The 71294-nt window shown below is 36.5% G+C and overlaps 5 protein-coding genes and 1 long non-coding RNA gene across 11 annotated transcripts in view; all 6 read right to left on the reverse strand.

Moving 5' to 3' along the window:
• Window positions 1-6499: 6499 nt before the first annotated feature.
• LOC120269416 lies at window positions 6500-9724 on the reverse strand. Its single transcript, XR_005539158.1, has 3 exons — window positions 9614-9724; window positions 9052-9124; window positions 6500-6659 (listed from the first exon to the last, which is right to left on the reverse strand). It is a non-coding gene; the product is annotated as an uncharacterized LOC120269416 (long non-coding RNA).
• Window positions 9725-19081: 9357 nt separating this feature from the next.
• On the reverse strand, window positions 19082-25383 carry LOC120268227 (protein STRUBBELIG-RECEPTOR FAMILY 5-like). Of its 4 annotated transcripts, XR_005538882.1 has the most exons (17): window positions 25026-25383; window positions 24782-24914; window positions 24560-24631; window positions 24397-24462; window positions 24147-24218; window positions 23990-24061; window positions 23804-23875; window positions 23659-23724; window positions 23133-23198; window positions 22791-23056; window positions 22220-22491; window positions 21179-21450; window positions 20844-20964; window positions 20614-20750; window positions 20052-20208; window positions 19288-19840; window positions 19092-19196 (listed from the first exon to the last, which is right to left on the reverse strand). XR_005538882.1 is itself a non-coding variant. In XM_039275666.1 (16 exons), the coding sequence occupies exons 1-16, from the start codon at window positions 25294-25296 to the stop codon at window positions 19682-19684; spliced, it is 2325 nt and encodes a 774-aa protein (XP_039131600.1). In that variant the 5' UTR covers window positions 25297-25383; the 3' UTR covers window positions 19082-19681. The 4 variants fall into 4 exon arrangements, 3 of the variants coding, with proteins under 3 accessions (XP_039131600.1, XP_039131598.1, XP_039131599.1); XM_039275666.1 differs by having other exon boundaries at window positions 19082-19840; window positions 22220-22513; window positions 22762-23056; XM_039275664.1 differs by having other exon boundaries at window positions 19083-19840.
• Window positions 25384-26001: 618 nt separating this feature from the next.
• LOC120268989 lies at window positions 26002-31385 on the reverse strand. Its single transcript, XM_039276269.1, has 13 exons — window positions 31042-31385; window positions 30698-30798; window positions 30322-30481; window positions 29962-30219; window positions 29789-29861; window positions 29392-29535; window positions 28999-29282; window positions 28787-28891; window positions 28530-28638; window positions 27802-27857; window positions 27096-27202; window positions 26935-27022; window positions 26002-26533 (listed from the first exon to the last, which is right to left on the reverse strand). Exons 1-13 carry the CDS (start codon window positions 31183-31185, stop codon window positions 26333-26335), a joined length of 1830 nt encoding a protein of 609 aa, XP_039132203.1. The 5' UTR covers window positions 31186-31385; the 3' UTR covers window positions 26002-26332.
• A 746-nt stretch (window positions 31386-32131) lies between these two features.
• On the reverse strand, window positions 32132-37551 carry LOC120269004 (YTH domain-containing protein ECT4). 2 transcript variants are annotated; one of them, XM_039276288.1, is made up of 8 exons: window positions 37384-37551; window positions 36366-36433; window positions 36109-36271; window positions 35523-35599; window positions 34911-35450; window positions 33928-34455; window positions 33555-33767; window positions 32132-32853 (listed from the first exon to the last, which is right to left on the reverse strand). In XM_039276288.1, the coding sequence occupies exons 1-8, from the start codon at window positions 37415-37417 to the stop codon at window positions 32518-32520; spliced, it is 1959 nt and encodes a 652-aa protein (XP_039132222.1). In that variant the 5' UTR covers window positions 37418-37551; the 3' UTR covers window positions 32132-32517. The 2 variants fall into 2 exon arrangements, with proteins under 2 accessions (XP_039132222.1, XP_039132221.1); XM_039276287.1 differs by having other exon boundaries at window positions 36366-36439; window positions 37384-37550.
• A 1014-nt stretch (window positions 37552-38565) lies between these two features.
• On the reverse strand, window positions 38566-46766 carry LOC120268991 (chloroplast envelope membrane protein). Its single transcript, XM_039276270.1, has 7 exons — window positions 45963-46766; window positions 45654-45739; window positions 45023-45196; window positions 44151-44265; window positions 43339-43436; window positions 40620-40755; window positions 38566-39274 (listed from the first exon to the last, which is right to left on the reverse strand). Exons 1-7 carry the CDS (start codon window positions 46539-46541, stop codon window positions 39206-39208), a joined length of 1257 nt encoding a protein of 418 aa, XP_039132204.1. The 5' UTR covers window positions 46542-46766; the 3' UTR covers window positions 38566-39205.
• An 18831-nt stretch (window positions 46767-65597) lies between these two features.
• LOC120268988 (probable histone acetyltransferase HAC-like 1) overlaps window positions 65598-71294 on the reverse strand; it is a 22138-nt gene continuing 16441 nt past the window's right edge. For both annotated transcript variants that reach the window (XM_039276268.1, XM_039276267.1), the window contains exons 14-17: window positions 67793-67871; window positions 67288-67680; window positions 66595-66812; window positions 65598-66507 (exon numbers count right to left, since the gene is read on the reverse strand). In XM_039276268.1, the coding sequence (XP_039132202.1) occupies window positions 66393-66507; window positions 66595-66812; window positions 67288-67680; window positions 67793-67871 (805 nt within the window). In that variant the 3' untranslated portion in view covers window positions 65598-66392. The remainder of the gene's footprint in view (window positions 66508-66594; window positions 66813-67287; window positions 67681-67792; window positions 67872-71294) is intronic.

Consider the following 71294-nt stretch of genomic DNA (forward strand, 5'->3'; position numbering starts at 1 on the left):
GATCTGAATTTTTTAGATGAAAATTGGGTCGGATCCGGGTTGAGAGAAATTAAAAATCTGGTATCCGAATTTGATCCGGTTTTTAATTTTTATTATATTCTATATATACAATAATTTTAAATTTTATATGGTCTAAAAAGTAGAAATGAAAAAAGAAATCCAAATCTCTCATCTAAATCCTTTAAGAGTTATATATAAATATATACATTAATAAATTTAAATTTTACAAGGGCTAAAAATAAAAAAAATATCCAAATGCCTAATCAACTAAATTAAAGAGTTTTATAGTTATATATATATATATATGTTAATAAATTTAAATTCTACAGGGGTTAATAGTAAAAAGAAAAAAAATTCCAAATCCCTGCCTCATAGTCCCCAACAACCATTACCCCGTCTCTTCTCTCTAGCCTCAATTCAAATCTCTTATCTCTCTACCAACTAATGATCATTATTGATGAGACGTTTGATGCTTCAGAAGATATTAGATGTAATGCCTAAGATAGATAAAACTTTTTATTATTTTTGTTATGATTTTGTTGTGTGGAGAATAATATAAGAGTTTAATACTAAGTTATAAGTTTTTCATATTTGTTTTTTTATGCCATGTTATTATATAAAACAAATCCATGGAGTAGATAAAACTTAAATTCCGGATAGCCGATATCCGATCCGGTTTAAACTGGATACCCTATTTTTAGTACCCGGTTTAAACTGGGTCGGATATGGATTGAGTTTTTCATAATTCAAAAAATTGGGAATCCGATCCACTTTTGAAAACCGGATTGGGTATCTTGTTTTGCTCACCCCTAATCAAGACAAGGCAAGGCAAAGAGAAGATGGGGCTTGTCTTTGTTCACTTAAGTACCTTGGGTTTGAAGAAGGATTTAAAAAAATAAAAATGGAAAGAATAGAGGAAGAAGCATATTGCATTTTGACCGTTTCAAGAATAATGAACTTCCATTTAACATGTTCTTAAAATTTATTTCTTAACAGAGATGCCGCTTGGATATTTCCCATAAAAACCAATGATGTTTCCTTCGATTAGAGAGATTTTTGTCTTTCCAACAAGATTTTGGCCTTAAAATCCCAAGCTTCCTCATTGCTGGTGGTAGCAAACAATGGTGAAAGATGATAAATTTTTATAGCCTTGAATTGAGAAGCGGAAAGGTAAGAAGAGAATAGTTGATTTATCAAAAGTTGCTTTGAGCTAGTGCTAGCTAGTTACCTTTGCAACTTACCAAGGGTCATTTAGGTCATTTCATACTCATTTCAAGTTCATTTATCCTTAAAAGTTATATTCATTAAAAAAAGGTACTGAACAAACCCTCCATAGTTTCAAAGTGAGCAAATGGGATCCAGAAGTTTCATGTATAATTATGGGTGTGTGATATAATTATGTTTGTATGAGTGTAATTAGTCCAAATCTACTCTAAGTAGATTACTTATCATTATGGTTATGGTGTTGTTTTAGTCAAATTCTATATTAGTATTTTCTAAAGAATCTTCTAACTTTAAAATACTTATTTTTTTATTCATAAATATGTTTTGCTTTGATATATAATTTTATTTGTTTAATTTATTGCTATTACAATTGAAAGTGATTATTACTACTACAATTGATAAGAAATACTACTACATACTCCAATAAAGTAGACCATGAGATAAGTACTACAACCGAAGCACAAATCCCTGATGGACTCGCATTAGGAGGATCAACATTCTGTTAACCACGTCATAAAGATGTAGGATGTCTTTGTGAACAAGGTTTCATTGTATTATTACAAGGATTATTCAATCTTGTCTCATGGAAGAACTAATCTATTGAAGGAGTTCAGTTTAATTTAATGGACTTATTATAAAATGGTCATGTAGCACGAATCATTATCACAGATGTCGCTCAGCTCAAGCTTCTTAACAAATATAAAAGAGGGTGCCGTGGCTCCCTCACAACTATGGGGTTGTGAGAGTTATCGAAATAGAGCAATGGAGGCTAGGAAAGATGTTAGAAATGGAGATGAGAGGAGAGGAGATGATGAGAGCAAGACACAAGGATATTACTCAAAGCTTATGCTTTTCATTTATATCCCAAAATGATTACAAGCCTCTCCTTATATAGAAGGAGAGATTACTATTCTAGATGTGATAAGTCATGTCACTAAGTCATCCTATCTAGAGTAGGTTTTTACTAATGCTATATTTTTAATTATTTTATAAGGGTTTAATAATAAACCTAATAACCCTACCTAGAGTATAGGGTTTGAATATAACAATAACATGAACATAATGATAAGTAGCCTACTTAGAGTAGGTTTTGACTAATTACACCCATACAAACATAATTACATCACACACTCATAACTTACATCCATAAAAGGAAGTGAGAGAAAATAGAAGAGAGAGATAGAGACATTGGTGAAGAAAATGAGGAATAACAGTAACAGAAACAGTTGATGGATGTTGTACTGTGTTGGTAAAACGTGGGGTAGGTAGGGTACAAATGAGATTAGATAGTTGTGATAAGAAGGTTACTAATGTGGAACATTGTTGATGAACATCGAGTACTGTTTCCTTTTTAACTGTGCAACCACCAAACACTGTTCATAACATTGTTGACTCTACTAGTTACACTAATGGATGATGTGCAACCGTTAAATGCATTGCTGACAAATATTGTTTGCTATGCTGTTCACACTAATGGTTGATGTGTAGTTGTTGGATTCAAATCTAATGGATGATATATGGACATTTGTAGAATCTATGGATGTTTCTTGTAGACCGGTCCTCATATATATATATATATATATATATACGAATGTGGATATCAATATATATATATATATATATATATAGATATATTGATATCAATCACAATTGAGTAAATGTCTTTGTAAAGTTAATTAGATTACATTCTGACCAGATTTAGTTTATGCTCCATTGTCATGGTTCATTACCTTAAATTTAACTATTAACTATGTATGTTTTTGAATTTCATTTTGCATATTTAAAGCTCATCTATTGTATGAATGTCAAGGGATAAATGTTCTTGGTCAGGGTTGGGAGGGATGGGGGTATGCTTGTGGCCGGGTGTGAAGTACATTGAAGCTTACTGATTGTGTTATATTATATGTATGCAAGTTCTTGCCACTGTCATGAATTTTTCTCTGATTTTATATAGAAACCCTATAATATTTCCTTGAATTTGATATAGCTAACATTTAGTATGCAGGATATTGATTTTTATACTTTTAACTGTAAAGTAATTACTAATAAGTTTTGCTATACCCCCATTAATTATGGGACTTGTACTTTAATAGCTGTTTCAATATCTTATCTTCATTAGATTAGCGGAGTAAAATAGTTAATCCTCAAATTTATCTTATCCCATTAGATTAATTTCACTAGTGATGCATCATATTTATCGATGTTGTTAGGGTGGAGATCTGATCAAGTGGGAGAAGACATAAATTGGTTACTATGTTGGTGTTGATATAACAAAAGGCCCAGGAAGAGCATATATTCCCAATCATTTATTTATTTATATATTTTGGTAACTATTGCTTCTCTCTGGTTTGTAGTGGTTTAGCTCAAACTAAATTCATAATTTGTGCTCTCATTGTTGTCTTTTCACCAATCAATTTGTTAACTATTTTGCCTTTTCAAATTAATGCCATTGTTGTTTCCCTTGATGAAAGAATTCAAAAATCAGCATGAAATGGGAATAACTCAAAAGGATGTCATTTTAAATAGAATTTATAAGTTCCTCTAGTTTTTGAAATTTTTGTATGTGCAAAAGTAATATTGATTGTATTTATCAACAATATGGTACCTGCAATAGACCTATATTGTGTTTAATGTTGTTTATAAGTGATCTTTTTTACATCACTAAAGACAAACTTTGTTGTTGATATAGTGCTATTTTATACTTGTTTAATCTATATTATTTAGAACGCAATTAACTATTTTAAGCTTTGTTTTTATGGACAATTGGTACTTAGTTGTTCATTTCACTTCATAGGTTAAAAGAAGCACAACAAGGGCCAAAGGGAGTAAATTGGTGCCAAAACCAGCAAACAGAGAATTACACGGTCAAGTACACGGCCGTGTACTTGCCCGTGTAAACTTCGATAGAGCAGCATTTAGGACAATCACACAAGTATTGTGTGATCAAGCCGCAGTCCTCCTAGTCACGTCTTACCGAGAAGAACACGCCCATGTAAACTAAGTACACGCCCGTGTGCCGTTTGAAGATCATAGAGTATGTTCTAGAAAAGAGCACGGGCAAAGGAAAGGTTGTGTGGGCATGTAACTGAAGAACCAGAGAAGAAAAGATCCTGAGAGATACACGTCCAGAGTAGACAAACACGTCCGTGTACACCATGGTTTTGCTAGTTTTTAGGTTTTCTCCTAGGATTTACATGGACAGGGTACACACTTGTGTACCTGGATGTGTAATGATGGGATCCTGTAACTATAAATTGAAGATTTGAAGAGCTTTTTAGGGTATCCGAGTTTTGGCCAATTTTGGGAGAAAAATTCTGGAGTTCTTTGGCTATGGTTGAAGGAAGCTTTGAAGGATTGAAAGGGGAGTTCGAAGGAGTCACCAAAGTGATGATCCATTGTCGACGATAGAGGCTCACATTATCTCTGTGGTACCCTGTCCCGATTTTTGGAACTCTTGCCTCTTTTTCGATTTGGAATGCTTTATTACTCTGTTATGCCCATGTACTTTTATATGTTACGCTCGTGTACTTTTATATGCTATCATTATTGTGGTAATTACTATTTAGAATGCTTTATTACTCTGTTATATCTATGCTGTCACCACTCACTGGGTAACATCTGTTACTCAGTACTCTCTGTTCTTCTTCCTTAGGCTGCGACGTTGGACTAGGTTGTGCTGGACAGGCAGTAGGCTGACCGACCCTTTTTCTTCTTATTTAGGTTAGTGCAGTGTGCATGTAAATTTTATGGATCCACTAGACTGGAGTTTTGTGTACTGTTTCTGTACCTTGTTATTGTATCTTTTTGGTTGTATGTGGAACCCTGGCTGGTCCTGTTGCGGACCTTGCCTTTTTCTTCAATAAGTTGTGGTAGCGGGTTGTTTTTGAGCCTTACGATGACTAGGAGGTAGGATGCTGCAGGGTCCACTCCTTGTTGTTGTGACGATTGCCACGTGCCCAGCTAGGGTTAGGGTGTAACAATTTTAGTGGTATTAGAGCTAGAGGTTTAGACTGATTTTAGTCCGAATCCTAAACCTATTGATTTCGCTACTAATTAGTGGATCCAATTACTGATTTGCATATAGTGTAAATGCATATAGGAGTTTAGTTTGGAATTTGTTTCCCTTGTTCCTTTCAGCTAGAATGCCAGCACAACGTCCACGTGCGCATCGAAGAGTTAGTATTCCTTTTGAGGAACCGCCTCCCGTTCAACCTCCTTCTTCCCCTAGGCAAGAGGTCAGTTCAGGACATGAGCCTGCTGCGGCAGCATTAGTATATGCTCCTGGAACTAGACCTTGAGCCTAATATTGTAACTCCAGGAGTAGTACCACCCCAGCAAGCTCTTTAAGTCTTTAAGGCATATCAAGAGTACCGTGATTTCCTTGGTTATTGGAGTCTATTTGGGGGACAGCCCCGTACTGAGCCAGTATTTGTGACACCATCACCCCCTCCAATTCTTTCAGTTCAACAAGCACCGATAGAAGACAACAAGATTAGTCAGAGCTTAACTTTGCCCAAGTTACTGAAGGAAGTAGTTCAGTCAGCCTTGAGGGCTGAGGGATTGGTAATTGAATGTAAGCGCCTTCGTGAGAATCTAGCCAAGAGAAGAAACTCAGATTTTTCAAGGGCATCCAAGCGTAGTAAGAGTGAGGGCACATTTTTCAGATTTTACAGGATCTAGCTCGGTTAAACCGTTGTTCGGACAAGTGGGCAGTCGAAAGGGTACTATATCTGCGAGTGGCAGTTTTAGAGGAACCTCAACTGGAAATGTTCCTAGATGCCGGAACGGCAACAGATTTCATCTTGGTCCATGCTGGGAGCCATGCAAATGCTATCAGTGTAGGCAGACATGCCACCTTAAGTCAGCATGTCCAGATTTAGGATGTGGAGCACCAGGTCCAGCACCTCCCTCTACCGGACGACAAAGTCAGCCGAAGGGTGTACAGTTTACTGGGTCTGCACCAGTTGCCCCAACCAGATCAGTTGCTGTTAGTAATGTTTCACAAGGTGAAATACAGCGACCACAAACCCGTTCTCAGACCCGAGTTTTTGCCATGACCAATGAGGAAGCCGAGGACAGACCCAACGTGATTACAGGTATTGTATCTGTTACGTCCCGACCCGCGGGCCCGCCACGTGACAACCGCCGCGACGATCCCGAGGAGGGACACACACCACTCAACCCTCGAGTCATCGCAAGGCTCACAAACTCCTGCTAAACAACACCGCAATAATAAAGGTACCAAAAACAAAACTTTCACTCGAAGAATCAATAGTAAAGTGAAAGATATACAAATCACATTTACAGAGTTAATAACACTAGTGGATCCACTGCACTCATACAATGCAACCTGATTAAGAGTAAACAAACAACCTGACTCGGGATACAAATTGCCAAGCACTTCGCCTCGCTATGACGACCAAAACCACTAAAACCTGGAAGAGAGGAGGGGGGTGAGTAACCATAGTCACTCAGTGAATGGGTTAGCACAAATCTAACAGAATATCAAAACAAATCGAGGAAATTCCAATAAACACATTTTACAATAACATAAATGAACTAGAACGTTCACATTTGCAACACAATGAAAATACAGGATATGAAACCTTGGTATTTAAAAACCAAAACATAAATTCTCACGAGTATAGACAAAAAAAAACATCAACATGTATAAAACAAATGCCTGGATATAATTTACCAAAATGAGTAGAAAAACCAACTTAAACAAATAAAAAGTCCTCTATAATCACAAACCCTCAATTCTGCATGATACATGTTCGAAAAGCATTAAGATATCAGACATGCTATGTAAAAGATCACAATTCGAATATACCAATTGCAAGAAAATAGAATTTTCCTCAAATATTGAAATCTCATCTCGATCAAATAAACAATGGCCTAAAACACTCTCTCTAACATTAGCCGCCGTCGCGACTAAGTTGAGAGCCGTCAAGGTCTTCGCACCCTTGACGTTGGCCCACCGGTCCCGTGTGGTGACCCCGGGATCCCGATGTATCATCCAATCAGGGATCTACGCTCCCACCTGATCTGGACAAATCAACACCCAGGTCCTCCACGCCACCTCTAAAGGCTGGCCCGTGGGGACCCACTACTGCAGTAGTCGGGCCTTAGCCCGCCGTCACCATCCAAACCATCATGTAAATGTAGCCATAATATAATCTGTATAAATCATACCACAGGGTCCTTATCCAGGACAAGCATTCACATATCGGAAATAAACATTATTTCCACAAATCCAAAAGCCAAAGCATAGCAATACGTATAAATTTTTCAAATAATATTCTGATCCCGATGTGCAAATACATTCAAAAAAACATTGTTGTCCCAAATGCCAAGAATAACCCAATAACATGCGAAGCTCTTCAAGTTGATTGAAACATTGCCTTAGACAAGAAAGCAGCTAATATCAAATACACTGTAATACTCACAATCCAGAAGAACATGCCAATCAGAAAATAAAAAAACCCTTTATTTTCATAACTATCAATATCAAAAAGCTTACTTATACAAGTGAAAGGTTATACAAACCATTTCTAAAAAGTTGATGCCAATAGTGTAGAAAAAGAAACATTAAGTTTTGAAATACAATAAAAGTCATCAAAACAAGCATAGCTTTTTGTTCTAGTTAAACCTCGAAGTTACTTAGGATCATTCTAGCTTTTCTCTTTCTTGACTCACTAAGTTTTCCTAAAAGTACAAGATTACTCTCCAAAGTCTAGTCAACCCCAATATCCAAGTCCTTTAAAAGTCATAAAATGTGTTCATCCCATCACGTATATTTACACCTACCAATATATATTGATTGAATCCTACTTTACACATTATCAGGTATTTACTTCCACAAGTTTTTACTATTTAACCCTTTCTTATCCTCAATCATATCTTAAATCCTTATCATGGTGTCGTTACCTCAACATCAATATTTACTTCATCGATTAATAATCTCATTGTCAAAATACTCAAAAGTTAACTATCTCCTCTTAGCAGCATTAGATCAAACTATTATTAAAAATTCACAGGAATATTCAGTCTTTGCAATTCAACACTTGTCACATATATAGCTCAAGCTATTCATCATCAACCTTCTAAATAAATTTCATTTAAAATAATAATCATAACATTGGCATCCACCCGATATATATATACATATGTATATCCCGATATGATCAAACCACAATTAAGCACCCTACACTATGCTCACAAGAACAAACCTCATCAACTTTGATGATTCTACAACATAAGTATAATTATGTCATTCATGGTTCTCAAATATTGCAAAGAAGATATTAGTATAAATCTCACTAACTACCAAAAATCATGTATAAGGTTCCACAAGTCATTCAATTTCCAACGTACTAGTGTAATTATATGTCTTAGCATTTAAGGCTTCATCAGGTTCCATGTACCATGTTTATCACATCATGCCTCAAAACTTCAGAAATTATGCATCATTAGGGAGATTTAATCATCCATTGAACATACATAATCAATTTCACTTATAACCCATAAGCTCAATGAACTCGTTGTAATAACTAACAATTTCCATTTATCCACCAAGCATGTATGCCCTCAAATTCAATCTCAACTAGCGTAAGTACATCATCAGTAAGCTTTCTCATGATTTTTCAGAGAGTAAACCACAAGTCATTTTAAATAAACCATAGTCTCTAGTGGTTATTTACACTTTCTTTTCTCCTATAGCTAGTGATTTAAAAACATAATAAAGCCATGGAAATCATTTCAGAAAAACAATTAAAATATTTTCAATACTCAATTAGAATTGTGCACTCAACATAACCCACTCACAGAACATGTTGCCTCGCGTGGAGACGCGCACACTGATTGGCGGTTTCCTTCCCCTTGGAGGATGCTTCGCCACCTAGATACAAGCAGGGAATCCAAATACTAATGAACACAAGAATGATAGCTAAAGAGAATGCATGCAAATGCATTTATACATGCCTAATATGAAACCTTAGGGTTTTAGGGCAAAACATTGTCATTTTGAACCCAAACGACCTCAGAATGGAGTAAACCTAGTACCAGTAAGTTCAGTGAATGAAGAGCTTCAATTTGGATCAAAGAAATAAAAGAAAAGACCAAAGTTTTTCGGTGCTACAGTAACTTCGGGATTGCTACAGTAAAACCCGAACCTTACAAATGATTTTCTCTCATTTTACAAAATCAAACGATGAAATTTTGCCTCAATTCTCATGAATAACAATTGACGACATCAAGGGCTTCATTTTAAGCCCAAAAACTCCCACAAATCATGGAAAATCTAAGGTTTTGGTCTAGGTTTCTAAATAACGAATACGATGAAAATACGGAAGAAATACATGGTAAAAACTCGGATAAAGGCTCTTACCTTACTCAAGAGGATGTGGGGAATAAATTTTAGGTGTTGGTTCGCCGGAATTGGTCGCCGGAAAAAAATTTCTATATTTTGAGGTTTCGGCCGGCATGGAGAAGCAAAGAAGGAGAAGGAAAGAAGAAGGAAGAGAAAAGAATTTTGAATTTAACTCTCGGACTGCTACAGTGTCGGTTTGCTACAGTACTGGGCTGCTGCAGTAACAGACAGAATCAACAGTGCTGGGCTGCAAAAACTACAGAAACAGGCTGGTTTAACTATAGTAATGGGCTGCTACAATGTTTTTTTTCTTTTCTAAATTACTCTATTGCCCCTCTAACACATGAATGGAAACAAAATCCAAATAACTGAATTGCCCCCTGTTTTTGGCAGGATTTTCGCACATAACCAACTGTGCAATCCAGTAAAAATCTATTAATGCAAAATTACCATTTTACCCTAATGCATTTCACAGAAATAAGAGAAGATCCTAGGTCCAAATTTGGACAGGGTACAACAGTATCTATCTTTTTGCATGAGGTATATGTTTTGATAGACCTAGGGTCAGAGAGATCTTTTGGCAGCATTGCATTTGCATATCATGTCGAAAGAATAGCTTCTCCTTTAGACTGTGACTTGGTGATCCAAACACCCTGGGCGAAGAGATTATCGGAAAGGTAGTTTGCCGAGGATATCCTATCAATGTGAAGGGTATTGATTTTAAGGTAGATCTGGTTCCATTGGAGATACAAAATTTTAATGCCATACTCAGGATAGACTGGTTGAATAGGCATAAAGCCGCCATTGACTGTTTCAGGAAGGAAATGACCTTGCAGACCTCTTATGGATTTGGTATTGTTCTTGAGGGTGAAAGGAAGGTTCTTTCGAGGTGTGTGATATCTTCTTTGAAAGCAAGGAAATTGTTGCTTAAGAGATGTGAAGCATATTTGGCCCAGATAATGGATACAAGAATTATTGAACCAAGCTTCAAGGATGTCCCCATTGTCCAAGAGTTTGAGGATGTATTTCCTGATGAATTGCTAGGATTACCCCCATATTGAGAGTTTGAGTTTGCTATTGACTTGGTACCGGGTACTGCTCTAATCTCCATTCCTCTGTATTGCATGGTACCAACAGAACTGAAGGAGTTAAAAGTGCAGTTACAAGATTTAGTAGACAAATGGTTTGTACGGCAGAGTGTATCATCTTGGGGTGCACCAGTTCTCTTTGTGAAGAAGAAAGATGGTTCTTTCAGATTATGTATAGATTATCGGCAATTGAACAAGGTGACCATCAAGAAAAAGTATCCTTTACCCAGATGATTTGTTTGATCAGTTGAAGATCAAGGAGAGGGATGTGCCGAAGACAGCGTTCCGTACACGATATGGGCATTATGAATTTTTGGTCATTCCTTTCGATTTGACTAATGCCCAGCCACTTTCATGGACCTGATGAACAGAGTTTTCAGACCATATCTTGACAAGTTTGTGATTGTCTTTATTGACGATATTTTGATCTACTCAGCAACTAAAGAAGAGCATGCGCAACATTTTTGTGTACAGTATTGCAGATCCTTCGAGAAAAGAAGTTGTATGCGAAATTCTCCAAGTGCGAGTTTTGGTCACTAGAAATGGTCCTTCTTGGACATTTGGTACCTAGAAAAAAGAATTTGTGTGGAACAGAAGAAGGTTGAAGCAATCATTGGTTGGGGTGAGACATGTGAGAAGAGTTCTCAAGAGTGGAAGAGCTGCCTAACTTCAGTGCCAGTGCTTATTCTATCTACCCGTGGTAAAGAGTTTGTAGTGTTTAGTGATGTTTCGCGATAGGATCTCGACTGTGTATTGATGCAAGATGGGAGAGTGATAGCTTATATTTCTTGACAGTTGAAGAAGCACGAGTTGGATTATCCTACCCATGATTTGAAGTTACTGGCAGTAGATTTTGGCCCTAAAGATATGGCGATATTATCTCTAAAGAGAGAGATGCTTGATTAAACTAGTCATAAGAGTTTAAAGTATTTGTTTACTCAGAAAGAGCTAAACTTGAGGCAACGTAGATGGCTGGAGTTGATTAAAGATTATGATTTGGTGTTTGACTACCCTCCAGTTCTTCGAGACATGGATGTCAGAATTAAGATTGAGCCAAAAGGGAACTGTTGGTAACTTTTGTGGTAAGACAGTCGTCACTTGAGCAGATTCAAGAAACTCAGAGAACAGATGAAGAGTTAATGAAAGAACTACAGAGTTTGGAAAAAGGGTGAACCTAGTGAATTTGGGCTTCGTAGTGGTGGTATTCTTGTGTTTCGGGGAAAGGTTTGTATTCCAGAGGATACAGGACTTAGAAGTGCTATTTTAGAGGAAGCTCATTCCCCATCCTACGCAGTACATCCAAGCAGTACTAAGATGTATCATATGATCAGGGAGAATTCATGGTGATCTAGAATGAATTGCGAGATTGCAGAGTTTGTAACACGATGCTTAGTGTGTCCATAAGTAAAAGCAGAGCATCAACAAACAGCGGGATTATTACAACCTTTGCCTACCCCAGAGTGGAAATGAGAGCATATTACTATGGATTTCATGGTTGGGTTATAGCATACTCTTCAGGGGCATGACATTGTGTGGGTCATTGTGGACTATTTGACGAAATCAGCCCATTTTTCTGGCCATTCATACCAAATATTCTTTGGAAAGGTTAACGGAACTATTTATAAGCTAAATGGTTAAACTCCATGGAGTACCTGTTCCAATTGTGTCAGATTGTGACCCGAGGTTCACATCTAGTTTTGGCCAAAGTTTCATCAGGCTTTGGGGACCACTTTGAGACTCAGTGTTGCATACCATCCTCGGATAGATGGCCAATCAGAGCGTACAATCCAGGTACTTGAGGAGATGTTGAAGGCTTGTGTTCTTGATTTCCAGGGAAGTTGGGACAAGCATTTACCTCTTGTGGAATTTGCTTACAACAATAATTTGCATGTAAGTATTGGTATGGCTCCTTACGAAGCTTTGTATGAACGTAAGTGCCAAAAACCTCTTTGTTGGAGTGAAGTTGGTAAAAGAAAGTTGCAAAGTGTGGAATTGATTGAAGTAACTAAAGAAAAGTGAAGGTAATTCAAGACAGGTTGAAAGTGGCCCAGGATCGACAAATGAGCTATGCTGATAACAAGAGAAGAGGTTTAGAGTTTCAAGTGGGTGATAGAGTTTTCCTGAAGATATTACCTTGGAAAGGGGCAATACAGTTTCGTAGCAGGGGAAAGCTAAATCCTCACTATATTGGGCCGTTCTTGATACTTGAAAGAATTGGACCAGTGGCTTGTTAATACTTCATTTTTAATTGAGATGTAAGTGTTCGATTTAAATTAATGCTTATTGAATTTAAAAAAATAAATTAATTAAACTACAAATTCTTTTACAAGTAAAACTTAAAGTTAATTTTAATAAAATATTTTTTATAATTTAAAATATTTTCACTAACCGGGAGAGTAACTTGTTTTTATTTATGATCAATGTGTGATAAACTTATAAATATATAAATTGACATAGGCATGAGAGGTGAAACCACATTGTGAAAATCGAATTCAAAATATAACTATAGATTCAATAGATTCACAAACTAACGAAATTGTGGTTAGGCACAGTTTACAATAAAGTAAAATAAAATAAAGGGTTAAATTGCTAAAAAAAAAAATGATTTAATCATCCAAAAAATAAAATAATATAAAATTTTAAAAAATAAAACTAAAATTGTTAATTTGCCAAGATAAGGAAAAAAATGAATTTATTAAACATTGTAATTTTTTTGAGAATTTGACAAATAAAACATTAACAAAGTAATATGTTACAAGGTTTATATTATTTTATGCAATTAATGTATACTAAAATAATCACAATAAGTATATTATAGAATTAAAAAAAAGAAGAAGAATATCATAAAAATTTAAACAGTGTTCTATAAGAACAAAAAGAGAAGAAATTGTATGCAAGGAACCCTTCTTCCTAAACTTTGTCTCATTGTCATTCCTCTTCTTATTTTTCCATCTGCATCGATCGTGTTGCTTCCTTAAGCCCTAAAAACAATTGTCACCAAGATTATGCTCATTTTTGTCGTTTTTATCTCAATTGGTCAACAGCTTCCGCATCCACTTGTATGAAGCCCTCTCGCATAAGCTTCATGGCATGGTTGCAGGCACCCCTCTGATTTCAAGGATGTAAGTCAAACACCTTGGATGATTCTCCCATTTGAACCAAACTTCTGCTTTTGAAATTCTTCATTTTATTTCTTTATAGGGTTTTTGTTCAATTGGAGCTTCGGTGCCCTAAATCTTGTCCAGTTGTTGCTGCGGCTGATCCCCAGCCATAATGGATTCTTGGGGATCTCCTTTTAGAGATCAACACATTGGAGTTGCAGCTTGGGAACTTTTCTTCCGCAGTGTTTGAAGGAAGTCATGCACCCGTAAGTGTGTCTTAGCTTTTGTTTGTTGATTCCTATGCTGTTCAATTATTGTTTTTGTAGTGTCGGTTTCTTGAACTTTGTTTGCAGGGAATTTTCTCATGGACATGATGTTAGTGTTGGTGAGCCTTTTATAATGCGCATCTTTGATGAGGGTGTCGAGGATTCTGATAGTGATGATGGAGAGAGGTCTGATAAAGGCACTCAATTTTTGTGTGTTGATCTTGATTTGAGGTAATTCTGCCACCATCATTGGAGAGTATTATGATGCTAGATAAATTTGATATTGTTCTAGAAATCATGACATAGTTTTGCAGTTGTTTGGTTTATTGGTTGTGAGGGGGTTGGGTGAATAATGTAATGGTGATTACAAAGTCTATGCGGGAACTTTTAAAATGGGAAAAAACATGAAGAAAAGGCAAATACAAATGGACTAGATTATTTTGCTAACTTGGGAGAATGAACAAGTTGATAGGAGTTGGACATGTTTGGACATGCTGTAAGTGGTGATACTCAAGTTATTGCTAGAAAACAATTTGTTTCATCCTTAAATGATGTCATTCCATGAGACTGCCATATGTGTATGACAGTGGCATATCAAAGTAATTAGCAAATGTTTACTCTATACCGAGCTATGAAACAAAAATTATACATTTAGTTACAATATGATTAAACTTATCATCTTTCTTTGTTGAGTTAGTTAGTTGATAAATGTCTAAAAGTATGTATTTTGCATGTATTTGTTTTGTAGTATTCTTTATATTTATTTGTTGAATCGATGCCTTTTTGGTCTAAATTGTGTTATTTTTGCATTTCAGGCCTAATAGAAGCCTAGGGGACTCGGCGACGCGATTGGGGATGAATTCGGCATCAAAACGGCGTTTTCAGGCCTGGGATTATTGTAGCAATTTCACTGTAGCTCATCACGGGCTTCTCGGCAAAAAACTGGAAATCCCGAGGGGTCGGCATACGGCCGGTATATTGACCCGTTTACCCATCGGGACCTGGGGGTTAAAAGGCTTTGAGGGGCTTCTTTTTGTGCATCATCTTCTTGGATCTTCATCTTCTTTGGGCAAGAGACGGCTAGGGTTTGGAAAGCACTTCCACACCACCTTGAACCCGAGCTTGAGGAGGGCAAAACGGGAGGAAATCCGAGCATTTCTCGGTGGGGAGAGCAAGAATTAGGAGGATCTACTTCTAGGGCTACATTGCTTGGAGGTTGAAGACAACGGGAAGCCACCCCTTCAAGTGGCGTCTTCGGAAGGTTTTCTCCGGGGATTCAAGCGTCATTCGGTCTTCACCGTTTGAGGGAGTGTTCCTCATGTTTATTTTAGTTGTTTGTATGGATTGTTTGGTTTCTTTGTTGAACATGAACAACTAAACCCCTAGGTCACCGGATGTAGGTGAACCTTGGGGGTGAACTTGTGATGTTTTGGTTTATTTGAGTAGTTTATGCATGTTTGGCTTGTTGTGATCCTTGTTTGGTGTTCTTGATTGTTTTGGTACATTTGATTGAGTGATGTATCAAATCCTTGGTAGCACTTTGTAGCATGACCATTGCCTTAGTGCTAGACTTCACCAAGCTAGGAAGGGATTATTGTATAAATACGTTGTGACCATCGGGTATTTGTACCCCTCCATTCCTAGGATTGAAAACTACTTGTGTTTCTACCCTAACTTGTGAAAACCATCATTCTCCTTGCAACCGTGTGGGAAGTTGGGTGGAAGAATTTCCTTACTCAATACTTGCACCGGGTTATGGGTCAATTGTCGTGACCATCGGGTTGACCTAAGTTTTGGTTTTCTTGGTCCAACTAGCCACGTGCTTAACTACTCAATTTCCTACTCACTTAAGTAACCCCCTTGGGGATCCACATCCGTGACCATTTTCCAACCTTGAGCTTCTCCCGTGTTTTGATCGTATCATATTTCTTAAGAATTTCTCTTACTTTTCACTTTGCTTTCTTTTCTTCTTTTCTCTTGAATTGGAATCGGTGAGATAAACAACAAGTAAGAAGTGAGTAAAGTAGCTCCTCAGGCCCCTTGGGAATACGACCCACTCGTGCGTGCACGAGTGGTTTATTACTTGACGACCCCGTGCGCTTGCGGGTGTTCACACTCTGTGTCGATCATTAGCCTATACCTCATGGATATTGTGATGAAGTATGATGATATAATCACCATCTTTTTGCATTCTAACTTCATATTCTTCTTGATGTGTCCAACAAATTTCCTTCAAGTATTTTTCAAATTAATTTCCTTTTGGGTAATTTTTGAATTCTAGTTTTCATGCGATTGATTTCAAGATTTCAAACTTTATGTTTCACTGGTTTACATTAGACTTAGCATATTCATCAGCTTGGCTAGTCAATATTGATTATAATAGGTGATTATTAAGGGAATAAGCATATGTTAATTCAAGCATGAGAAATAGAAAAGTTGCAAGTTTCATGATAACTAAGAACTATATGACATTTAATGCAATAATGAATGAATCTACCACCAAAGAAACAAATACATGCATTTATTTGTGAAAGATCATTACAATAGTTCACGTTCTGACCTTAACCTTGGAGTAAAAACTGACATTTTCAACCTGATTATGTTATTGTCATTTGGTACATCTTTCATTATTATATAGATCTTTCCATCAAACTTGCTCCTACTGTGTAGCTATCTATATTTATGGACCTTGTGTGTTGTCTTTATTTACTTTGTTGAATTCCAATTAGATGTTGTTCTTTCTAGTGTGTTACAGGTATTGAGGCCTTGCATGCCTACTTGGTTACGGCCTTGTAGGTATGTGGCCGTTTGTCAATGCTTTGGGTTTGGGGCGTGACAAATGTAAGTGGTATCAAAGAGTTCTCGATTTCACTTAACTATGATCCTAGTTTTCCAAGCAGAATCTTCTGATTCGGGTTCGGGAAGGGTGTTTTATTCTAATCAATTATGTCCTCTCTTCACTACCCACTTATTGGATGTCAGTGTTCAAGCTACCTAAGTAGGTGTGAAAAGAGATTGACAGAATCCAGCGCGATTTCGTATGGAGTGGTTGTGATATCTCCAAACCAAAATATCGTCTTGTGGCTTGGTCATAGATTTTCAAATCCAAAGACCAAGGCGGATGAGGTATTTTTAACCTATCTGATTTTAATCTTGCCATTTTAGGCAAATGGTGGTGGAAATTCTCGAGCGGTTCTAATTTCATCTAGTCAGACATCATTTTGGTCAACTATACACCGAGTGGGAGTTTGATTACTTTGTGTATTCGACCCGTAGGAAAAAATCCTTTTTTTTTGAAAGGTCTTCTAAAGTGCAGAGATGCTTACCTTGCTAGTATCAACTCCACAATAAAAAATGGGGAAGACACCTCGTTTTAGTTTGACCACTAGCTGGATGCCTGCACTCTTAGAGATAAATGGCCTGACCTTTTTGTCCATTGTCAAGATTCACTCAGATCAGTTGCGAACTTTGTGTAGTCGACGTAGGATCTGGATCTGCCTCATCTCTTACATTTACGATTGTATTTGTCTAATATATTATCCCTTGGAAGAAACGCCAAAAGGTGGAGATGGGATTAAAAGGGTTTCTCTGTTAAATTCTTTTACAATTTTCTCAATGATGGTAAGACCCAATGGGTCAGCAGCATTTTGCTCTGGAAGAGTCCTTGTCCCCTTAAAGTGAAAGCATTTTTTTGGTTAGCCCTTTACAACAAAATCCTCACTGAAGAAAACTTGTCTAAGAGAAGATGTAATAGAATTTCCACAAGTACCTGTGTTCTTTGTAACGCGGATGCCGATGAAACTAACCATCTCCTATTGTGTTGTCATTTCTATGAAAGAATCTGGGCACACTTCGCCGCCTTTTTTCGATCTCCGATTCCTACCTCCCTTTTTTAGGCTTGGAACACTTGGGGTGTGCAGGGGGTTGTTAATCGTAAACCTTTAGGTTTTCTTCTTATTCGTGCCATTTGCTGGGAAATTTGGGCTGAGCGCAACAAACACATTTTTTCTTTCGAATCTTTAGATGAATTCACTATTATTGCCAAAATTGATCATTTGCTCATTGTTTGGTTTTTTGCAGCTCCCAATGCACTCAGAACCCAGCTTGAAGATTCTCTTTCTACAATCCAGCGCGGTCTCGCCTTTGTGAAGCCCAGGGGCCCGGAGCACCCTGAACCACCTGCTCCAACAAGCAAGACAAATCCCCTTTCCGTTGTTGGTGATGATGTAATTTAGCCATGTGCAAAGTTTCCCTGTGTGCTTCTCAGTTTCTCTTTTTTGTAGTGTGTGCTTTTCTGTTTGTGCTTGGGCTTCACTCATGATGGCCCGGCCTCTTTTGTACTTTCTTTTGCTTTCTCCAATGAATTAGTGGTTTATCAACTTTTTTTTTTTCCAAAAAAAAAATTATTTTTAATTAAAATAAATGTTTCTTTATATAGTTGGACTAATAAGTTATATTAATTAATTCTGAACTAATATTTTTTATTTTAGTTTATGAATAAATAAATACAGTGAATTATTTTTTTAAATATAATTTATTATTTTAAATATTGTTGCCAATTAATTATAAATTAACAAATTTTGAAAATAAAAAATATATAATTATGAGCTAATTTTTTATTAATTATAAAAGATAAAGTAGTCAATATTGAATTAAACAAAACACATAAAATATTGTCTTCTAATATATATATATATATAATATAACAAAGGTAGAGCAATACAAATTGTATCTTGGTAATTTTGTAATTTTTGTCTAATATTTGTGGAAACAAACATTAAAAATTGTGCTTTATTTGTGTTATTCTCATCTTTAAATCAACAGGACCTGTAACTAAAAATAACCAATAAGTAATGTGTTCTCATTCAATCAACTTACAGGTTTTGAATTACCAATCCTTTCGTTCTCTGGTGGTCAGAGATGTGTGCTACTCTCAAATCTCGATAGGTTCTAAGATCCAAAATTGGTATAAACCAAAAACAAGGTTTCGGTGCTAAGTTCAGAAAAGACGCAACAAAATTATATCACAGATAAGTTGATGCCACAAAACAAAACATCCAAGATTGTCACAGATAAGTTGGTGGGCCGAAATATAACAATTACTTAAGCAGCCGGTCATTACCATTCCACACAGAATGTACCGTACCTCTCAGTGATGTAAAAAAAACAGGATTGCATTAAACGGCAGTAAAAAGACCACATTCTTGACCTGCAAATCAAATATATGAAATCAGAACCTTTGCACTTTCTGAAACATCTGTTTTTATATTCATAGAACCCTTTGACAGAAGTTGAATACAAGCAAGCAGCAGTTAATATCCCATTCTTTGCAGTTTGCCCGAGATCTGCTCATCTCAATATTATCCAATAATTTCAAGAAGTTTATAGATAAATGAGCGGTGATGCCTTCCCACAACGCATGATCTTTTACGTATCGTTGACTGTGACCCAGACTGTCTCTGTTGATCCAGACACATTGGCTCCCCAGAAAATGATTGAAAACAATTTAATTGTCTGTGGCCCCTCACAAGGACGGAATCGAATCTGTTAAAAATTTAGCAGTGACGATCAACAGGCACACAAAGGAACTGATCATTAGTGCCGTGATGAATTTCAGTAAACATGATTTTCTTAATAGTAGCGATAATCAAAATCATCACTCCAGTCACTCCGTCGAGAGGCACTGCTCAGAGTTCTACCAACTTTACCACCACCCATTCCCGTTCGCTGAATGCACAGAGCAAGGGCTTGCACCACTTCAGACATGAGAGGGCGAAATTCAGGCTCTGGCTGAACAAGCAGTATCAGAAAAACTTCAGAACCCAGCGCTAAAGAAAAAATACTATGTTATATGTGTCAAAAGAAACATGTGAATCAGAAGCATTGTGGTTTTTATCTGTATGTCACTGCACACACTCAGCAAAGGTATTATAGTAACCGATTCAATAACTGAATTTGTCAAATGTGCTAAACAAGGATGAGACTTAAAAAAGAATGTTACCCGGACACAGAGGGCTATAACATCTGCAAGCCGATGCAAAGACTTGGGAGGGTACAGACCTCGAAGGCCGGGGTCCACCATCTGGGCCAATGCATTAATGTCATGGAGTTGTGATGCAGCCCATCGAACTAAAATTTGATCAGGTCTTGGCTTGGAGCTGAAAGCAGGAGGGTGAGTGAGAAAAAAACACCAAAGACAACAACTAAGATAAGAGAAGAAAACATAATCATACAAGTGACCAAACAATCAAGTAGTGAATAAATAACAAACCACTTTCATGGTCATCACTGGAACTAAAATTACCATAATTGAAGGCCTCTGGGAGACCATGAAGAAAGGTGAGCCTTCTCATGGCAGATCACATTCTCATGTATCAAAAAATATTGACAAATCCGTAGATGGTGTGGATCAATATTTAACTTGAAGGATACTTGGCAAATAAATTTCTAGGCAGCCATTTATTCAATAAGAAACAAAGGAAAGCTTCTTCCATCTTTTTTTCAACAAAAAATGATGAGTCTAGAGATGAAGATTTGTATCACCATATCATCAGTCTCATTACCTGTCATAAGGCTTCCGACCGGTTAGTAATTCCAGCATCACCACCCCAAAACTGTAGACATCACTCTTCAATGTATAGGCAGCAGGTTTGGTGCATTCAGGGGGGTTATAGCCTGGCCCAAGATTCTCACTTGTATCCTAATGCCAAAAACAAAAAAGCAAAGTCAGTAACAATGTTTTAAATACTAGACTTACATGTTTATAATTTAGTGAAAAAATGCTGCAAGATACCTGGTAAAGGGCAGTAAGACCACAATCAGATAGATGGGGGTTAAGCTCCATATCGAGCAAAATGTTGGCTGACTTGATGTTCTTGTGAATCAAACATGGTGAGCATATTTCATGAAGATACCTGGAAAAGGTCAAATTCGCATCATTTAGTTTGCAAAATGAGAGAACATGGAAATTGGGCTTCATGGGCAATTGTAAGAGAGAAATACAAAAAGAACAATGGATAGAATAAGAAAAAGTAGAGTACATTTGAAAATGGAAATGTAGAGCTTAAGTTTGCATACAAATGTAGGTGTTATGCTCAAAGAACAACTAGAAGATAGTTCACAACTTACTCTATCGCACGAGCTGTTCCAAGAGCAATTCTAACTCGTGTGTCCCAGGTCAGTGGCCTGCTGTATTCATCAGATAAATGTAGAAACTCATAAAGAGACCCATTCCTTTGAAATTCATAGACCAATAAACGTTGTCCCGGCTCCATACAGTAACCAACAAGTTCAGCTATGTTTGAATGGTGCAGCCGAGAGATGTCAGACACTACTTCCATGAAATCTTTTAATATGCTTCCAGAAAAATCTGCTGTGTCTATTTTCTTCACAGCCAAAATCTGTGGACATGAATGATATGAATAATAGGAAGACTTGATAGATGGTGGAAAGAAAATTTGAAACTCTTGTTTTTAAGTTCAATAATGAGCGCAAGATCCAGTTTTATCTATTAGTTAAATCAGGATGAGGGTCAAAACTAATGCTAGCATATAAATTCTTTTTGTTAATAGTATTCAGACATCACATAGTAAACCTGAGCAAGACCCCATAATTTTTATTATGTGGAAAGAAAGATAACAGGTAAAAGGTAAATTTCTGTTTGATTATAAGCATAACATTCAACAGAGAAATTCTGTGTTAATTTAGAATCATTGAATAAAAAAAAGTTGATAGTAAAGAGGATTCTCTCCCCTAAAAGTTGTGATGAGAGGCTTTTAGGATGGCTTGGCCATATACATCATAGGCATGCTATCAAATGATTAAGAAGGTGCTGAGAAGATCCAAGCTGATTTATCTAAAAAAAGGAGAATGAAGACCTGAACAATGCAATGCAGTACATGACATCAGCATCCAACAAACTAATGATCCCACATCAGTTACATTAGTAATATGGACCTAAATATAGAAGTGCAGACCTTTCAACATATCAGCTTGAGCTTTTGGTTTGAATCAGCCTTAGATAATATGTTCAGTTTGCATCTAATGATCATAAATAATAGGAAGATGAAGGATATAAAAGTAAAGAATAGGAATGAGAATGGAAGAATAATCTTCTCTAAAAATATGAATACCCGACAACATGTATGTTGTACAAAAAAGAGGTTATACCTTCCCATCTGCATATTTTGCCTTATAAACACGCCCAATGGAGCCCTCCCCCAAAAGGCGGTTAAAATTAAAACTTCCAGTAGCAGCTTGTAGGTCTGAAAATGAATACTTTCTGACAAGAAGTGGCTCCACACTTTGTCTGGCATTAATTCCATTCGCAAATTCGTTTTCATTATATGTTTTGATACTATCAGGAGGTAGAGGTTTTAGACCAATGGAAGATGGTAAAGATTTAAGGTCAATTGAAGTGGATTCCAATACATTAGGCTCTCCTGAAAAACAAAAGGTGAAAAACTTGAGGAAAGACGGCCACATAGTAGTACAAACGATGCAGCAAGAAAGGACTGTGTTATCATGTCAGTACCAAGCCACAAATTAGTAGAAGCTTGCTGGAGATAACATTACTAAAGTAATTAAAAAAAATTACTAATCACCTTAATGTCCTCCCTCCCAGAATTTTTTTGTTTTGGGTTTCAAACATATTCTGGATGTAAGCTATATCATATACATGGGGTGGGGGGTGGGGGGTGGAGGCAGAGAACTTTATTATGGAAAAGAATAAAGGAACAACCTTTCAGATCATGAGAAACTAGAGGTGTGAATGATCTGTTCTGGCTAAGCTCATCATCAACATATTGGGATTTTCCATCTACATAATGAGATGAAGATGAAATTCTTCGCTTAACAAGAACCAAAACAACCATGGCAATAACCAACAAAGCTATAACTATTCCTGCAATGACTCCTCTGCTTTGACCAGAACTGTTCTCCCTTACATTTTCTTCAGCTGTATTCCCTGGAGGTGCATTTCCGGATGACCAAGGATTCCCACCGGTTCTTTTGAATACATAACAACATCAGTAATGGATTTAAAAAAACCACTGAAATCAAATAAGTCATTATGATAACTCACTTGATTTCTTTTACTTGGCTTAATTTGTTAGGGATCCAGCCAGAGAACTGGTTATTTTGAACATTCCTGGAGGAAAACAGAAGGTGGCCTTGTCAGAACTCAAAGCTTGCTAAGAATATGATTATTAACCTCACATCTATACAGACGAGAACAAGACCCCTATTTCTTCAGATGCAAGGACACAGAAAAAGGTCAAAAGTGAAAATAAAAAAAGCATATTTCTTTTAAGAAATAACGCCTTCATGTTTTGGCAAAGCCCTAATTTCAACACTGATTGCAGTTTATTCAGTCTGTTAATAACTGCGCGTTTCTTGGAGTTTTTAAAAGTGTTCATTGTCATGAAAATGAGAATTTCAATGGTTGGAAGCAAATGTGAGAGGGCAATGCTTTCTTGGTGGATTTATAGATGTATATCGAGTGGTTATTATTTGAACATGGAAGCCTCAAACTACCAATGAAATTATTATTTCAAGGAGGCATATTATATATTGCAATTTACACAAGAGTAACTAAAATGTGCACTTACAAATGCTCAAGGGATAGTTTAGCGAGAACATTAATCGAACCAGTAAACTGATTGTTTTCTAAGTTCCTGCAGAAGGGAAAACAACATTTAGGTAAAATGAACCAACTTGTACATGTGACTAAAGGGCAGAGAATTAACTACTCACAAAATTTTGAGACTTGATAGAGACCCAAAACTCTGAGGCAGGTCACCTGACATGCGGTTGACTGACAGATCCCTGAAGTCATCACCCAGACTTATCAATAAAACCATACAAGGGCGTATGTATGCATAAATAAATCACTTAAGGGCCCAATATTCTTGCCCTATAGACAGCCAGGAGTTAACTTACAGTTCAGAGAGTTTTTGAAGCTTTTCAAACATATCACTCAATTGTCCGCTCAGCTGATTTTGAGCTAGATTTCTGCATTCCATCATTAGCTGCTGATCAGTATAGAAGAAAAATCGCAAAGAAGCACATATAATGCAAGGCAGTGAATAGGACTTACAGATATTCAAGGTCGGTCATCTGAGAAATTGAATAAGGAACACCACCAGTAAATGAATTCCCCGCAAGGTTTCTGCACACACACTGACAGCCTTATTGTCATAAAGAACCAGGCTGAGTGTCAATTCCTCTTCTAAAGGGGGTCATTGACGAAAATCTAACCTAACCACTCTCTCTTGAGGTCCACAACAATGTGTCTTACAGGAAGAAAAGAAAGAATTTCATTCAGATATAGGGAGAAAATTACTCACAAATAATTGAGATTTGGCGGGAGTTGGTATGGTATGTCACCCTGAATGTTGTTCTTGCTCATATCACTGTACTATGACAAAGAAAGCAGTTGCAATGAGTCTACTAAAGGCCCAATTAAAAAAGAAAAAGAAAATCCTGCAACTGGAAAGAGGCATTGCTCACAAGTAAGTCACAGATGTCAGGCTCGAGAGCTGATAACCCATGGAACCACTCAATCCCAGGCCTGATAGGTTGCTGCTCAATTCAGAAGCAAACCGATCTAGTTATGCATTACATATTTGCATGCTTAAGAATATAACAGGAAAGGAAAAAAAAAATAATAATAATAAGAAAGATGCAAATTTGACAGGAGGATAAGGATTAGGAGAAAAATAGAGATGGTACATTTCGGTGACGGAAGAGCCAGAGCACTCGATGCCTTGCCAAGAGTGGCCGCAGGGGTCGCCTCCGATGGATTGCCAGCCAGATAGCTGGGATGGGGAGTTCATGCTGTTGAACATCACGTTGAGAGCAGACACTGTGTAAGCATGCATTGCATGCACAGAAAGGAGATTAGCCAAAAGACAATGTTGTGCTAAAGGGTTTGACGTTTGTGAAAAATAAATTAAATAAAATAAAATTTAACCACCATCGGGCTGGTCGGTCTTGGCGAGGAGGATCGTCGGACAGAGAAGAAGAAGAAGAAGAAGAAGAAGAAGAAGGCATGAGAGAATGCGAGCCATCTGAGACTCCCCAGGAGCGATGACGGTGCCTGGTCGGTCTGGAGGAAGGAGTTGAGAGCGTGAGCGGGGGGGCGAGGGGTGGTTGCTAGAATTAGCAGAGGGGTTGCTAAAAAAAGGAGGGCGGATGTTAGAGAAAGAGAGGAACTCGGGAAGAAGCATGGCCATGGCCATGGACATGGAGAGACGGTTCCAAGCCTGGAGAAACGGGAAAACCCCGCGTTTCCAGCCTGCCTGCCTGCCTGCCTGCTCGCTCTGCTATTTTGCTCTCTTCTCTCGCTCCTCATATATATAATATATACATAAAACTGATCAATAAACCTTCTTATAATAAAAAATACACCTGCTCTGATATTTTGCTCTTTTCTCTAGCTCCTCATATATGTATATATATATATATATACATAAAACCGATCAACAAACCTTCTTACAATTCTTTCTTTTAATAAATTGTGGTTTATCCACCTTATTCAAAAACAAACCTTCTTACAATAAAAATACACCTCCTCCCGTATGACTTGGTAAACATCAGGCCTCCAAACTTAGGTAACAAAACGTATACAATTGCATTGTAAACAAGGCTGGGCTTGATCCGGCTTGAAACCTGCCTCTTCCTGTTCGCCTGAGTCCTCACCTCACAAGCTTAATTTCCCATCACCAAAGGCAAACACACTTGATTTATATTTTTTTGACTTTTAACTAACCAATGTAAATTGTACGTCATTTTTAAATAAATAAAATTAATACTTCATACTACTTCCGCTAACAACTGCTGAGCAGACGTGACAAACAAACAGTACTGCCCACATGAATGACAAGTGCAACTGCTGTAATTGAAATAAGAATATGGTAGTGGAGATTGAGAAGCAAGTAGTAGAAGAAATGTTTTTGTAGCTTTGTATTTGTTCACAGTAAGTGTACTGTGCAACACTTGCGTACAGGGATTTCAACATCCAAAAGCAAACAGTGACAATCTCTAAATATAACTGGGAAAGTCATTCTAAAGCATAACCAGGCTGAACCATTACTGCCACCTCTTTGCCATGAATACATCACCCATTTCAGTCAATTTGGTCACCAAGACTTACCAACTCAAAACTAACGCATAAACCCTCTCTGGCTCAAATCTGAACTCTGTACTTGATTCAGTAGGATTTTAGCTCATCATTATTCTTGAGAGCCACATCATAGGATCATTCTCCAGCATTAGAAGTTGTCAACCGCTGAGTTGTGGTGATAGACAGTTCTCATTTGCAGGTTGGCCACGAATCCATTGAAGATGAGTGGTGACATACTTTCTTCGGAAGGAAAACTTCCTGGGAGTCCGGAGATGCCCAGGCTGCACAGGTTTTCCAAGTGGTCCAGAGGCAGGTGTTTGGGACGAAAACTCTGAAGGCATGTGAGCTTTTGGCATCACCTGATAAAAGAAAAAATGAGAACTGGCAGAATATTATAACTTTAAAAACTTCTAACCTTGTCAACCAAACAGTTATCAACGATCAGAGAGAATAGAAGATATTATGCATGCACCTGGGATGGTGGACGAAGGCCCTTCTCAATAACCCACCAGAATAAATAAATAAATAAATAAATAAATAAAGAGCCTTCCAGGGTCTCTAAGATTGAATTTATGCAAAAGATTCCAAGTTAAGACTGACATGATATGAAAGCTAGTATGTTTAAGGGGTATATTATATTTTACTGGAAGTGACTTCCTGAATTCACATTACTGTATGTACAAAATCCTGCTTCAAGTGTACTATGCCATCTTGAATCAAAATTACTAACAGGGATGTTCATGAAACAATACACACGTACCGTCAAAATCCGAGAGTAGAATGAAGTGCCGGTCATCAGAACAGCCTTATCAACAGACTCCTTGCCAGCAAATACTACATACGCTGCCCTGGGAGGATAAGAACAAGATGGCATCAGTTATCTAGCAGAAGCTAGGGTTATAGCAGAAGCAATTCGGGTACCCTGTCGGTTGAGCGGTCATTGAATCGGTCAGTATGATGACTTTAAGAACAACACCACACTTGCTAAAATGCGATAAAATGTCTTCTCTTGATGCTGCAAAATGAACCTGGGCCAGATACAAACACACACACACACACAAAAAATAAAAAAGGAAAGAATTCATCTATTAGGCATTTTACACAACGCTTAAACAGCCCACATTAGTTTGGTTACTGACATCCATAGCCATCAGTAACTCATTGCGCACAATACGAACTCAAATTGGGACATAGAATAGAGTTACTGCTTAAAATAACAGTAAGACTAGAAATAAAAGATTCACCTAAAATGCAAATATCAATCTATAGTTGCAATATGACTTTAGACCATTGGTTTGCTCAAAATATGAATTCCAACCAGCAAAGAAAAAAAAAGGTCATTATTTGTCAAGAGGAGAAAGAAAAAATTAATAACTCAAAACCATATTCTAACTGTCCAAAACTAATGCAACTCAAAGTAAAACTAACAAATATATCAGAAAGTTAACAACAATAATAATCTCAGTCAACTCTTGATATTCAATATAAATGGCATATCATAATTATCAGCATTTATTTGGCTTTCTCATTGCACCGCAAAACCTCATCCAATCCTGGAATTTGTAAGGTTAAATTATAAAAAAAATCTAAAATGAGTAACTATCAATTGGAATATTCAGCTGTTTACATTTATCACAAGTACAGTTCTTGCTTCAATATCCTCCTCACTTTGATTTGGAACACCTGCAAAGAAGAAGATTCAAATGGCAATGAATCAGTTTCAGAAAACACGCTAGCAATTGAACAGAACAATCAGCCACTGAACTTTGTAAATTGTGAGAAACCAATGCATGCCTCCACAATTGAACATGAATAATTAATATGATGATTTGACCAAACTAACAGATGAAATTCAGAAAGGATTAGTGACTGGAAAATAGGGAAGTAGCAAGAAGAAATAAATACACTGTGACCACAAATGATTCCCTTGAAAAAAACACCCAAGCAAGGGTTGCTTAAAGATAAGCTAAAGGACACTCCACTTTAATCAACAATGAGATGGACTCTGACTTATGTAAGAAGTTCAAATATAAGCAGGTATAAAACAAAACAAGAATTGAATGGTTGACAAATAATTGGGAAGACAAAAGCAACAGACACAACTACATAACAAGGAACCAAACAGTTGCTAACGGCTAAGTTCCTGCTATGTGCTGATCAGTAATTTCTACCGAAAACAGAAAGCCAAATGATTCAGGTTAAATAGTCCCTGCCCTAAATATTTATGAGTTGACTGCCAAATATTATACACTAGAAGAAGGCATTGAAAAAGTGTAAGCCTCTATAACAGGAAGATATTCTATCAAAATTTCCAATAAAATAAGATAAAAATTGTGATAAGTGCAAAACTGAAACCTGATGGTGTGCTTAAATTTTTATCATTGCTCGCACATAACTTCTTTGACCGAAGCTCAAGCATTTCCATTTCAATTTGACGCAGTCTTGATTTCACATCAGAGAATTCCTACATGAGAAATTTATGGAAGAAATGAAAAGCATAAGCATCATGTAAAAGAGATGTTGTCATGTAATTTATGTGGTTTGTACATACACAGGGATAACTAACAACAAGCCGTTAATCTCAATTACTGGCCATGGCCTAGATATCTTACATTTTTAGCATTGCCATCATCCGTATTTACGGTTGATGCAGAAGGCGCTGAACTGCTACCCAAGGCTAGATTGTTTGCAGTAGTCACAGGAACCTTCCTAATCGTCTGAGGTGGAGATATTCCATTACTAGTGAATTTTGCACATTCATTGGAGAGTTTTCCAAATGGCCAGAAATTTTTTTTTTCAAAAAGGTCTTATCTACATACGCTACCTCGTTCAAGCTTTGCAATCTGCTGTTATTGGTAGACAGTGACAGTGACAGTGACTTCTGACGTTTTGGAAGAGGTTTTCTGCTGCGTAGATAATCTCCCTTGGAACCAGAACAGGAATAAGTGTTGTCCATGTTAACAATCTCACTGAATTGGCTCTTCAGCTTTGGATTGTCTACACCTTTAAATGTACCAATGTGATGATTACTGTTATCAGTGAATCTCTTGGCACAACTATTTTCAAGCATGGCAGATTCTCCTATCAAACTTCTATGTAATGTGGCACCTGGCACAGACCACATAAACCACGGATCATCAAGTTCATCTCCTTTTTGGTCCAATTTTCTCTTGCAGTCAGCATCAAAACCATAAAAAAATTTTATTTTGCCTCCTACCTTCTCCTTCACATGGCTTTCCCAATCTATCCCAAACGTTCCCACGTGGCTGCCTTATTTGGCGAGGAATGGCATCTAGAGCTACTGAAGCCAGCCTTTTCCCAGTGGTACATTTTATAGATAAAGGCCCAAACTGAGAGTCATCTGCAGGAAGGAAGCATTGTCTAATTCTATAATTCATTATGTCACCATTAGACATAGACTTGCTAGTTAAATACAAAATCACATGTTCCATCCAACCATCCAAACCTAGATTTTAAACTATTAACAGAACGAAGCTATTTTATGACTGTGGAAGCAAATAAAAAATGCACACCAGCAAACAAATAGAGGAACAAAGATTCCACATGAAAGGAAAAGTAAATATTAAATAGATTTTGCAGATTAAGATACTTGCCTCTGGTAACTTTTCCTTTCTCTAGTGAGGAGGCAGATCGACAGGGTGATTCGCTGTGGTTTCTGTGGCCTAGCTGCTCTACATATGAAGCAAATGAAGTTAAATATGTGCTGTCACAAGAAACAGAAATGGAAAAATCAAGAGTGAAGAAGGCTTTCATCTCTCAACTCAACCTTCTGGTACTGACTTTCATATCCTAGTGGTTCCTCAAAATCAGCTACAGATTTAATATTTGGAGAGCACCTCGCAACATAAGACCGATATTTTGGGATTTCATCAGCAATAAAATCAGCAGCATTATCATCATTCCTTTCAGATGAAGATGCACCAATACAAGTGTGCCCATGATGAAAGGCAACTGAAACAGCAGCTCTATCCAGGTGTTCAAAATTGGGAGTTAAGTTTGATGGTTCATAATTCATTTCATTTGACTGCCACAGATTGTCAAACTACCAATGTCAGCAAACCATGTAGTGGATAATTAACAAAGATGAGTAGAAATGAGTTAATAGGCAATGATGGTTTATCTAAACCTTGGCATGATGTGTCAAGACTTCAGGAAGTGTGATAACATTCTTCCGGCCCTCCTCATTTACAACATCATGGCAGCTATTATTCACATCAGCTCTATGGTCTAAGGAACCATGAGAGACCATAGAGACACAGATTTCTTCAGAGAGATGTTTCCAAAGCCTACTTGACAGAGCATTTTTTTTTTCATTTATATTTATAACTAAAGAAAAGAAGAAGAAGAAAAAAAAAATACTTGTGATTTAAACTTAAAAAGGGACCTCGAAGATGTGCATAAACATGCAGTTTCTTTGGATCTACCAAAACTTGTTGTGAAACTTGGAAATAACATCATTGGAAGATGGTGGAGAGAGAGAGAGACAGAAAGAAAGAAAGTACCAGGCTACGAAATCTCCGCTCTGGTCACCAAGAAAAGCCTCAAGATCATCCCTTGCCTGAGTCTGATGCTTTCCATTACAAACAAGGACTACAATGTATTCCTGAATGGAAAAGATTGAAGATAAAGATATGTCTACCAGAAGCTGATTTTATCAGTTTCAAGGTTTGTCAACCTTCAACAAGGGTTTAGTACTGGATAATCTGGATAATCGAAATCGTTCCAGGTTCTCTAAATACAAGAATGAGAAACCAATCCGGTGATTTGTCAAATACCTAGAGATCAGACACCAAGGATATTGCAACAAGTCCGCGAAAGCGAGAGAGAGAGAGAGAGAGGAACATACGGGGAGAACGTCGTCCTCGTAGTTGGCGAGGAAGTCTCTGAGCTTGGACGAGATGGTGGCCTTGATGCTGTAGGCCAGCGGGGATCTACGATCCATCTTGAAGGATCTCGGCCTGGACCAGAAGAGGTCCATCTCCGACGACATCCAAACCCTCGAATGCGACAAGGCTTTGCCTTGATCGATAGTTATTGAGGGTTGGCAGCGCAAGTATCAATAATCAGCAGCGGCGAATGGCGGGTGGAATGATCAGTCCGATGGACAAAGAAAGGAAAGAGAAAGAGAAGCAACGCAGGGGGCCGGGGCTGCAGGGGCTGATAAATGGTAATACCAAACACAACCAATATGGAGTAGAACAAATCACTAATAAATCACCGAAAATTAATTTTTATTCCCTGGCTGGCAATTTGGAAGGCACTTTTATTTTTTTAAAATACTTATTTATTTATTTATTATTTTTTTTGTCATGGATACCTATCGCTATTGTCACAGTGACTTCATTTTTTTTATAAATAAAAAATGTTGGTCACCTCTATATAAATTTTCTACCCAAAACCAAAAATATTACAATTGTTTTTAAACTGTCACTATGTTCTATGATATTCTCACAATATCCCATACTTCTATAAGATATTTCAAAATAATTATGATTATTAAAATAAATATTTTTATTTTATGGGAAAGAAATATACCAATGATTTGTATATTTTTTGGAGTATAGTATTCAGGTAAATCGAGGTTAATAAAAACATTTTTAAATATTATTTTAAAATTAATAAGTAATTTTTAATTATGTGATATATAATATATAATATTTAATATTTATTACTATTTGATAGTTAAATAATTTGAAGAGAAAAAAAACCAAATTATTAAACAATTTTTGTTATATTAAATATAATATTAATAATTAAAAAAATAATTACACTTATTTGTTTTTTTTAATAAATATTGATAAGACTTTTCAACACAAGTATACTGTTTAGTTTTTTCAATAAATTAGCTTTTGGGCTCTTCTTATAAAAATAAATTAAAAAAATAAAAACACCCACACACACACACACACACACACACACACACACACGTTCAAATCTAACAAAACCAAAGCTTATTAAGAGTGGAAAATAAGAGGTCCCAGACTTGATGGGCGAAAAAATTACCCAAGAAACAAACAGCTTATTCACCTGCCATCATAACTAGAACCTTTACAAAGACTCAGCACATAAAATAGCAACTCAGATAAAAAGCTAGAAAAAAAAAATGAACATAAAAGCAAAGAAGACAGCAAAGAAAATAAAATTAAAAATACAGCACGAGCTCCACAGAAGGCCTATATACTGTACAAAGCGCAACAGTAGCAATGCAGATTCCAGAAGCCCTGGCAAAGGAGACTAAACGTTTCCTTCAATGTCACTCTTATCTTGGTTTCCTTCATATGTTGGTCTTATGCCTCAAACCTGCAGTTCCGGATTTCTTCACCTATTCAGACATTCCAACGGGAGGACCCAAACTACTTTTATCAGATGGTGGGTTCTCCACGTTACTTCCTTCCAACCGAACAGCCTGCGCAAAGCTCTTTGACATTCGATTTATATAGTCACCAGAAATGGGCACCGGAATGCAGTGAACATCTCCAACTGGCATTACAACAGTAGCACTAGCACCTGCTGGATTGGACTGCTGCTGCTGCTTGGCCTTTCTGTCTTGCATAGCTTTTTCCCGATCCTCATAGAAATCAAAGTCATCAAGGATTGACATTTCAGATTCATAGTCCTTGAAGAGGTTTAGCATCTCTAGACCCTGTTCCAATTTTACCTGCAGGTATCCACCAAGAATAGGATTAGACAAATTGAGATTAGTCGAATCACAACGCCCTTTTAAACCAAAAGGAGAATATAAACTGATTATAGGTTATAATATCAATAAGGAATTTCTTGCATTACAAAAATAAAAACAAACAAGCCTCCCTAAAATGTTGCTATTAGATGCAAGTCAAACATATTTTATATATTGAGATCCATATTTACCAAATCAACTGACATGGACTATGAGTTACTCCAATACACCTCTTTGATATGTTGCTAACAAGCTAAATGAAGCAATTAACCAAGCTTCGATATCATGTTAGATGCAAAACAAGCACATTTTATATATTTAGATCCATTTTTACCTAATTTACTGATATGAGGCTATTAGTTCATCTAACAATTGAGATATGAAGGAAACAACAAAAGCAACAGACCCTCCTATCAAATTCACTTGCACACTTCTTTGTTGGCATAATGTTGGTAATAGTGTTCATAATCAAAGAATGCAAATTCAGTTTGGTGACAATAATTGCCTAGTTTAGTTCCCAAGTTAAACTATCACTACTAACCTCTGACAGGCAAATTATGTTTTCTCCATACAAGTACAACGCATCTTCCATCTTATATTGTGATTTCAAAGAACATGGAAGATCTTTTAGCAAAAGCAACACAAAGATTAACATTGAGAAGATGCATAGAAAGATTTACCTCTTGGGTGTCCCTGCTGTTGGTCACAGGCTTGTTTTCATTGTTCTCGAGAATTATATGGCGAAATAGATTGTTGGGAATATCTTTAATAATGTGCCACTTAACAGGGAATTGACCACTCCACTTGTCCTGCTGCCAATAATCAACACTTTTCTCAAAGTCAACAGGCCCAATCATCTCAGCAACACCACAGAACTGCGCACTGGCATTTACCTGGAAACAGAAGAAATGGACAAAATCCATGGCATTTATTAAGGAAAAGAAGGGAAGAGGGTAAAAGAGAAAAGTCACTGTGGCCACAAGCGCACTGACATAAAGACTCTTCTCAATCTAAATATAATTGAATACAAATCATGTAATCAACTAATATTACCGAGAAAAATAAAAAAATTGGACATGGAACTCCTTGCTCTTTGGCATCATGGTAGGCAGAGTCTAACTTCTTGTTCCCATTGGCTGTGCTCGCCCAGACATTATATTTGATACTCTTATGGACATTATCCTCACTGTAGGATTTAATTATGAAGAACTTTGCATCCTTGTATTCAGTGACAAAGTCTGGCCTGTTATATAACTGATGATCAGGAGCTGCAGTATTTTCTTTTTTACTTTCAAGTGATGCACTCTGTTCTGTGATCGGATTCTTTGGTCGTGTAGCTCGGGGCCCTCGGTTTTGCTCATTGAGAAAGTCAAGTGCACCATTGCAACTACATAAAGATGCATTCCCCCTTCCTCGCCGCCTGCCTTTCTCAAATGCTAGCAAATTCCGGTTATGTGTTTCCAGTCCAGGCATAAATACTCCGAAGTTACTGCTCTGGTACATCCCACAATGTGGGTGACCTCTATTGTAGGCACCAATTGGGGACACAGAACCATATGAGGCCCTATGCTGACGAGAACCCTATTGACAGCAAACCATATTTATTAACCAAACAGAAGATATTCCAGGAGAAATTAGAAATGTATCTTGTTTATAACAAACTATTGGCCTATACACATTTTTTTTAATATAAAAAAAAGGAAGAAAAGTGATGTTCTTTCAAATATAAAAGCTTGAAAAATATTTCATGATTCGACAGTCTTAACTTTCAAAGAAGTACGAGTCGACCATCAAAATATACGAAAATGATAACTTATCTAAATCCAACAACTATCTTGTTTCATGACAATGAGAAATTTGTATGTAAGATATCATGCGCACTTATTACACAAGAGGCCTGACACACAATTCCAATAAATATGTGCAACATAAAAATCATAATTACTGGATTCTCAAGGTTGAGAAAGCAGAGCAAGACTTGCAAATCATATAGTGTACAGTCAGTAGATAATTACCAAGGAACTAGTAATCCATACCATGCCAGAAGCTAAAGGTGCAACGCTTTGCTCAAATGACCCAAGTGGCGCAATCGGTTGGGGTGAAGCTACTGGTGAAGGCAAAGGAGTCAAGGATCCGGAACCTTCTGGTGATCTCAGCCAGTCAGACCCAACTCCTTCATATGCTTGCCGCATATCATAGAAACCATGATTACCAGAATTGCCAACAAAGCTTCCTCTACCAAAGGGACCATGAGTTAAACTCGGACTAGGTCTTGGTCCAAATAGCATATTGTTTGAATTCAAGGTATCACCAAGAAAAGCACCTTGTGTGTCAACTGCTATTGGCAGATCAGCTTGAGATACTGGAACTGGTGTAGCCATATAAGGCAAGCTATGGGGAACTGGTTGCTGATAATAAGGACTTGTAAAAGAAAATTGCTGAGGGGAGTATGGCTGGCCATGTCCAGCAGAGGAAGGCAGAGGAGTTGTAACTGGTGAATATGGTCCATAGGGCATCTGAGGACTGTACCCAAAAGCTGTATGGAACATGAGCGATGGATTCTCATTGTATGCACCCTTCAGCAAAATAAAATATATCAACATTTAGTTAGAAGCAAATGAAAAATGAACGATAAATAGCAAACTCACAGTTGATCCAACTTCCATGCCTTCAATATTGAGGTAGCGAGAATATTCTTCCCACTCACTAGAAGGATTGTCATATCCTGTGGTTCATACATGCATTAGAGCAATCTTAGTCATCGTTTTGAATATGAAATAAAAAAATCTAATACATATGTGTGTGTGTGTGTGTGTGTGTGTGTATCCACATCATAGCTGTGACTTTACAGATACTACACACATTTCATTTAGATATTTAACCATATACATTGGGAACTTATTTAATAGAAATAGCACAGTTCTATTAATCAAGACAATATAGAGTAACACCAAAAGGAGATTGAACAATTTGAAATATAACGATAAATCTGTGTAATAACTCTATGTATGCCAAGCTCATGACCGCAATAATAATAGCTGTTACACTTGCAGTGACTCAACAAAGTTCCAACTTTCTTAGATATAGACAAAGCTATTATTAGATTGCTGTCATGAGTAATACTTGTGAAAGCAGCGCCATTCCCCAATGCAGATATTTCTATGGTCATAAAGTAAGCTATAATGTACAAGGATGATTTACTGTGGTGGAAATAAACTAGAGAAGCAGTCAAACCTGTGTAGCAAAATGCTTGTGCCTGTGGAGCATATAAATTAGGTGTATAAGCACCACGACTATCTCCACTTGCATTGAAAGATCCCAATTGACATTGAGCATTCTTTGATGAATCCCTGCTGCTTGTAGCAGGAACCATTTTATCAATTTTAGGGGATAGAGGCTGAAAATAAGGTACACAATCAGCTAGATATCAAAATTAACATAGGGCAAAATAATTAAATAAATAAATAAATAAATAAATAAATAAAAAGAACCTGTGCTTTCATCTCAGAACTAGGAGATTTCTCTGAAGGATCAGTTGTTGGATTAGCCAAGGTTCCCACTGAATCTAAGACAAGAAAATATCTCATTATGATTTCTCAAAGATAGCTTTTCATAAGTAACAAATTCCATTAACAAATAACCGGAATAGAAGTTTAAGTAACATAAGATACCAATCTTGTTGAAGCTAAATTAAATATTAAGCAGAACCTATGCACCGCAAACAACAAACCAATATTGTCATTTATCACCATTCATAAAATTCACATTAAAATATCGGATTGATTATTAAACTATCACAAATTTTGCTTGCGAACCTTAAGAAGGAAACAACAATTGGCATCCTGTTTGCAAAATGGTATCTACTAAAGTAGCATGAAAAGAAAAGCAAAGAGGATGAAAATCTCAGCAAGGCAATGAATCAATGAAGATGACCACCACAATTTGTGATGACCACGAGAATTGCTAAACTAAAAGAAGAGAGAATACATGCCAAACTCAGGCATAGGCACAACTCACAAGGGTAACCATATTGCAAGCACAACAACATCCAATCAAACGATACCTAATCTAAATATATACAATGGCAAAATTAAAGGAAAATATTCTTCCGGGAGCCAATTGGATCGAACTCATCATAAATAAGCACAAGTTCTTAGAATTGTTCGAGGCGGTTGACTGTTTAGCTATTTTTCACAGGGAAATCAAATGGAAACACAGATCCATCATCCAATCACTTGTGTAAGGATATGAACTCTGGAAAGACAATTAGTGCTCGCAGATGAATCTGATGTACGTCCCACAAAACACACTAGGAGAAACTCACTCCCAATTATCCCAAAAAGCGCGAGAGCGAACACACACAATAGAAATCACGCACAGCATGTAAAATTCAAACAAAGGGTGATTTATCGAGAGACATGCTAAGATAAATTGGAACATGGATGATGATGATGATGATGATGATGATGGAGGAGGATGAAGAGGGATTTGACTTTTGTGGTATCGTACCAATTGGATCCGGCCCCTCTTTGGTCGACGCCATCCTATCTTGCTCTCCTTGATGACCTTTTTCCTTCTTCTTCTTCTTCTTCTTCTTCTCCTACTCTTGGGTACCCTACCCCTAGTTCTTCTGTTTGACGATCTGGGCTCGTTGCGCGGGTTTTATGAGTTATTTTCAGATATATATATCGACAAATTAAAAAACCTAAATTATCCCCAATTATAAAAACTTCCCCTATTTTTATCGTTATTAGAAGAGCCAGCTTTATCGGATAATTGTAAGTATGATTCCTACTAAGAAAAAAAATAAAATAAATCCACATGATATATTTAATGACTTTTTTATATTACACTTGATTATATAATCTACTAATTACGTATTTATGTAAAAACGGACTTTTGAATTATACGATTCGTTTATGCAAGCCTTTATAAATACCAATGATTGCTTATTCCGCTTTCAAAACATTGTAATTATGGGCATACTCAACAAATTCAAAAAAGAAAATGTTTCATATGACCCTAATATAACATTGATTCAATAATTTTTACTTGTCAACATAAATAATAAAAGAAATTAATAACTTCAGATTTCTAGACTACTCTTGAAAATTAAAAACAATATTGATTCCATTTTAAATATATATCATAACGAAGTTTTTGCTAATTTACTAAATTTATATTAAATTAGTGAAATTATTTGATGGAAAGAGGTATAGAAGCAAATTTTGAGGTTTTGCAAGGTACAATTACAAATTTTTTGGATATTAAATAGATAATCAAGAGTATTTTCAGATATATTGAGAAGAATTCCTAAATCATATATTTAGATATTGTTTCCCAAATATGAGTGAGGCCTTTGTTTGCTTAATGGCAAGTGCCTCATTGGCAACGGAGGATTGGGCTACCCTACGGTGATGAGGCCACATAGCAGACTCAAATGTTCATTTGGTATTCGTTATCTGGTATCTTTCATCATATTTATCAAAATTATTCATGCATCAAACCACTCAATTATGAATTCACGGATATTTAAGCAAGACGAACTCGTTTCTTTCTCAAAAAATTAAAACAAATTAAGGTGTGAAGCTCTGCAGAAGCATATCATGAGGCCAACATTTCTTGAGTTTTTTTTCCCTAGACAATGTTGGACAAACCACCACACTCATACACACCCCATACACATACAAATTCTCAATCATGCATGCAAATTTTCAATCGTGTTGTGACAAAATCCAAATCCTCAACTTTCCACGTGGGAGATAAATAGTGGGAGATAAATAGCACTATCATCCAGCTCTTACATTTCTGGTAACAATGCCAGAGCTTTCATCAGACTTAATTTCACATTTAACAGTTTCTCCACACACACACACACACACACACAGAGAGATTGCCAAGCCCTTGTTACTATCAGATGCACCAAAAAATTATTATGACCATACTCAGTGAGCGTGAGCATACACCTAGATGCATACCCAGCAAATTCCACAACATCGTCTCAGTCTTGCAGACATTCTTTGCAATAACAGATCAGACGGGGGCGGCAATTCGAGAGCAAAAAATTTTATATCCATCCATTTTACATCTTTTTTTGGTTTCCGAACTTGATCAAGACTGAGTTAGCTTCCATATCAAATGAAAGCTTATAGTCATTTGCCATGAACAGAAGTGGGACGGAAAAAAAAACAGCAGCAGCAGCAGCAAATACAAAGATAAGATTGTTACAAGGCACGAGCATGAGTTTAGTTCACTGCTGGCAAGAAAAAAGTCCCATGAACCATAGCCAGTTGATTCAAGATCTCTCAGAACACTTATAAATTTAACATCCCTAATGCCGCTTCATTTCCCGGAAGATATTTGTCACATTAGGTGATAGCTTGGGGAGAAATTTAAATAGCTGCATGACACAAAGACATGTTCAATAAATAGCATCAGCTTTAAACAAAAGCAATGCAAAACAATACAACTACAGTAGTGATACTTTGATGCTTGTGAACAGATGCTTGCTCAGCAAGTATCCAGAGTCAATTATTCTGAACATTTACTACAACTTAGAATAAGTTTTTGTATGCTCACATATGCTTAGCTAGTTTTGTTGCACAACCAGACTCAAGGCCAAATCAAAAAGGGCCGTGATAGTTAATCCCAAGCAGAATTTTGTGAAATTTTTTAGAAAGGATATTAAGGAACCTCGTTTGGGCCTTGTTTAGATAAATAATGTGACATAAAATAGTATAGTGGTTTTGAAAGATAAAATCCCAAGAAAGGAGGAATAAATTTACCCCAAAAATGCAGTTTGAAACATATAGTCATAAGAAATTCTGCCCTAGATCCTAAAACTGAAGCCACAAAAACTACAGGACACCACCATAGTCACAACATAGAACTTATTCCAAAGAAGGTTTTAACTTTTTTATATATTACACCTCAAGGAGATACACCTAGCATAACTTTTGTCTTAAATAAAATGGATAAACTTCACTTCTTGACTACTAATCTTAATCATATGATTATGAGCTGTAAGTTTTCACATGCATGTGGTTTAACTCGAGCCAGTTGTCACCTACTTTACCCCATTCTGGACATTAGTAACTTGGTAGAAAGAAAAGTGATGTGCGCAACAAAGCCAAAAGTTATAAATGTATGGGAAAAGACACCTAGTTGGAGAAATGTTTAATCTTTACAACTGTTTGGAATTCAAATTAGGAGGACAAGTTTATCTTAATTTAAATATAGAGGCTTATCCTTTCTAGATGTGCCAGTTCTGTGAATAACTAGGTCTATATGAACATCACGATTGATACAATTAAGGACCTACTTTTGATGAATAAAAACTTTGGTTTATTACTATCCTTTTATCCTTTGTTCAATATATTGGTTCTCTAGTCTAGAATTCTATCAGTCTATGTGCATGCTCTGATTGAATTTCTTAGCTCAACTTCAGCCCTAAAACTGAAACTGAATTAAGGTTGATAACTCGACAGCCAACAAGCTTGATTCTTGCCTTCATATACATTTATTATCCATCAATGATAATCAAGGTTATTTACACCTTTGCATATTTTCCACTCTAAACACCTTACTTCGTCATCTGAATTAGTAGAGCTTGCTTTTATTTAAACTAATCAAAGAATTTTATAACTGAGTGGAAACAATTGTCCTGAATCAAAAAGAACCTTTAATACTTGCTCTTTTTTTACTCTAAAGAAAGATTCCAAGATCAGATAAAACAAAATACATACCCAAAGCTTCACACAAGCGTCGATGACAACCGGAACAGTGCAAATAAAAATGGTAATTGCAGCTTGATCAACTTCAACTCCATAACGTTCAAGAATTATTTCTGTTAAAACTTGCCAACCAGATTCAGAATGATATCTGCAATAAGATCCAAGATGTTAAATACATAAAACATACAATACTAAAATTACACGATTGTATGGCATTTAAGAACATAAAATTGTGCACCAAAAATCAAAATTATATACTTTGTGGGAGGTACAATTCACTGCTCACAAAAAAGTTTGAGAAACCAAACCACCAAAAAAAAAATTGTGGTTAACACACATGTATACAAAAAGACCAAAATATCAAAAATTTCTTGTCCATGGAAGCACCACCCCAGACCAACGAAAAAATAATCCTGCTCATATAATCCCTAGAATATTAATATTCCTAGATTAATTGGCGTAATTGGCGTAATTATAGTATGACAGAAAGAAAAGAAACTGATTATGTGGTTTCACAGAATTAGCTGAGAATACAATGAAAGAAATCGTAAAAAGAAAACCATATAAATCCAAAGCTAGTGATGACCTCTAATTAATGAGAGTCAAGAGTGATAGGGTCAAGGTTCAGCAACAAACAAATGGCAGAGAATTCAATAAAGCAAAAATCCCCTCCTAATCCTATAATGTGCAGTTTAAATTTTAAAGAGTTCATAGACCTATTTGGAAAATATCCAAAATTTCAAAGGTTATTTAGAAGCTCTCTTCAATAACGCAATTTATTAAAAAGTTATAACCCAAATTTTTTTTATTTACTCTTGCCATCAATCTTTTCTCAATGGGAATCATGGCTCATGTTTTCTCTTCTCTTGGATCTTAGGAGAATGTTTTGAAATTAAGAGCTCTCACACATCTTGGTTATTTTAGTTTATAGATTTGAAAGATTTTCACCTTTCAGTCTAGCATTGGATTTGAGTTGTTTATGAGAAATTAGACATTTAGTTTACAGTTTAACATGTGATTTAGAGGATTTTGAATAGGTAAATCTATTTTAGAAGATATACTTTTGGAATTCATCATATAATGTTTAAATCTAAGATAGATGTCTTTGTTCAGATCTTATGTTAGTTTGAATGTTAGTAGGAACTAGATCTTGCTAAATACAATCTTTAGTGTTTTCAGACCCTAAAATTGATCATATGATTGTTTGGTACTCTAAATGGTTTCACCAATGGATTGGAATTCTTGTAAGTTGTGTTTGAAAAAGTCCTCCTAATTCAACTAATATTTTTTTTTCTAAAAATTATAATAATATACACTTTATCTTTGATGACAAGAACCTATTCTGAGCCAAAGAAAGCAAGAAAACGCTATTTTATCTAAGCACCAGTCATGTAGGGAGGAAATTTGAGGCTAACTTAAATGTGTGAATTACTATTTTGGAAAACATACATATGCTTATTAATCTAGACAATTAAATGAAACTGAGTTTTTTGTACCTTTTTTTACAAAGTCTATATTTATACTATGTCAATATTTCAAATTTAAACTTGTGCATTAATGATTATTAAAAATATCTTTGTGCATTTTTGTGATTTTGTCTTCGCATATGCGTATATTGTGAACCTTGCCAATGGGGTTAAATGTTGGTCATTTTAACATGTTAGACCATGAAAAACTAGTTTTGGATACCAAACCATTGGTAAAACAATAATGGTTTATGTAATATGTGGTCTATGGCACCATTTGGGCAAGTGTGATGAAATTCAGTACGTAATTAGGTGATGTGACCCTTGTCACAATGATTATCATGGTCATAGAACATTTTGCAAGACATAAACTTCGGTTTATAAATTTTATACTTGATTTGAGAAATTTTGTTATTTTCAAGTGTTCTCTGAAATTTATTTTAATGTGCAATGTGGTATTTTAGAGACTTGCGATATCTATAAAACACTATGTTTTGAGATAGAGAACTTTAAATTGTCAGTGACTTACTAGATTGTCAAGCTAATTCAGTTTTTTTAATCCCTTATTCACATCATGTGGAGTAGATGAGTGGAATATCCAACAAAACTATAATAACTGGGTTCAAGGCCTTGCATGCACATTGGGCCAATTACCCATAAGCATGTGGATAGGTTTGAGGTGTGACAAATCCATTTCCCAGTTGATTTTTGGATATCAAATATATAAATTTGAATAATTCAGAAACTAAATGTATGTCTTTGAATAATTCCAAAACTATATCATAATGCTCAAACTCAAAAGTGTCATAATCTTAAGGCCATTTCTATTACGTGGTGAGGCTAAATGAAATGATACAAGTTGGTAAAGAGCCTCTTGTATTTTGAACCTTAAGAGATGGGTTCAACATATATAAAAGGAATATTAGATTCATAAAATGGTAAGATATCTAGCAGTCGTCAAAACATTGATGATGTAGACCATACCATAGTCCATGTTTCATTCAAAGGCCAAAATAAAACTTGAAATGACCCAAGTCACTTAAATTTTAAATTCGAATTTATCCGACTGGACTAAAGGTTGTGAATGTGACTCACTCAGGTGTATTTTGATAATAAGATCTTGTATAACTTGGGCCATTCACAAGCAAACAATTATGATCTTGAACAGAATTTGTTATCCGTATGCAGAACATTGAATAAAAGAACACCAACATAATGTACTCAACTTAAATTCATCGTAACAAGCAAAGGAGCTAACATCATACCCCAAAAATATGTCTGTGATAAGAATTATGAGAAAGGCTTTCCCAGTGTCAGATACATTATTTAACACCTTGTATCCAGTAAACTTCAGCAAAGCAACCTGAACAGATGTTAGAAAAATATAATTCAAGCAAACATACCAAATTTCTCTACATCACAGCATACTACTTTAATATAAGGAAAGTGCAGTTCCATTCAGGAGTACTTCAGTAGCTGACCTTTTAGGTCATTTATTAATTACTATTCATAAATCAGGATGGCTTCTATAGTAACTTTACTACAGCTCAGTATCATGATAATTCATGATTAAATGAATGCAGTTTTCTTCAAAAATGAAGCTGATACAATCATGCCTTTCCCAACTATGATGCATTTTCTCCATCTTCTTGATTTACATAATGAAATACTAAAACAACAAAATTTTCACCAACTTTATCAAAGTAAGCTTCCTGTTCAATATTATGAATTACATCTTGGTCAACCTCAACATCCTTTCAAAGAATTGATATAGAAGTTAATAAAAAAATATAAAAAAAAAATTGACTATCAACACATAATACCCAAGAGCACGAAACAACAAGGCCAAAAATTAAATAATAATAATAATAATAATAATAATAAAGAAAATGAATATTGAAGTCCCATCACTATCTAAGGAGAAGTATGGTGAAGTAAAGTATGCTCTTTCCAGACATATCAGTAAAGATCCATATAAAACACATTCGATGCAAGAGGCATTCATCAATTAACTGATGAACAATGGTACACTTTCTTGATCATATTAAATTAGGTAAATATAAGAACACGTACTCACTTTACTCTTATTGAAGTATATAAGTGCAAACAATGCAATTCCATACACCGTATCTGACCAAATATTTGCAAATGCTCTTCGATTCTCTAACCTCTGCTCATCCCTTAATTCAATGCTGATCGAATAGCACACCAAGAAGATAAGGATTTAGAAAATATTTATGTGAGGAAATTTCAATTGTAAGGAAAAAGCAAAATATCTAACAGATTTGTGGGCATGAAAGTAAAATAGACATTTTTAGGAAAACAAGGTTGAATAGAGAACAATCAATAACTTTGGGACAAAAACTTCAAGTTATCCTAATGAAAACTCTGGTCATCTTCATGCATAACCTTTATACATTATCCACAAAAAGCAATGTTATTCCAACCATGGCAAATTTATTATTTTGCCTCTTGTCCTTGTAAAAAGTATCCATATGTATTGATAATTAATGGCAAATTGCCTAGAAAACATTTCTCTAACAGCTAACAGACATGCAACAAAATTGGCAGTAGAAAATAAATCTGGGCTATGCAAACTCTGTGATTAAGGTGACACTCTAAACCACATAGAAAAAATCATGTCACTCAATACTTTTGAGCATCAACAACATTTAAATAGCACTCTGGAACTTCTAACCTTCCTTAAATATGGCCATAAATATTTTCTCAGCCAACTGTGAACATAATTAAATTATAGCTATGTAGAATGCAGGGCTCAAGCAGTAACTCTTTAAACTGCACAAAAGTCCAAACTACCATCAACATGACTGAACTCTGATGCCTCATCAGAAAGCATCACCAGAAAAAAAAATGAGCAATGATAGATGAAGCACAAGCATCCTAGGCCATCTAGATAATCCAAAAAGATACTGGATAGCTCCATCTTACGCTTTGTGCCGCAATTCCAACCAAATTTCTTCGTCAGAAAGTGGAGGTGATTTACCAATCTCCACTTCCAAGCGGAATCTTGCCTTTTCAACTTTTAAAGCCTTAATCATCTCAAGCTTCTGATGTCTTCTAACATCTAGCAACTCGGCAGCAAGTGGTACTTTCTTGACATACCTATCCAAGTATAAAACATTAAAAGAGTAACCAATGCAGAAGATGCATAATCTTCAAGCAAACACAACGTAACAAAGCCTTAGATGACAGAATTTTCTTCAAGAAACATGACAAACAACAAAAGAAAGAGGAAGGCATTCCCATTGCACAGAGGTTAGCTGAGTTCAAGCAAGTCCACTGTAAAATTTAATAAAGAGACCAGAACAGTCTTTAGACTAGTTTTACTGCTCCCAACACTTGAGGTCTGTCAAGCTTTAAAAGGATGATAGCCTGGGAGAGTGGATCTCTTCTTAATATTTCATGTTATGACGAGCTGTAAATATTTGTTCATTCTATATGACAATAAAACAATAACATTGTGGACTTTGACAATAAGTTGGACCAAAATGATAAACGGAATAACAAATAGACATAAAGTTCATTTGAGCCAGAAGAACAGGCCCACAAGAAATTTCACCTGTCTAAAAATGGCATCATCATGTAATCGTGAACCAGAAAGTCTAAAGCCCATGGGACGAGGACTAACAGAGCGATGAACTTGGCCTGAGGGAAAAAAAAAATCTTGATTGATTTCTAATGCTAAAAAACAGAGCAATATTCAATAAAATATTGAATGAGTGACTGCAATCAGCTGACTTAATGTATGCATAATCTCAAATCAAAAAGTATGAAAAAACACCATCATCATCATCACCATCATCATCATCATCCTCTATCAAAAACATCATGGAAGAAGAAGAAGACGATAGCAAGATGAATGACTCACCGAGCTTCTGGAAGCGAATTGGAAAACCCGGTCCTCAAACAAGAGCTCGTCGTCATCGGATCCAAGAATCAAGCCCTTGATCACACCAACGAGAGAATCACCACGGCGAGCATCGTCTGGATCATCACCAGTCATCTGGGTGGATGATTCCATTGTGTCACCCCAGTCACAATCTTGCTCGGAAGGAGATGAGGCAGACGAGTCGGCTTCAAGCCAGTCCTCCCACTCACGCCCCTGAGAGTTTCTTGCATCTTCCTGGGCCTCTCTCAGCTCGGAGATGGCCTCTGCCCTGGTTTTCCAGGCCTGGAATTTGGCATCCTCGTCCTCGTCCGGATCATCCAGTGCAGCAGCTGGCTCTTGCACATAGTCTGCGCCCCAATCAAACCAATCATGGTCAGTGGCGGTGTCATCGGAGAAAAGCCTCTGCCACCAAGGTCGGGGCTTATTGGCGCAGCGAGGAAAATGACGGGAAGGAGTGAGGGAATGGCGGTGGCAGGGGGATGTAGGGAAATGAGGAAGAGAGGCAGGAATGAGAAATCGGGTGGAAGAGGGAACAATGGAAGCGCTCATTAAGTGCATGCCGCATCTTCTTCTTCTTCTCCGAGAGAAATCTCAAGAGTGCTGCTCAAGTACACAAATTATGATGATAAGCTGAGCTCAAATCACAACAACCGAGTAAAAGAGGAGAAATCACATCTCCTCTGCTCAGTGCTGCTGGATTTTTGAGTAGTGGAAGGAAAAGAAGAGGATAAACATGGATGGAAACGAGAGAGAGAGAGGGAGAGAGAGAGAGAGAGAGAGAGAGATGCCACTACGCCATTTGGATGACTCAGCCCACACCTTTTTTGGGCTCTCCTATGTCAACAAGCCCAGGAACTGAACTCTTTTTGGAAGAATACTAGTGCTACAAAACTCTTTTCACTGATAAGTGTGGTGGGTCTTAAATCTTTTTTCTTTGTCAACCTCCGTAGTCACAGTATTTAAGTAAACAAAACTAAAAAACAATGACTTTATTAATCTATTGAAACAGTGAAAACCATAAAATTGTTGAATCTCAAGTTACATATTTTGTTTATAATGAAAGCATTTTTAAAACGGCTCAATCTTGAGGAGTTGTAGCATGAAGAGCATCCTTAATTTTATTTTTTTAATAAATAAGTGACAAATAACCTTTATTTAAAAGACGTAAAAGATGTGTACAAGCGTAGAATTAATTTCTTGACATATTCTCATATGTTTTGTGATTCAATCTCAGATTTTTCTATAAATGAACACCTAAAAATCTTATTGTCAATCAATCAAGAGGTCGTGCAACTTTAAATGCCTCAATTCATAATTTCATACTTTGAACTTAAATAGTTAGACTCAACACCTAATAATAACTATATAATCACATGGCAAATCTTACAAAAAAAGCCAATCTCAAAACCTAATCAGTAAATTTATACAAAAAAATAAATTAATAAATTTTAAATAATATAATATATATGCGGTCTCAAATCCACCTAAAACATTTTTAAGTTTGACAAAATAAAAAACTCAAATTATAACAAAAATCTAATATATTAATGATCAAAATTCTAAAACAACAGGAATAGAAATAGTGCCTAATCAATAAGTTTATAAGTTTGATAGGTCAGTAGATACTTACTAAAAATACATATTTTATACAATCTTAACCTTAATGAATTTTAATAAATTTATCTCTAAATTTAATAATTAATAGAAAGATTTTTTTTTTTTTTTTTACAATATGTAAAAGCTATCGCACGCTTTTCTATTACTATACCTGAGGTCCTAAATCATGTATATGAGGAAAAGGTAAGATTTACTCTAAACAAAATAAAAAATCATAAAAAATAGAAACTTTTATTAATATAAAAATTCACTTAATCTAATTAAATTATAAAATTCAATTATCAATATAAATTAATTTGAAATTTTAAAACTCATGTCATGATTAATTATAAAAAATATCATATAAGTTTCATCAATACGAAATAGGATCATCAATCCATCAGTTCTTATGTTTAAAAATCAATAAATTATGCACTTTTGTATGGGTTTGTATACAAACTTCTCTAAAGATAATTATAATTCAATAAGTCTTAAGGGTTTCAAAAGTCTGATGTATGATTTAACAAATAATATATACATGATATTAATCTTACTTCATGGTATTCCGTCAGCTGTCATTTGCTTGCTTGCTTGCTTGGTGTATTTTTTTTTTTGAGTAATGCTATATTTGACGAATTCCCGAATTACTCAGCCGAATGAAGTGGAGGTCCACGTGTCACACTTTTTTTTTTTTTATCCTACTCAACCCATCTAAAAGTTAAAACTAATAACCCTAACCTCTTCCTCTTCTTCATCATCTGACCGCCATCGTCACACTTGACGCGGGGTTAATGCCAAAGCCCTGTCACAACACCTCCCACACCATGATTGTCGTCTCGCCTGACGCCACCAGTGTCGTCGCCGATGTCACCGCCACCACACCATAATCACCTTCCTATTTGTGCCCCCATCGCAAGCCCCTCGCCACCGAGAGGGTCTCGCTGTCTCTGCTGCGTCACCATCTCATAATTTCTTTAAACCGGTGTGATAGTGGTGTGGTGGCCATGGTGACTGTCACGATCACAACTCTCCTTGATTTCTAGCCTCAAATCACATCCTCTGTTTTTAATTATTTAATCCCAAATTTTAAAAAAATTAAGGGCAGGGGAGAGATGTGAAGGGGGGGTATGGTTGAGTGGATTCAGAAGTTGGATCTCTTGGAGGTGTTTCTTGTTTATTTGGAGTCATGATGATTTGATTTGGTGAGGGATCTGATGACATGATCTTGATTTGTTTAAATGTTTTTGTTTTTCTGTTGTAAATTTGTTGCTTTTCTATTTTTTTTAGATATTTTTTTGCAGGTGCTTATTGTAGAGGATTTGAAGGCTAAGTGATTGTAAATTTGTTTGTTTTTGGCCATGATTAATTTAGATTAAAAAAAAAATAGAGACTTGTTCTTCTGGAGAGGACTTTGTGGTGAATGTGTTGCTTGATGGTGGTGCGGTGGCGCTGATGATGTCGGAGACGGTGCCGGTATGGTCAGGCGAGATGGCAATCGTGGTGTGAGAGGGATGACGGTGGCGGTCATATGATGAAGAAGACGGTGGATTATTTTTTTTAATTTTTAGATGGGGTGAGTAGGATAAAAGAGGGTGACATGTGGACCTCCACGTTATTCGGCCAAGAAATTCGGCTGAGGAATTCGTCAAATATAGCATTACTCATATTTTTTTAGTTGAGTGGGTCCCACACCACTATCATCCTCTTTCTCAATACATATATGATATTAATATATATATATATATCCTTATCTTTTTGTTTTAAAATTTTATTTTAATTGAAAATTGTCAAAAAAAAAAAAATCCCATAAGTTTGTAATATTACCAAAAACACCCCCTTAATTTAGAAATCCCTAAAAATCCCTTCCTTTTAAACTCAATGTTTTCCAAACCCCTAACTCATGTAACGGTGGTTAACGGAGTTATTTTTAAATTTTATGGACAAAATTGCCCTTACATGGGAAGTCGTGACACTGCAACCATTTCGGCGGTTTGAGAGGAAATGGGGGGTTTTTCTTAGGGTAACCCCAAGAGACGACTTTACTAAAGCCGTATACTTGTTTTTTTCTCAACTCAGCTTTTCTCTTTCCGAAGTTGTTTCTACCGGCACATTCTCTGTAATTTCAGCTTTTCCCTTTCCACCGGTGTCTCGAAAGAGAAGTCTTGCACAATTATTCGGTATTTCATTAGTTTGCAATCTAAGATATTGATTATGGTTTTATGTTAACTATTCTGTTACAAAGAAAGATTTTTCGGTTTTGTTTTATAGTTCTGTTTTTATTGGAAGATATTGAAGTCTGCAGGGGGATTTCTCGGCTGGGGTTTTATTAGTCTGCAGAGAGATTTCTCGGCTAGGGTTTTGTTTTGTTTTACATTTTAGTCTGTGTACACGATCAAAATAGTTTTTCAATTGTTATGATTTGTGTAATGTTTATAATGTATGTTTCCCCTTTCATTTGATATGGTTGCAGTTTTACAAATGAGGTTTACGTTTAAGAAATGAGAGGTTACAATTTAAATTTTTTTGTCTCTGTTTAAGTATTGTTGTCTTTGTTTAAGAAAATAGGTCTCTATTTAATAAGTGATATCTCTGTTCAAATATTGAGAGGTTACCGTTTAAAACCTTATATTTCTGCTTAAAAATTTGTGAATACTCTTGAATGTGTTTTTATCGTCGCAGACTTGTGTTTATGGCGGTCAACCTAGTTAATAGGCGATGCTACTTGACATTGGTAGTGGAGACCTTGGCTGAATTGAAAGTTCACATGACCCCTCGACACTGAGAGATCATCTGAAGGACACCGTTTGTAGCATTTACTGAGCTGGAAGCTGTATTCCAAGAGAGGGCCCTTCTTGATTCTCTATTGCAAAGGTACGATGGCCGCACCAATAAATTCAGGATCAGGGAAAGCCTGCTGAGTTTCAGGCCTAAAGATGTGGCCCTCGTTCTTAGTCTGCGTTGCGATAGAGACACAGTCGTGTTTCAGAAGAAGAAAACACGCTCAGTTTTCGAATAGACATATTTATCAAAAACCTATGAGAGACACAGAGACTCCATCAAGAGCACTCTCGAGCAACTTGTTGGACAGAGAGAAGAAGAAGAAAATTTTGCCAAACTCCTGATGGTGTACCTCATGGGTACAATCCTCTTCACAAATATCTCATGCTTGATTCCGAACTGGATCGTTGATTATGTCGATGAACTACCTGGCATGGGGCGATACGTATGGGCGCAGGCGAAACACAAGTGGCTTATGGCGGACATTCCACAAGCGGCCGCTCGAGTGCAAGCTAGATGCGCGGGAAAGAAGACCAATACAGGATATATTAAGGGTTGCTCGGTCGCGCTGAACATCTGGTTCTATGAGCTGACCGAAACAAGAAAGAAAGTACGTTTCGGTAAGACTCCAAGAATGTTGTGCTACGGTGAAAATAGTTACCGGAAGCAAACAATGATAGAAACCAATTTGTCATCTCTCGAAGAAAAAGAGATAATAAATCGTGAACAATGTGTTTAATAACGACAGTTAATGTTTCAATATAGTATTTAACATTTAACAGTGTTTATTTTCCGTTTAAAAGTATTCTTGGAAGTTTAAACATTTTGCTTTCTGTTTAAAAATATGCGATAACGTTTAAATATATAAGTTAAATGTTTAAATATATTTATTATTGTTTAAACTGAATGATTTCGCTGAGATTATTTGGTTTACATATGTTAGTTTCCTGAGCTGGTCCTGGCGAATGCTGATGAAGTTATATTTGTTCGGGGCAACCGCCGGGTGGATGCTATTACTCCAGAACCACTTGCTCGAAGGCAAGATGAGAGGGCAACCTCTTCCGTGCACGCTCGACGTCGTTCTCCTACTTCGAGCCCAACGCACGCACCCATTCGTCGACGCCGGAGAAGCCCTCCCATACCCCGTCCAATTGCAACACCTACTCCCCCAACCATGACAACGACAGTCCCCCCGATCGCCTCAGCCCCCTCTCCTCCCAGACCGTGATAGCCCTCCTGACGCCATTAGGTGACGATGTCACTACAAGTCTTCTACAGGTGTGCCAGATATATTGATGACCGAGTTCCCTCGGCATGTCGTTCGGGTTGAGGCATTGGAAGGATGGCCACAATTGATTGCGCCATCCCTCCAAACAAATGAAGCGTCCGGGACTGACGAGGCGTCGAAATTTGATGACGACGAATGTATTAGGATGGTCATTCCAAGACAGCCACATTCGAAGAGACTTGCAAAAAGAGAAAAATAATAATGACAGCTGACGATGAAACAATAGCAGCAACATCGGCGGTTGATGTTGTCATTGAGTCAGTCGCCGTTGATGACATGGCCATCACTGTGGAGAAGATTGTAGATGATATTGCCATTGCCGCGGTTGATATGATCCTTGATTCTGTTGTCAACAAAATCCCTGTTACGGTGGAACCGGCAGTCGACAGTGTGGCATCGAAGGTGGACACTATCCCCATCATGGTGGAACCAGCTAAGGGTGTGTCTCCCGTTGATGTTGTTACCGTGGGCGCGGTTGAGAAGATCATTGACTCTGTTGTTAACGAAATCATGGTGACAGTGGAACCAGCCACCGATAATGCCGCATCGAAGGCAGACACAATCCCACAACAACAAGAAGCATGTAAGGATATGTCTCCGGCTGATGTTGTCATTGTGGCCGCATCGAAGGATGATACTGCTGGTGTTGAATACCGACAACCGTCAACAACAGTGCTGTATAATGATCACAAAACAGTTGTTGATGAGGGGCAATGGAACGCCACCGAACAAGGAATGAGAGATATGATCCTTGCCAACCAACAATATGAAAAAGTTCGGAAAGACTTTGTTCCGAAGAAGAAAAAATACGTTGGACAATCACTCCTCAACAAATTCGAGCAGGAGTTGATAAGGATCTTCCTCAACTGTTCTATGGACAAGTAAGTTTGAAGTTTTTATGTTATTGTTTAAATTTGTATGTTAATATTTAATTTATATACTTACCGTTTAAATAAGTATAATATCGTTTAAATATTTGATATATAGTGTAAATATTTGATATATAGTTTAATGGCGTGTTTGGTTAGGAAGTGAGTGACCGAAGTGGGGGAAGTCTGAAAACACCACATCGGTGAAAGTGTGAATTTCAGTTAGAAGTCTTGACTTCCATGTGTTTGGTTGAGAGGGAAATCCCCATTCAATAACCACTTCAGGTGTTTGGATGGTAAAAATCAAATCATGGAATAGATCACTTCAGTAGTTTCTTGTGTTTGGTAACACCAAAGTGGGATTACGATCACCACTTCGGGATAGAGGTGAGGTTACCCCATATTTGTTATATAGGTTATTTCTTGAAAATTTAATAGTCTATTAACATATTATAATGTTAATTACTTACTAGTTACAAAACATTATAGTTTTTTAAATGATAAATTGGGTTATTTTTAAGTCTACATTTTTAATTGAATCAATTTTGTTTGTTTTCATATAACCCCAAAATTAAGGCATGTATTACTGTATAAGATTTCTGCTTTTTAAATTTTTTTTTTTACATTATGAACTTTAAATTATAATTGCTTTGAAATATTTTTTTTCTAAGTACAAGTTATATATCCAGATTTACAAAATATTACCAAATTAAATATATATAATAAATTTACATATGCTAATCACAAAATGGAACCCAGTAGATTTGTAAGAAAATAAAACAATCCTTAATTATCATCTTTGAAACTTTTCTAACAAACCTTTCAATCACCCATACATTAATGTTAATGTCCACAAGAAATGAAAATTATAAACAAGATATATTACATGATACAGTATCCAAAATACTCCAAAGTTAATTACATCACACGAGTATGCAAAATATTCCAATCCTATATTTCACCTATTTTTAAGGTATTCATTGTTATGCCGATTTCATTCATGAGCTCTGATGGTCTGATATGCAAGTCTACAACCCAGTTTTCCAGCCTCAGAGATTTGAATAGAAGACCCCAACGTTGTTTTATCTAATCAACTGTATTTGTAATATCCGAAGGGAACCCATCCACATGCCTCATAAACGTCTCCTACAAGTGTAATTGCAATTAAAATCTTATATATCCAAATTAAATAGAATCAACCAAAAAAAATTAATGTTGTTGCAGATCTGTAAGGAAAAAGAAGAACGGTTGAATGAAACCCTGAAAAAGTACACAGACTCCATATCAAGGAAAAAACAAAATGAGAAAAAACGATGGTAAGGTAACAAGATCACATGATAAATAAACTAGAATCGACCAAGGAAAAAAATTGATGTTCTTGTAGATCTATAAAAAAAAAGAATGGGGCAAGACAAACCCCTAAAAAATATACACCCACATTCGCATCCTCAGAAAAACTTAAGGAAAAAACTGAGAAAAAAACGATAGTAAGATGATTACTTGATGACCAGAATCAATAAAAAAAAAATCCTTTGATGTTCTTGCAGATCTATAAGAAACAAGAAGAACAACTAAAGATAAACCCTAGAAAAAAATATAGATACGTTCTCATCCTCAGAAAAACTAAACGAGAAAACCAACTGAGAAAAATGATGGTATGAAGATTGCATGACAAAACCCAAAAAAAAATGATGTTCTTGCAAATCTGTAACAAATAACAAGAATAGAAGCTTGAAAACAAAGAACAACCAACCACGATGAAAATGAAAGGAAAAAAGCAAACAAAAAAAAATATCATCGTTCACACCCATTGGGAAGAGAGATGGCTACCGAGTAGATAGTGACAGAGAGACTAGTAGACGGCGGGAGAGAGAGAGACCAGTAGATGGTGATTTAAAAAAGGGGAATCAGCCGGAGGAGATAATGGGCCCAAGTAGACGACGAGAAAGAGGCCGGGTTGCGGCCAAAGAGGGAAGATGGAGAGATCGAGATGGCGAAGCAATCAAAACCCTAAACGGGGTGATGGGCAAACGACGAGGTGAAGCGGAAGTGGCCTGGGAAATGGGATAAGACGGGGTGATTGTAAGCAAAAGCACGTGGTACCACGTGACGGAAGTCAAATGCTTCAAACCCGACTTCAGGGTTTTTTTCGCCGAAGTCGAATGGGGAACTTGCTGGTTTTGAAAGTGGCAAATCAACATTTCAGACTCCACTTCGGCGGACCAAACACAAGGAAGTCGTTGGGAACTCACCGGTTTAGTCACTTCGGTTTCCACTTCAGCGAACCAAACACACCCTAAATATTTACAATGTCATTTAATAATGTTGGTTACCGTTTAAACATAGGACTGCCATGTGGATGAATGATTTTATTAGCACCACACGGGCCAGACTATTCACACTGCTTGAGGGGAAGGAGATGGTCTCAGACGATGTGATGGACGCTTTCATATGCATAATACAAAAGTCGCTAAGCAGAGTACCATACCCTTGTAAGAATCACGCCTCCATCACATAACCATTGGCTCTGTTTATGTCAAAGCAGGATGACGCGTTTGACACGACTTTCGCTATGATCGTAGATGTCGCTCGCAAGCTGCATGATGTTGACACTGTCATCCTCCTGATAATCATGAATGGCCACTTCCTTGTCGTGGTCCTTGACAATAACAAACAAGAATACAAGCATTATTCTTCATGCAAAAATGTGGAGTACGATAAAGACGCATTAGAAAAGGTAAGTTCTTTGCTAAATAGAGTTTGACTAATAGTGTTTGATAAATAATCGGTATCCTAATCTAAACTTGTATACCTCGACAGCGTAATCTATTCGACACGTGTATTGATATGGAGTTCGGTGAGACTGTGACCACAAAGTACCCACTAGTTCATGACATAGAAACCCCACGACAAAAAAGAGGAAGTGTCGACTGCGCCGTCTATGTCATGCGGTTTACCGAGCAATTACTCAACGATGAAAAGCTACGGCTACCACAAACGGATGTCCTTTATCTGAGATTAAAGTATGTTGCCCGCATACTTAAGGAAGGGAAGGCAGCCAACATCACTGAGAAAAGGGGGTCTTCAACTGCGGGGAAATAGAATTGCTATGATCTTGTTTGTTTTCAAATATAATTCGATGATGTCGTTATAAATTTAAATCAAATTCATTGTTTTCGAAGAACATGATAAATTATTTTTCAATGTAAATTTACTAGTCTGTATACTTATGTAATTGGCTTTCTTTGTTTAACTTTCAATTTTATGTTTAAATATTAGTGTTAAACAAACAACGTAGGATAATATGTTAAAATAAAGTAGTCTCTGTTTAAGCAAACACTGTTTCTATTTAAATATATGTGTTATCTGTTAAAATAATAGTTTCTCTATTTAAATATCAAAAGCTGGGATACAATTAAGTTTGTTTCTAAAAATTTGTTTATTTACAATGCCTAGTCTGTGACAGTTTCATTGCAAGATTTGCGATTGTGACCGGAGCCGTGGCAGCGGCAGCAATGTAACTCGCGGACCTCAAACACTTGCGACTCTATCCTCTTTCGTTTAGGACGCCCAGGTTGCCTTCTCATCAAAGGCGATCGCAGACGCAGTTCACGATTTCCGTCCGTAGGCTTGTCATAGTCGGGTATGGGGAATATAGCTTCCTTATACGCCAGTTTGTAAATGTCGACGGTGAAGTAGCCGCTAAAAAATCGATGAATGTTGGTGTCTATCTGCATTATTACAGCATAAGCGTGTTTGCACGGGATACCATAAACTTGCCATCTGTGACATGAGCATGTTCTGATGGCAACATCTACAGAGTTACTGCACTGGTCAATCACTTCATAACAATCATCGACACAACGACCAACACGAAGATTTCGGTTATCCTCAACAATTATCTCTACCTTCGAATGTATATCCGGGCATAAGTAGGTTTCCCGTTTGTTTGCTTGCTCACGACGGTTGTATAACATACGCATCAACTTGAACCTGTACAATGTAGAATACGAACACTTAAACAAGGTTAAGCAAAGACATTGATAGTTAAATAGAAACACATTTTGTTAAACAATATGATAATAAGTTAAACGATGAGGTATATATTTAAACACAGAAAATTATATTTGTACATTTCTGAAATGTGTTAAAGGATAAGACCAATTCTTAAGTATAAATGAACATTCGAATACCTTATGGAGTCGACCATTTTCGTCACCGGTAAATGCCGAGCTTCTTTGATACAAGCATTGAACGATTCAGTGACATTTGAATACATATCATCCCAATGTTCACCTCTGAATAGATAATCCGACCAATTTGGCATCTCCGATTTATTAATCAACCAGTGATGGCCTTCGGGTGATGTGGCATGCAGTTTATTCACAGTATCATCAAATTCTTTAGCTGTGGATGCCCGCGCATTATGAAAGTATATAGACCAGCACTCTTCCCTCAATGCCTTTCCAAGTATGACGTTGGCTTTCATAAAATTGGCCTCAAAGTGTCAAAGACAGTATGGATTTGGGGAAGAAGGGAAGACTCTTGCAATAGCGTTCACAAGGCCCTTGGACCTGTCTGACACGAATGTAATTATCTCATGATAATCTCCTTCCTCGTATAAATGATCACCTAAGTTGGCTATGAACCAAGTCCAATTGGCATCGGTCTCATTATCGACAATACCGAAGGCAACGTGGAAAAAACTATTATTTCCATCTTTCCCTGTGGCACCCAGTAGAGTACCCCGATACTTTCCAAGGAGGTGGGTACCATCGAGAAACAGCAGCGGCCTGCAAGCCTTCTTGAATCCCACAATACACGCTCTGAAAGAAAAAAATGCATGCTTAAAACGCTCATCGTCTCTTTCCACAATCGCAATGCTGCCAGGGTTTGTCTCAACCACCTTATCCACATACCAAAGCAACAAATCGTAGCTGGAGATGTCACTGCCGTCAAGGACCACTTGGGCATGTTCTTTCCCAACCAAGCCTGCTTGTATGGAATGTGGACACCATGTTCCAGCAACATGTACTTCTGAATGTTGATGGCTTTGTACAAGGGTCGTTCCTTGGGCTTCTGAATCACTCATGCGCTTACCCATTTTTTGGACGATTTCAGATGTGAGGCCGATCCTATTCCACCATCGCAAGTGTGTGATGGGTTGATTATCTTGATCTTGAAAGTATTTTTATTATATTCTTTTAATGCATGAAGGTGCCATTGACAACCAATGGCAGCGCATTACACAGCCACCAGGTGTTTTTCGTTCTTTATGAATTTGAAATCAAAATTCCGTTTGATTGCAAAATTTTGAAGTGCGTCCCTGAAATGTTTAACGCCTTCAAAACGTTATCCGATATCCAACGATAACACTTCAGAATGATCCGACGAGGAAGGAAAGCATCCCACACTGTTAGGGTCGCCATGGGGTTGACCAGGAGCGCTCCCAAAATCTGAATTCCTGCCAACACTTCAGTTTAAACGAAAAAGATGAATATTTTAAGCAGAGACATAATGTGTTTAAATGATAACTTCAAAATTCAAATATTTAAATACTGACAAATAAATTAAACGAAGAATATAAAGATTAAATGTAAATGTAATACATTTACACAGAGACTGTCAAAGTTAAACACTAATGAACTTATACAACTAGATAAACATAAAAGAGAAGAATCATACAACGAGAAAAACTCATTTTCAGTAGGATTCGACAATGGGACATCATCTATCTCAATAACAAGATCGACGACAGCGCATTTGAAGATGGTGTGCACGTGACATATCCGCTGGAAGTCAACATCATTTTCTATTGGACAAGCTGTTTTATATCCATCCGGTGTGATAAACTTTACCCTCACACGGAAAACATCGAGGCCCCCTCGCTCACATATCTCAGTTAACACCGACTCCCAAGAAGTCAGCGTCATGAATATTAGCACTCTTCCCTCCCTGTTGTGTCTAGAATACCACAAAACTCGAATCGAACAAACCAAATGAGAAGAAGAAGAAGAAAAAAAAAGAAGAAGAATAAGATGTAAAGAGCCTTCAAAACTTTGTTTCATAAAAAGCATGTAGAAAGGCAAACAAAAAAGTGCACAATTGTATGCATAAAGGTCAGACATGATGTGATTGGGCGGTATTTTTCCCTCCATCGCAAGGGTAAAAAAGAAATTTCATAACATGGACCCACTTGAAGTGACCGACAAGGGGTAATCTCAAGAGACAATTATTACTGGCGCCGGTTATACTTTTTTTTCTCTTTCCACCTCTTCAGGTTTTCTTTTCGGCTGGGAATCCTTGTCTTGAAGTTTTTTTTCGCTTTCCACCATTGTCTTGAAAAAGTATTCTACATTTCATCAGTTTGTAGTGTGTTTATGGGTTTTTTTTTCAAACTGATGGAACGATATGCGGCTGCTCGACTGCAAGCGACGCACAAGTAGCTGATGGAGGACGTCCACAAACGGCCGCTCGACTGCAAGCGAGATGCGCCGGGAAGAAAGTAAGCGATGATGGAAGCCATATTGTCATCACTCGAAGGAAAAGGGGTAATAAATCATGAGTCTCTGTTTAAACTTCAAACTTTTATGTTTAAAACATGCCATTTAGTGTTTAAAGTATCGGTTCACTGTTTAACTATTTTGTCTATAGTTTAAACACATATGTAAGCCGTTTAAATTTTTTCATTTAACTATTTAAAAATATATGTTATTGTTTAAATTGAAAGTGCCTTCGACGCCGTTCACTTAATGATTCCTCCTCCTCCTACAGCAACATCCCCTTTATTCACGACACTGATACCGTGTAAATAACATTGTATCTCATTTAACTATAATTGAAGTTGTTTAAATATCATTTTCATTTTTTTGATTTCTAAGTTTGATATGAATGGGCGCAAGCTAGTCATAAGTGGCTGATGGAGGACGTCCCACAAGCGGCCGCTCGACTGCAAGCGAGATGCGCCGGGAAGAATGCAAGTGACGATAGAAGCCATATTGCCATCGCTCGAAGGAAAGGAGGCAATAAATCATGAACCTCTATTTAAACTTCAAGCTTTTATGTTTAAAACATGTGATTTAGTGTTTAAACTATCGGTTCACTATTTAAATATTTTGTCTATCGTTTAAAAACATATGTAAACCGTTTAAATATTTTGATTTAACTGTTTTAAAATATATGTTATTGTTTAAATTGAATGCGCCCTCGACGCCTAATGGCACCCCTTCCCCCGATGGCAACATCCCCTTTATTCACGACATTGATACCGTTTAAGAAACATTGTATCTCATTTAATTATAACTGATGTTGTTTAAATATCATTTTCATTGTTTGATTTCTAAGTTTACCTGTTCAAAAAAAATTGTCTCAATGTTTAAATATCATTGTTTTTGGTTTAAATACCGTTGTCACTGTTTAAATAATAAGCGTTTTTGTTTAACTTTTTGTTTATTTACAATGCCGTTTTTGTTTCTCAAAATATTTAAGTACAACATTAAGAGAGAATGTTTCTGTTTAAATATCAAAAGTACTCAAATAAGTTTGTTTCATTTAAAATATTTAAACATTTACAATAGGGATGTAAGTGGGCTGGGCGGGGCGGGGCGGGGAATGGGATCCCCGTCCCCATCCCAGCTTCCCACGGGGCGGGGATTCCCCGCCTCCAAATTCCCCGCGGGGGAGAAATTATCCCCACTCACTCCCCCGCGGGGATCCCCACGGGGTCGGGGAATCCCCGCCCCACGCCAATTTTTTTTATTACATAAAATTCTAATAATATTATATATATATATATATATATATATATTAAAGTAGGAAACCTATTTGACACTTGTCAATTTCTCATAGAAATTTTACCAATATTATTTTAATAATATTAAAATATTTATAACATAACACTAAATTATATTGTTTTAAACTAATTTTTATTATTTTATCTCATAATATATAATAAAATTAATTTTATAAAAATATTATATTTTTGAAGTTGATAAATAGCTTATTTTATTTAATCTTAATTTTACCTTAATTTCTATAGAAAATAAAGAAAAAAAATTTATTAAATTTTTTTAAAAATTTTCATATAATTATATTCGTACATCACACGGGAGTAATACTAGTATTACTTAAAGTCTAAAAGTCTAAAACATTATTAATAAATACTAAAAATATATTTGTTTGAAACCCAAATATTTGGTCCTTATAATCTTATATTCATATTGAATTATTTTAAAAAAATAAATAACTGATCATATGAGTTATTTTCAATATATATATATATATATATATATATTATTATTATTATTATTATTATTAAAAATCGGGGAATCCCCGCGGGGATCCCCATGGGGAGCGGGGCGGGGAATGGCTTCCCCGCCCCCGCCCCGCCCCGCGGGGCAGGGAGGGATTTTCCCCCGTTCCCCGCCCCCGGGGGGGTTATTTCGGGGAATCCCCGCCCTACCGGGGTGGGTCCCTGCGGGGAACGGGGATTCCCCACCCCATTTACATCCCTAATTTACAATGCCTAATCGGAAGTCGGACACTTGCGACTCGATCCTCTTTCGTCTATTAAAAATGATGAACATGAAGATTTTGGCTTTCCTCAACAAGTATCTCTACTTTCGAATGTATGTCCGGGCATAAGTAGGTCTCCTATTTGTTCGCTTGCTCACGGCGGTCGCATAACATGCGCATCAACTTGTACCTACACAACATAGAACATGAACAATTAAACAAGGTTAAACAAAGACAATGATATTTAAATAGAATAAATTATATTTAAACTATAATATTAGAAGTTAAACGAATAGTGAGACAGTTAAACGTAGACAATGATGTTTACACAGCAAAGAAAAGCTTTTAAAGGATAAGAACAATTCTCAAGTGATCAACATCAACTCCGTCTTAAAGGATGACTCATGGTTATCCTCCTCTGGAGAATCCTCCGCAATCAAGCAATAAGTGAAAACTTTCTTTTCTTGCTCAAGTCAAAATGCCCGCTTAATTGCTTACCCGTCATCCTCCGCTAGATAATCCTCCGCATTCAGGCAATTACGCGGGCATTCTGACTTGGGCAAGAAAAGATAGTTTAACTTGTTCCGTGATTGCGGCTAGACATGGCCACGGTTCAGGAACCGCCGGTTACGGTTCCTGAACCGCCGGTTCCGGTTCAAGGAAACCTTGAACCGGAACCGAACCGCCTAGGCAAGGTTCGGTTCCGGTTCCGGTTCGGTTTTGGTTCCGGTTCTGGCGGTTTGGTTCAATGGTTCCGGTTTGACGGTTCATACGGTTCGGTTTTTTTTTAACTAAATACTTCAATAATTCAAATTAATTAACACAAAAATACAAGAATTAATTTAATACTAATATAAGCCCTTTGCAATCATAGATTTAACTAAGCACTTTGCATTTAATGATAGTAGGTTAAGTTAGTAGGTATCACGGTATACCCAAGGTTTTCAATGTTTTTATTTATTTTGTTGTTATTATTTTTTTAATGTTCATGTATGTTATTTGTTTTTTTCTTTAGGAATTGTTTTTTTATTTTTTTCCTTTTTTTCTTTTTTTGATTTCTAGTATACTTATATAAGTTGCATAGTTTACAAATTGAAAATCTTGGGAGTTTTATCTATATATTGGAATATCTATATATATATATATATATATCTTTAAATGATCAACAAAAATCGAGCAAATTGATATATATACACATATATATTCATGTTTATTTTTATTTTTATTTATTTATATATTTTTTTAATGATTCAAATGTTTTTACATGAGAGCATTTTACTCAATATATTTTTCATTTATATAAAATAAATATAATTTAATATGAACTACGTTAATTTTTGTAAGTTTCAAAACGGAAGATATATAAAGTCTAGTCTTTGTTTTTTATATTAAATTATAAAAATAATATGGAAATCTACTAAAGAATTAAATATTTAAGTACTTCTCATTAATTAAATTGTTTTTAATAAATCCATATTTAATTTGTAACTAATAATTTGTGGCATAATCAATTAATTATAACTTATCCTCTTGCATGAGTAACAAAGTTTCGCATAGCACGATGACATATAAGTTAGACGAATGTCACAAATCAGACCTAATCGGCTAATCAAGTATTCGAAATCAGACCTAATCAATAATCAATTTGGTTAATATCTTTAATTAATTATTTAAAATATCTTTAAACATGCAATTACTTAATTAATTACTAATTAATGATATTAACAAAATAAAAACCTATCATAAATGACGTTATTTATATAGTATGACATTATTCATATTATATTTATATAATATAATATGAACTTTTGTTTTGAACCTTTGGTTGAACCGTATGTGGAACCGCCGGTTGAACCGCATATGGAACCGCCGGTTCCACGGTTTTTAAATTTTGAAACCAGAACCGAACCTTATATGAAGGTTCCGGTTCCGGTTTTAGGACGGTTACGGTTTTTCTGGTTCCGGTTCCGGTTTTTGGCGGTTCGGTTCCGGTTCGGTTCCACGGTTTCGGTTCAAAATGGCCACGTCTAATTGCGGCTGATTGATTTTTTAGAAGAGGATGATCATGAAACATCCTTTATGGTGTGAAGCGAATATCCTGGACACATGAAGAAGAAACTCATCCGAAAAGAAGCAGAGGAGGAGGACGAGGACGAGGAGGACGAGGAGGAGGGGGTGTACATGGTAAGGGGTCTTCCTTCTTATTTATGGTGTGAAGTCCACAAGCCGGTTGACGCTTCAGATCCGAAAAAAAAGGGAAACGCACAGGGGACAGAGCTTGACTGATAACGAGGAAGGGGTCTTCTGATATTTATGTTAAATTTAATAAAATTTAATAACGTCATTAATTCTTGTGCACATGATACCATAAACGCACCATTTGCCACCTGCCAACACTTCAGTTTAAACGAAAAAGATCAATATTTTAAGCAGATACGTAAAGTGTTTAAATGATAAAGTAAAAAGTTAAACGTTAACACAAATATTTAAACATAAACAAAAGAAATTAAACGGAGAAGACAATGTTTAAATTTAAACGTAATATATTTAAACATATACTTGCCCATTTAAACAATAATTAACTTATACAACTAGATAAACATAAAAGAGAAGAACTTTACAACGAAAGGAACTCGTTTTGAGTACAATTCAACAATGCACATCATCTGTCTCAACAACAAGATTGAGGACAGCGGATTTGAAGATGAAGTACACGTGACATATCCGCTGGAAGTCAACCTCATTTTCTATTGGACAAACCGTTTTATATTCATCGGGTGTCATAAACTTCACCCATGATAAGGGAAACATCGAGACCCCATCGCTCACATATCTTAGCTAACACCGATCCCCAAGAAGTCAGCGCCGTGAACATTAGCACTCGAATTGAAGAAATTCTCACCTTATCAGGAAACCGGCAGAATTTAAATCGAATAAACTAAATGAGGAGAAAAAGAAGAAGAAGATGTGATGAGCCTTCTAAATTTTGTTTGACAAAAAGCAAACAGAAAGACAAAAAAAAATGCAAAATTGTATGTATAAAGGTCAGACATGATGTGATCAAGGGAAAAAATAAAATTACATAACATGGACCCATTTGAAGTGAACGGTAAGGGGTAAAAGGGAACTTAAACAATAACGGAAGGGTTGTCCGGGGTTTGCCAAAGTTGGAAGGGCTGTTTAGGAATATTTGAAATTCACGAGGGGTAAACAGTAATTTTCCCTTGTTTTTATTGTTTTTCATACATATATAAACATTGACATGATTTTGTCTATTTTAATTTTATTTTAATTATTTTATGTTATTTTTCATACATATATAAACATAGACATGATTTTGTCTATTTTAATTTAATTTTAATTGTTTTATATTATTTTTCATATATATAGATACGACATGATTTTTTTGTTTTTTTAATTTTGAAACAATAAAATAAATAAATAAACATATTTTTTTTTATTTTAGTTTCTTTTATTGTTTTTCATATATATATATATATATATATATATATATATATATATGGGAAAACATCATCTAGGGACGTCCCTAGATTTCAATTCTAGAGATGTTTTTAAATCTAAGCCGTTGGATCATCATCTGATGGTTGATTGATTATATAAACACTGTACAACTTTTTACTGTTCATGATCACTGTACAACACTGTAGAACGCGGTTTCTACTGTTCATAATGATAAGAGCCGTCAGATTTTCATCCGATGGCTACTATGGACATCCCTAGATTTGAAATCTAGGGACGTCCCTAGATGATGGGTTCTCTCTCTCTCTATATATATATATATATATATTAGATTTTTGATTTTTTGTTATTATTCTTTTTATATTATATCATTGTTATTTTATTAAATTAATCTAATAATATTAATGTTTGGTTAGTTTTATTTTTTTAAGTGATTTTTGTAAATTTATTTCTAATAATTCCAATTATTAGATAAAATCGTAGCATAAGCACGGTATTTATGCTAGTAGAACATTAATTGAAACCATGTGATGTTTTATTAAGATAGGAAATAAACAAATTTTATTCGATTAAACAAGCCCAAATTAAAGCATTATTGTATATGGAGCCGACGTATAGCTCAACGATACCCACCTAACATTGGATTTAAGGAGACTCGAGTTTGAACCCATTAACTCACAATGAATAGTGTTTCCTGTAGGAGATTTGTATGAAAAACATTTTCTCTCCCCTTTAAAATTGCATGACATGGATCCTAGAAGATCTGTAAATCACTTGGTGCATTTTCGTAATTGTTTGTCCCATTTGATGCATTTTCGTACATGTTTGTCCCTTAACTAACGATGCTTGTTACTCTTATTGACAAGTTTTATAGGGCAAATGTGACATATGCCATGTAAATAAAAGTAACCATATAGTTGTCATGTCCACGTATGCAGATGACAAGACGAACTGATGTTGATATTAGTACGTGTCATTAAATTCTCTGTGAAATTCTCTAGGTATTTTTTTTATGAACACAAAGTAAAATTGAATGACTAAAACCCAAAACCCTAAAATTTGATAGTCAAAATAAAAAAAAAGACATTATACAATAACCACTCATGATATTATTTACACATTCGAGTTCAGTTGTGCACTTGCTCAAAGAAATCATGCATGCACAGCCGTCTTGTTCACACGAATGAGAGGAATGCATATGAGAGCATCCGGCAAAAATCAAATACACAAAGCATGGCCCTCAAAGCAGTAAGCGCAAAAGAGGCAAACAAAATTCAAATACTTCATCAAAAGACTGCCTACTTATTCCTTTCATCGACAGATTCATGAAATTTTACAAAACGGACACCAGACTGACTGGCGGGCAGGTGCTAAGGCGACACATTCCACGCTCCAAAGGACAAAAAATATTTTGGTAAAAACTAAAAACTATTTAAAAATAAAAAAAGAAGAAGAAAAAGGAAAGAGATGAATAACTGATTTCCTCTAATAATTGACAAATTAGGACATTTATAGTACAACAGCAACACCCCATGCCCCATGGCTCCTCTTCTTCTGGCAGCTGAAAAGCGACACCGTCCCAGACACAAATTAAAGAATCACCTTTCTTCTAAGTCAAAAGGCTGAAGAGTAGCCATAACTTCTACGGCGATCCATGAAAAATTGGTTAGTATCAAAGAGGTGTCTTGTTGACAACTTCATCCAATTCCCAGAAAACCAGTAATTGCTTGCCAGCTTAACCAATGCCAATCCTGTCTGGCTCTCAACTCACACTTAGTCTCTTCCAGTAAATCTAGTTTCATTAGGTGATTTGATTCATGTAATTGCCTCCTTCCATTCAACACGTGAGAAGAAAAAGGGTGTCCCCAGCTGTACAGCAGCTAGTTAATCAGTGTTCCCGGCAACTTCAGCAGCCCGCTGCCTCATCATCTCCATCACTGCAGCCCTGCGGCGAGAATCAGACTGTTGCTGCAACCTTTTCAAATGCTCTTTCAAGTCCCTGCATAAGTCAGAAATATATCAATCTGATGCAAAGCAATGCACTGCAGAATGCCAGGAGGTTGAGAGACAGGAGACATTAACGCACTTGCAACGGGGTACATGACATTCTGATTCTTTGCAAGCTCGGGCATGCAGCTGAAGAAGGTACCACACCTTTTTACAAAGAGGGCAACCTCCGACAACACGTTTTTTGCATTGAATGCCATGGCGGAAGAGACCTTTAACCTTCCGGCAATTAGGATATTGACAATTGGAAAAGCGGCATTGAGAGGCATGTACCAGAAGATCTAGCATTTTCCTCAGCTGCAGCATAGGTACAATAGTGTCAAAAAAAGAAAATGAAAGACAGCGACATTCCAAGTGCATACACAGAAAGTGATTATGAGTCAAGGAAAAAGTAATAAATGTTAATGGTTCAGTCTATCAATCCACAAAAAGGCTTAACAGAGCATAGAACGATATGACCTGCAGACAAAATTTCGAGTAATGGATAGCAAAGATCTGAAAATTATTTGCAAAATAATAGCAACAGTGGAATCCAGTATAAAACAACAAAACAATGCCAAATGTCATTAACTTGAAATTATGTCTGGAGCTTCATAAGTAAAAATGTCACATGACAATATATTTCATATTTAATTAACACTACCAGAGCCATAAAAATTGTTAAGGACAAACATTTAGTCAAGCGGGTAATATCATTAGACATAACCTTCAGACAAAATCAATGAAAATCGCAATTGAATGCCAGATTTAAAATGATGAGAAATAAAGTTACCTGCAACACCCTTTTCTGCCGAGCTTCTTTATTTTGTGCATCACGATCAGCCATGGAAGGATGATTTGTCAATTTATGCGGATGATCAACACCACCATTTTTCTGATTGCATGCATTGCATACATCAAAGTCTGGGCAAATTTCGCACCGCCAACCTTGACCAGTTTCAATATCTTGATGACAGACATTGCATGTTGTCACAAAGGCAGGTGCAGTTGGATTGTGGAGGTGGTACAAGACCATCATTGAGGAGTGCTTTGCACGGCGAAGAGTATCATATTGGTAGTGATTTCCTTGACAAAGGCTAAGGAACGCCTGCCTGGTGTCAAAAAACTCACTTTCTAGAATCTCATCCTTATCTTTAGTATCTGAGGGCACATCATTTATTTCCACCTGCTTAATATTTTATCATGTTAGAAATCTAGTGACAAGACAGTCAACTATTACTCAAGAATAAGGAAGTTAGCACAGTTTAACAGAAAAAATTCAGGTTAATAGTAATCACCGGATACAGCATGTGTGTCTCTCTACTATTGATGGGATGCCTTTCCCTCTCTTCAAGTCTTTGTTCTCCATCATGACATCTGCGTATGAATGGAACAAATGAGAATATTTGACCAGATTTGACTAAGGCTTGGCCTTATTCGTCACTTATTCACACACACACATACAAACACATGCAAGATAAGATAAATAAAATAAATAAAAATAAAAATATTTAGTCAAAGAATTGGCTGGCATACCCTATTTGGATAAATGATAAAATACCATAAAATAAAATAATCAATGGAGCGTTGTAATCAAATAGAACTTTGTTGGAAGTTCCTCAAGAGAGGATGAAAACCAATCCAGAGTAAATCATCAGGACAAACATAAGGCTATAAGATAAATAAATTTGGCGATGGAATTGATACTAGATTTCAATAATTACATTTAGAGTAGACACTAAGTGGGCTTTGGACATGTGCCTTTCATTTTTCCTAAGAGTTTCAGGAACTCTACTAAAGCAGTAAAAGGTCCACATACTTCAATGACAAATCCATCATAGGCCAATTTTGTCCTAAGAGAACTCAGAAGTCTTTATCTGAGCCGTTTTGAGGTCATGGTGTTGCCAATGCCACTATTATGAAAGTCCAATGTCATGACTGAAAGAACTAAGAGAACTAAATGTCCAAGGCAGCAGCAGCAGCAACTTGTTGCTTATAAGTTGCAAAGAGGCAGGAGAACGCTTTGCTGCTTATAAGTTGCAAGGGGAGGGCATTCTCGTCCTCTCACAGTTTCCTCGACTGTGGAGTCGCAAAATCCCGAGAACACTTTGCCTATCCCACACAGTCTCGAAGAGCTGCCACCCATCCTTCAATCAAATCAACTTTTTAGAAGGGAAAGGCCTTTGCTCAGAGCCGCCCACTCACTGTCACGAGGAGCTGCTGTCCATCCCTAAATCAAATCAACTTTTTAAAGAAAAAAACCCTTTCCATTGAGCCATCCTCTAGCTCGTCTCTGTGTCTTGAACCAAGAGAAAGTCACCCCCAGCCCTTGACCATCTCCTTTGCTGGGAGACCCTCTTCAAAACCGTTACTCATTTCTTTGAAGCATCTCTCTGAACCCCCGAGCCCCTCAAATGACCGCCACCTTCTGGTTGTTGGTAAAGTTGTTGATGCTCTCTCAAACACTGATCAAATGGAGGAGCAAATGGAGGACCAAGGTGCTGATGACTCTAATTCTCTTCGTAAGCCCGATGATAATATGGTTCTCTATTAGTACCAGAAAGACATCAAATTGGAAGCATTAGCTAGAAGGGAGCCATCAAAGAGTGGCACGAAATCAAAGAAAGGGAGAATATCCCTTATTTCTTAAACTTCTCCATTCTTTCTCTTTCTTAATTTCTTTTTGATGTTTCTAATGCTCAAAATCTTTACTTGGAATTGCAGGGGTCTATCAAACTCGAGAAGGATTGACTTCATTCAAGACATTATGGCTAGACTAAAGCCTGACTTCCTTTGTTTAGTTGAAACTAAAACTAACACTGATTGTATCCATCGTTTTTGTGACAGATTAAGAAAAAATTGGAACTGGGCAGCTATTCCTTCTATTGGACTCTCTAGGGAAATCACTGTCCTTTGGTAGTGATTTGTTGGTTTCGTTACCCCAATAGTTGTCTCCAGATTTGCCCTCCATCTCATCATTTCTAAAGCAGATGAAACTTGGATTCTCACCACAATTTACAATTCGCATGTGATATTTAAGCACAAAAGGCTCTGGAAATCTCTCTCTGGTATTTCAACCCTGAACCTTCCCTGGCTTCTTGCGGGAGATTTCAATGCTATCACTAATAAAGAAGAGCATAGGGGTTTTTTTTTTTCCGAAACTACTCTTCAAAATCAAATCTCTTTTCCGCATTTATTTTCGAAAATAACTTTTTTGATCTTGGTTTTCAGGCAATATATTCACTTGGAGTAATGATCAATGTTGAGAAATGCTTGAAAATATCAGCAAATGAAGATGTTGACTTGTCAACTATGAAGGAGAATGCACAAGACTTTGTTGGCCTCTACCAGTGACCAATGAATGCATGATCCCTCCACTTAGTTTAGTTTACAAAGATTGCCTCACCTTTATGACAGCCAATGGAAGAATGGGGACAAGATTACTTTTCTCTTGTCATGTTTGATATCCTAGATTTACTTTTGTACTAGGTTAAGGTTTAAAAGCTACTTTTTGGTGTCTTGGAACTCTAACGTGATGATGTAGAGCTTTAGATAAGCTGTTTTGGTATTTAATGAAAGGTGCGTTAGCCAGTGAGAGCTAACTAAGAATCCAGCATATTAAAGCTCCATTCTCTGTGTGTGAAATTCCTCTACATCCTTCTCATTAACAAAGCTTAAATTCTTGAATCTATTTTTGCTTCCGTTGAATAGTGGTATTAGAGCTCTTGGTCCGCCAGCAGCAGCAGCAGGTGGCGACAAACGGCAGCAACTCAGCAAGAGGCTTGGGTCCAGTAGTGCCTATCTTTGATGGTGAAGATTATGACCTCTGGTGTTGATGAAAACCTTGTTTAGATCACAGGAACTTTGGGAGCTTGTGGAGAAAGGCTACTCAGAGAAAGAAGATGAAGCAAAGGTGAGAGAGAATAAGAAAAAAGGATGCTAAAGCATTGTTCTTTATACAACAAGCTCTCTCTCGGCCTCTTCTGGCTCGCATTGCCTCAACAAACACTGCAAATGAGGCATGGGCTACTCTGAAGAAGGTGGTCCAAGGTAATCCCAAAGTCGTGGCTGTTAAACTCCAGACACTGAGGCAAGCCTTTAAGAATCTCAGAATAAAGAAAGCTGAAGGAGTTCAAAATTACACTACCAGGGTCTTGGAATTAGCAAATCAAATAAAAGGTTTGTGAGATATTATTCTAGAAGCCATGGTTGTTGGGAAGCTACTGAGAAGTCTAAGACCCCAATTCAATCATGTTGTCACCGCAATCGAACAATATAAAGACCTCACGAAGCTCACTATAGATGGTGTGAGTGGTTCTCTACTAGCTTATGAAGCTAGGTTGGCAAGACAAGCGGATGACCAAATGGAAAAGGAAGAGAAAGCACTTCATATCAAAGGTGAAACATCAAGTGCTAAAGACAAAGAAAAGGCACCTTGTCAAGGCCAAGGGAGGGGTTTCTCTCGAGGAAGATGGCGTGGAAGAGGTAGAGGTAGAAGAACTGATAATCGGCTACCTCAAGATGAGTAAAGGAGCTACAAAAGTAATGTACAGTGTCACATATGCAAGACATTTGGCCATATGAAGATGGATTGCTGGTACAAAGATAAAAATGGTGAGAAAGAATCCACGATGGTTGCTGAGGAGAAAGAAGTGAGCAACTTATTCATGGCTCAGTGTGAACATGAAGGAAAAAATGCAACAATGTGGATAGTGGACAGTCGTTGTTCTAACCACATGTCTGGCACTAGGGAGCTACTCAGTGATCTTTCTGGAGGTAGAGAGCAAAAAATCAATGGCT

The sequence above is a fragment of the Dioscorea cayenensis genome, chromosome 9, assembly GCF_009730915.1.
Source record: "Dioscorea cayenensis subsp. rotundata cultivar TDr96_F1 chromosome 9, TDr96_F1_v2_PseudoChromosome.rev07_lg8_w22 25.fasta, whole genome shotgun sequence".
NCBI lineage: Eukaryota > Viridiplantae > Streptophyta > Magnoliopsida > Dioscoreales > Dioscoreaceae > Dioscorea > Dioscorea cayenensis.

What these genes read in the sequence shown, in the direction of transcription:
- LOC120269004 (XM_039276287.1), bottom strand. Translation starts at nt 37,417, where the DNA reads ATGGCGTCGACCAAAGAGGGGCCGGATCCAATTG. An exon ending in GTTCTGAGATGAAAGCACAG is followed by an intron (nt 36,272 to 36,365) that starts GTTCTTTTTATT and finishes CCTTATTTTCAG; the next exon opens with CCTCTATCCCCTAAAATTGA. An exon ending in ACAAGCATTTTGCTACACAG is followed by an intron (nt 35,600 to 36,108) that starts GTTTGACTGCTT and finishes TATGAACCACAG; the next exon opens with GATATGACAATCCTTCTAGT.
- LOC120268227 (XM_039275666.1), bottom strand. Translation starts at nt 25,296, where the DNA reads ATGTCCATGGCCATGGCCATGCTTCTTCCCGAGTTCCTCTCTTTCTCT. An exon ending in CCGCCAAATCTCAATTATTT is followed by an intron (nt 24,219 to 24,396) that starts GTGAGTAATTTT and finishes GTGTGTGTGCAG; the next exon opens with AAACCTTGCGGGGAATTCAT. An exon ending in AAACTATCCCTTGAGCATTT is followed by an intron (nt 23,199 to 23,658) that starts GTAAGTGCACAT and finishes GTTTTCCTCCAG; the next exon opens with GAATGTTCAAAATAACCAGT.
- LOC120268991 (XM_039276270.1), bottom strand. Translation starts at nt 46,541, where the DNA reads ATGCACTTAATGAGCGCTTCCATTGTTCCCTCTTCCACCCGATTTCTC. An exon ending in AATTCGCTTCCAGAAGCTCG is followed by an intron (nt 45,740 to 45,962) that starts GTGAGTCATTCA and finishes TTTTTCCCTCAG; the next exon opens with GCCAAGTTCATCGCTCTGTT. An exon ending in TATACTTCAATAAGAGTAAA is followed by an intron (nt 43,437 to 44,150) that starts GTGAGTACGTGT and finishes ACATCTGTTCAG; the next exon opens with GTTGCTTTGCTGAAGTTTAC.
- LOC120268989 (XM_039276269.1), bottom strand. Translation starts at nt 31,185, where the DNA reads ATGTCGTCGGAGATGGACCTCTTCTGGTCCAGGCCGAGATCCTTCAAG. An exon ending in ACGAGGACGACGTTCTCCCC is followed by an intron (nt 30,799 to 31,041) that starts GTATGTTCCTCT and finishes TTTTCCATTCAG; the next exon opens with GAATACATTGTAGTCCTTGT. An exon ending in GATTGCAAAGCTTGAACGAG is followed by an intron (nt 28,892 to 28,998) that starts GTAGCGTATGTA and finishes TCTCCACCTCAG; the next exon opens with ACGATTAGGAAGGTTCCTGT.